The sequence below is a fragment of the Cervus elaphus genome, chromosome 20, assembly GCF_910594005.1.
Source record: "Cervus elaphus chromosome 20, mCerEla1.1, whole genome shotgun sequence".
Lineage (NCBI taxonomy): Eukaryota > Metazoa > Chordata > Mammalia > Artiodactyla > Cervidae > Cervus > Cervus elaphus.
In genome coordinates, this window is record NC_057834.1 from 31,854,977 (window position 1) to 31,907,765 (window position 52,789).

A 52,789-nucleotide genomic window follows, 5' to 3' on the forward strand; every position below is an offset into this window, starting at 1 on the left:
ACAATACACATGCTGAGGAGGCCACCTTGACTTGAATTATTCCCATTCTTAGGGCCCAGAATGTGGGTGGGAGGAGGGTAGGTAGTGAGGCATGAGGAGAATGGGGATTCAATGAGGGAGAGAGAACAGAACTCAAGAGACCACGCACTTGTTTGCAGAGTCTTCTCCAAACAGTATTTCCTTCTGCCGCAACCCTGGAATTTGCCTTCTGCAAGCTTCGTCTCAGAAGAGTGCAGGCAAGGCCTAAGAATGAGGGCGTGTTCCCCAAGAGCATGGCTTCCCCAAGAGCATGGCCCATGTGAAATATACAGGACTAAGCACAACGGGCAGAGGGACCTGGAGACAGACACTCGCTGGAGGAGGAGAAAATCCCTACCTCCAGCAGAGGCCTGAAGTTACTTCCTGGCCCAAGTGTTTCCTTTCAGGCCCAGTGGCAGCCTTAGTCCTCCCGCCAAAGCCACCTCTGGTGTTTACTAGGACCTGAACATACCCATGAAAAAATATTTGGCACAGCCTGGCCGGAGCCCAGTGCTCCATATGACTGGAATTGCAGGTGAGTGATTGAGGGTCCTAGACATCTTGACTAGCCACACCATGGATGTACTGGGAATGGAAAAGGTGAAAGAGATATAGGGACTGGGCACCCACCTTGTGATCCCACTGCTTTCCCAGCACTGTGCCTCAGTTTCTCCTGGGGTTTCCTGGACCAGGAGGGGTGAATCCGTGGGAAGGAAAGGAGCTCCTCTGAAATCATGCGATAGGATCCGAAGTGTGATAATTATAATTATAACACAGGGTGCTCCTCCCTCTTATTCCCCCCGGCTTTACCCCACCCCTGCCACTGTGAATCTCAAAGCAACATCGGGGTGGGGTTGCTCCCCTGGCACAGGTGAGTCCTGAAGAGGGGAAGGGGTTCACCCAGGCAGAGGTGGAGAGAAACGGGAGCTTTGGCATTCAGCCTGGTCCCCGTGGGAAATAGTTCTCTAAGAAGAGGTCACTACCATGAACATTGTGAGATTTGGGATCTAGAGTCCTTGGAGTCATGGTCCAGAGGCAGGGTTAAAGTCTGGGTTGCTGACCAGGTTCGGGAGAGTCAGGATCTCCACTCCGTACCTGACCACCTTTTCTATCCATAACGGCGTGCCTTCAACAGAAATGCATCCAGTCCCCGTTAAGTGCTGTGGACTGTGCTAGCATGGATGGCTGAGACAAGATTACAAAACAAGCCTGACTTTCCAGGAGTTCACAGACTACAGTTCTCCTCCTGTCCCTCATTTAACACATTTACTGAATCCTTGGCACACAGCAGGCTTCAATCGATGCTTCTTGAATTGAAGCTTACAATTTAGTTAAGGAGATAAGATGTGCACAAATTATGAGTACGCAAGCTATAATAAAGGGCCTAGCAGAGGCTGAGGAAGAACAGAAGGGAGAAAGATTAATTTTAGGTGGGAGGAACTGAGAAGGCTTCATGGAAAATGTGGCATTTGAGGTCAGCTTTGAAAGATGAGTAAGATTTTGACAGGTAGAATCAGGAGTGTGTGTGTGTAACATATTCTACATGAAATGACCCCCACCCCCGCACCTTGCTGTCCTTGATGCCTCCTGCCTGCCCCTCTCCAGACAAAAGGATCCTGGTGCAAGATTTTAACCCACATGTATTCCTTCTCTCTCCTGTCTACCTGTGTATATTAGCTCCAGTATGTCAATGATCCGGAGAAGGCAATGGCAACCCACTCCAGTACTCTTGCCTGGAAAATCCCATGGACGGAGGAGCCTGGTGGGCTGCCATCTATGGGGTCGCACAGAGTCGGACACGAATGAAGCGACTTAGCAGCAGCAGCAGCATGTCAGTGATCTTGCTCCTCCCCTTCCCTTAGTTTTCAGGGAGTTGAGTTTGCCCCCCTCTCTGACTATCCCAGATAGGTCAGTAAGGTTTTGTGTAACTTGGCAGTTACATTATAGGTAACATGGGAACAGATGGTCTGACAGGTAAGAGTATACTCATAGGAATACAAGGACAGAGCATTTGAAATCGATTGTCCTTGCAAAGTCCAGACATGTGGCTTTGTTCAATAACCATGGGATAAATGGTTAAAGCGACCACAGAGATGGTGGAAAGGAGCCCCTTTCCGCTCAGGTAGTGCTGGTACAGTGCGGGGACTCCTGACCAGCAGGGAGAAAGTGATGCTAAGGGAGAGTCCTGCTAGGGAGGCCAGCAATCTGTGGGGTTAATGCTTTGGTCAATCCCTTGGCTTCTGTAATGTCAGGGGGGGAGGCTTTGGGGAGGGGGTCACTTAAGTTCCTTCTGAGGGGTCTCTGGGGCTTCTTCCCCGGTGGCTCAGATGGTAAAGAACTGCCTGCAATGCAGAAGACCTGATCCCTGAGTCAGGAAGATCCCTGGGAGAAGGGAATGGCTACCAGCATTCTTGCCTTTGATCTAACTCCCTGCCTCAGAGGTAGCACTGTCTCATACTGCCTAAGCTGTGTCCCCCAGCAAGCCCCTTCCCCATTCCGGGCCTCTGCGTCCTCATCTGGCGGATGAGGTGTTTGGGTGGTACTGTCCTCTGTTCTGGTCCTCTGATTCCGGCTCCAAAGCTGAGCCCCCCTGGGAAGTTGGGGAACTCAGCACAGCCCAAGGGAAGGCAGCAAGACCGGCCGGGGTGCGGGACTACTGGCTGGCTTTCCACCCACAAGGGCCTTGCCCTGGTTCTTCCTGGCCAGGTGCCTCCCTCTTTGAGCCACCCTGGGCCTTTCCTGCCCCTCCCCCCACCCGGCCCCTCCCGTCACAGCCCCTTCCACACACTGCCAGGTAAAGCCTGCAGCTGATGATGGGATCCCACACCCCCCAGGTCCTTCCCTCATTCCCTCCCTCTCTGGCGCCCATTAGCCAGCCCGGGCCGTGGGGGCGGCGGCTGCCTAGACTCCGTGCCAGGCCCAGCCCCCGGAGACGCACCTGTTCTGACCTGCTGAGCAGGTTCCCAAGTTTCTGCCTTCGTTGTTGGCCACGGCGTGGGAAGCAGCTCTGGGGGAGCTCGGAGCTCCCGATCACGGCTTCTTGGGGGTAGCTACAGCTGGGTGGGTGGAAGGGGGCTGGGTCCCCTAGCGGAGACCCCAGGGGGGTAGGCAGGTGCGTCCCTGCCCGAGGACTCTGTGACTGCCTACCGTCTGGGTCGGTCCCTATCCAGCTCTCCAGCGGCTCCCAGGGAGAACTCGGTGGACCTTCAGGAACATTGGGCAGCTCTGCCTCCCGACCAATGCCTCTGTCCCTGGGAGCCGGGATGTGGGGTCCTGAGGCCTGGCTGCTGCTGCTGCTCCTGGCGTCGTTTACAGGTAGGACTTGCTTCAGGACCCTCGTTCCTGAGCCCAAGCCGACCAGGCGCGCGCGCGCACACACACACACACACTCCCTTTCCTGTATCTGAGCTGAGGAAGAACCTCCCTCTCGCATCTCCAGCTGATACCAGCACCCTCAGGAGAGTCACTGGGGCTCTTCTGTTTCATGGCTCTTTCTAGCCCCAGGCCAGGTCTCTGGACCTGGGCTCCCTGACCGTCTTCTCCAAAAGGCTGGAGCTGCCTCTGGGGAAAGAGATGTGGTGATCCAGTGCAGGTGGCCAGTGAGGTGGAACTGGTGGGGACCCTTTCACCCCAGGGTTTCCTGGAGACTCCCTCGCCTACCTGCTGGGCCTCAGAGTTGCTGACTGGGGCTGCAGCTGACTCAGGGTTGAGCTGGTTTCCCCAGTCATCAGGGTGTAGGAAGCCTGATGTCCAGAGAATGGACAGGGTCTTTCTATCACCTCCTCTCTCCATGATGTCGTAGAATACCAGTTCTGTGGCACCCGTTGGGGGGCTGTTGGGGAGCTGGAAGCTCTTTTCACTCTGACCCCCTCTGTCTCTGAGCACATTATGAGGGGTACTATTCCAAAGTAAGACAGCTACTTCCATGAGTGGGGGGTCTAGAGTAGGGCACCTTCTAGACAGGGCGTGGTCCTCTTTTCTTTATCCCTCGTTGTCCTACTTTCTCAACTAGATGTCTTGTATCACTCCTGTCTAGCACTATGTACAGAAGATTAGAAATTATAGGAATTTATAATCTTCAGAGTGGGGGAGAGAATGTGTGTGTGTGTGTAAGTGTGTGTATGCAAATGAGACCAGGGTAGGATTCCTTAGGCTGTTCCCAAGATAATAGACAACTGAGAAATCTTCCTCCTTAGAAAGACAGGGCCTCACCTACATACAACAGTTTGATTCCAAGTCCCAGGAGCAGTGGTGAAGGAGCCGCAGTTGTCCAGCAGTGATTTTCCCCAACCTCCATCTCCACCTAAAGCTGTCAGGAGGAGAGTCAGACCTAGATGTGTGGATGAGTGGGGGCTGCTCTTGCTCTGATCTTCTAATAGAAGTGTCGTTGGCCCAGCCTCCAACTTCAGGATACTGAGCTCCAAGCCCTGCCATCTCTCCCCCCACCCCCCATCTTAATTCCCATCTTCCAGACAACCCTTCTCACTTACTTAGGCCAAGAGGGTGGGGCCTGGTTGCTGGGGCCAGGGAACATGGCAGTCACTTTCCTGTAGGATCTACCCACACCTAAAGGATCTACCCACACCTAGAGAGTGGAGCCATGATGTCTCGGGACTCGGAAGGGATCAAAGAGATTCAACTCCCTCAGGGAAGTTTCCAGGGAAAACTGAAAGAAACAGAAAGGCCAGCGCGATCTCAAGATTACTCAGTGTTAGAAGCATAATCGGGGTTAGCGTCTTGGTCTTCCAACTCCTAATTCATCACAGCATGGTACCTCTGAGTGCTCACTGGGGATAGCCAGGGCACTGGATGCTGGAGACGCAACAGTTAGCAAGACATAGTCCCTGCCTTCTTTTTCCAGGACACAAAGCTGTTCTTTCTCAGAGAAGCCCATGGAAGGGAGAGGAGACCCCTTCTAGTCAGGGCCTCACCCCACCCTTGTCCGGTGCCTGATGGACGGGTGCCGTGGCCAGGGAGGCAGCCTGGCTCCAGGGAAGCTGGCGCCCAGGGAGCCACACTCAGCAGCTGTAGCCTGCAGAGTGCTCTGAGGGCCGGAAGCCAGACCCCAGGTTCCCACCTCACTGCCCACCCCCGTTCTGGCTCCCCCGGGAGGCATCTCCTCAATGGCCCCCAGGAAACTGGAGTGTTCTTGTCTCTGAGAAAGCCTTGGACAGGAATCTTGGGAAATCAGGAGTTTTGGGTTCTGGCCCCATTTCGGCAGTTACCTGGTTACATGACCTTGGGCAACTAAGAATCTAGACTTCAGGAGACCAGGAGGTAGGACCAGATGATCTACATGGGCCTGTGGCTGTGTGGACATCCAGGCCCTGACTGAAGGAGGGTGCTGGGTGCTGGAAGAGGCCGTGCGTCCGGCTGCGGTGACAGACGGGGGGGAAAGGTCCTGGCCCCCTTTCTCAGCAGGGACCAGGGGTAGCTTTACCCTGGACACTGCCTTCTGCTGCTGCAGTGCTGCAGGTCTGTGCCCCCACCAAGGCCTGGGCCATTAGCGCTCTGAGCCCCAGGGCCCTGCCCCACCCCTGTTAGGGAGAGGAGCCCAGGCTGGGGAGGCACCCCAACACCACAGCTCTTTGTCTCTCCTTAACGGGGTGAGTTTCCGGGTGAGGCCTCCTCCCTGCTCCTTCCCATCTCCTGCTCCGGGGCTGAGGCACCCCACTCTGTAGATACCCTGCCAGTAGGGCCTGGTTCCTAACCTTTGTTTGCGCCCAGCTGAGCCCTGCAGGACCCCAGAGAACACACGGTTCTCTGAATTCCAAAGTCTGGCCTCTGAGGGTTAGGATCAGCTTTCTGTCTGAAGTTAGTTTTCTAGAAAGGGAAGGACCCCATCCCTGCGTCTCTACTCCTATTTACAGCGGTGGGGGCAGGCCCTTTTCTGAAGGATCTACTCAGACCCCGGGGGAAGCCCAGAAAGGAAGGCAAGCTTCCCTGCCCAAGGTGGGGAGTGCTAGGAGGATCCCAGGGAAGCCCTGTGGCCCCCAGGGACCTTGGTCCAACCCCAGTGTTTCAGGGAGCTGGGCCAAGGGGATCCCAGCCACAGAGATGGCAGTAAGGGATTCATAGTAGATCCACAGTTCCAGCCTCAGCCTCAGGAGCCTGGGGCCCTCCAGGCAAAGTGAAGGGAGGTCAGCCACGCTGGGAGCAAGCCTAGTGAAGACAGAATGCCTGGGCTTTCTGGCCTCCTAAACTTGCCCTTCTGCTGACCAAAGTCTAGGCAGACAGAAGGGATGGGGTGGGGTGGGGAGCTGAGTCAGGAGGGAAGGGAGGAGAGAAGCCTAGGGGCTGAATCTGGGAACAGAATCTAAACAGAGAAGGTCAAGTTCAGAACTGGGGTCCAGCCACAGAGCCGGAGGAGGAGGGCTCTGCCTGAGGGGGAGGGGACAACATCAGTCTTTGACTGGACGGGGAGCCTCAGGCTTCAGACGCTTTCCCCACAGTTCTCAGGCCACCCCCTGCCCCCCCCACCCCCGTTTAAAACTGGTTGGCTGTCCTGAGAGCTGGGTTGAGGCTGTGATTTGGGGTGGGGCAGAGCTGGCCACACTTGCAGAGGTGGGGGAAGGGGGTGGCAGGCTGGCAGGATTGGGGAGGGGGTTAGGATCTCAGGGGTTTGGGAGAAGTTGAATTCTGGGTCTCCCACCCACAGTGTGGCTGTTGTGGTGACTCAGCCAGGCTCAGACTCTGGCTCCGGGGGGTTTAGGGGACTTATCTGTGCTGGGAGCCGTGTCTGGGCCGGAGCTGGGGCTGCCTCAAGGCCTGTCCTCCCCCATTGTTCTCACCTCCCTTTGTGATTGGTGTGGCCCCCCTCCCCAGACACTAATCTGTGGTGGGCGCTTTGCCCGGGTTGGGAAGCTCTCACTAAGCTGAGGGGCTTAGGACAATGGAGGGTAAGTGAGGGAGGTGGAGGAAGGCAGAGAGAGAATCTGCTGGTTTTCAAAGTTCCTTAGCACTCCAAGGCCAAGGTTATGGAGGGAGGGGGAAGGATGGAAGGAAAAAAAGTTGGCTTGTTTATCTCACCCGTCCTGAATAGGGGTCTTCAGGGGTCCCTTCCCAGGTCCTTTCTTACCCCAAACTCACCCACACATTCCAGCTCTTTCTTGGGGAGGCTGCTGCTGTGGGGTGAGGGGAGGCAAGAGTTAACGAAGGAGAATGAGACCCTAGACAGCTCAGCCCCCCTCCCCCCAGCCCCAGGTAGGATCCCCCTCCTCCTTCCCTCCAAACCTCCACCAGACAACCCTCACCCCAGGCCTGCAGCAAGAGCTGGTTTTTCTGGTGGTGGCAGCAGCAGAGACCTGACAGAGATTCCCAGGGAGAGGCCTCTTTGAGGGGCCAGAGGTGCTGGGGGGGCCTGGGGGTGTGACTGGGGGGGCTGAGAAAGGTGGGGGTCCTTTCAGTAGGAACCTGAGGAGCAAGGGTAGAGAGAGCTTTTGTTTTGTTCTGTGGGGTAGTCCTTGATGACAATTTCCCATCACCCCAGAGGGACAGTGACTTCATCTCTGGGTCCCTCTGCCTGAGATAAATCTGCCTCAATTCTGGGGGGAGGAGGGGAAGAGTGCCTGGGCGCCACTCCAGTGGGTGCAGAGACAAAGGCCCCGAGCCACACACCACTGACCAAAGGCAGCTGAGACAGACAACTATGCGGAAGCGAAGAGAAACCAACGTCAAAATATTTACTATGTGTGCACATTCATATACATGCCTTTCCATGGCTGGCTCTGATGCTGACAAGCACACATGCACTCCTGAAGAGAAAAAATGGACACATATGTGGGAAACACCCCCAAGTTCATGCAGAGAGGCAGCCTCTCCTGCATGTGAGCTGGCACTGAGACTCACCAGGCCCTCACCCCAAGATGTACATGCTGACACACAGAGTCTCCCTTCCTCTCACACTGACTCCCTTCCTCCTCCTCACAGACCCACCTCTAGGACCCCATTGTGTGCCCCTAGATGCATTAGCAGTGGATGATGACGGAGAAAGGCTCCGCAGAAAGAAAAGCCTCCTGCCCGAGAGATGCTGTCATCTGCCACTGCGAGCCTGTTTCCCCTCTGGAGATCAGAGGCCAGGCCTTGCACAGAGAGGAAAGTTGGGACCCAGGCACAGGGTAGGGAGAAGGCAGCCAGCCCAGGCCAGGAATGGAGGGCCTGTCTGGGAGCAGGAGGGGTACACAGAGGGCAGGGCCCCAAAGAGGCCCGTGGGGGCCTGGCCGGGGTGGGGGAGGACAAGGGCAGGGATCCCGTCCGGCCAGTCGGGCCTGTTCTCTGCCTTGCGCAAGGTGGTGGCTGGTGGCGGCTGTGGCTAGGCAGCCTGTGCAGCAGCGGCTGAATCACCAAGGCTCCTGACCAGCGTCCTGGTGCTCCCGGGAGGAGGGGAGGGGAGGGTCAGAGGGAGGAGCGCTCAGCCAGCAGAGTCCACCAGCCTCAGCAAACAGTCTGCAGCAGAAGGGTCCGTGGGCTTGGCCTGGCCACTACATGCCCGCAGGGTGACCTCACCAGGCAGGCGGTGTGTCTCCTCTGCTCTGGTGACATCATCATGCTGACGCCGGGCGGGCACTGGGTGGGGGAGAGAGGGAGGAGGCAGTCCTGGTCTGCCCTACCCTGGGAGTCTCAGCTTCTGGGTCTACCTACTGAGCCCAAGTTCTCTTTTCCTTCTCTTGCAGCCTCTGTGTGTGTGTGTGTGTGTGTGTGTGTGTGTGAGTGAAGGAGGGTGTTGCTCAAGCTGAGATGCTCCCAGTAAATAGTGAATTTAGGACAATGGGGAGATGTGGGAGAGATCCAGAAGGGACTTTCCAGTTTTACTGGGTTCCTCATCCTGCAAAATTTGGGTTTATCACTTGGTATCATGGGAATCATGGAGCCACAGGTAGGGATGTGGAAGATGGACTCAGACATGTGCTAGGGACTCAATGCATGTTGTATGCTAAGAAGGTATTTTTGGTGGGGAAACGTGATCAGTGGTGGGGAGGGGCCAGTTGGTTGACAAGTATAGGAGTGAGGATGTCATCTGACATTGTTCCAGAAATAGGCTTTGGAAGGGTTTGAGTGTCTCCCAGTGGAGCAGGGCTTGGATTCCCTGTGACCTGCATGGACACTGGGATTAGAAGCAGAGGAAGTACCAGGAAGCCCCAGTCTCAAGCCCACCTTCAGCCCTTCCTTGGCAGCCCTGCTCCCTCTGGTGCCAGGAGGAGGTGCCTGGGAGGGGTGACAGGTGGTTAGCCGGACTCCTTGGCTGGGCTGGGTGGGACCAACATCAGCTTAGGCAGGTCAGGGCCCTGGTATCTGGCCCTGCAGGTCTGTCCCGTCCCATTTGGGCCCTCCCGGCTCCCGACAGCATCCTCCCTTCCTCTTCCCGTTTGCAAGGCCGTGGGATCCCCTTCCTCTGCCCCATGCTCTGCCTCACTGGAACCCTCTGGCCACTCTAGTGGGGCTTCACTTTCTCCCTCCATGTCTGATTCCCTCCACCCCCTACTTTCACCCTAGGTCCAGTCTGGAGGTACTCCCTTTGGCAGAGAACCCAGCCAGCCAGCCTATTGTGTCTCCACCCTAAGGTTGCCATACCAACCCCCTCCCTGCCCAGCCCAACCAAAGACTGAACATTCCTCCTTGTTCTACCCTTTCCTTCTTCCGCCTGTCTCTCACATTCATTCCTTCATCCACTCATTCACTCATTCAATCAGTCAATAAAGAATAATCGAGTACCAATTATATGCCAGGAATGCAGACCACCAAGCACTGAATCAGAAACCATGTTTCCATATGGGATGTGAGATCCAGTTTATACTCTTGAGGTTCTCAGTCTGGTGGACGAGGCGGACGAGAAAATAGCAAATACAATCTGTGGTATCAACAAATACAGTCTGTGATGGGTCAACGCAGGATGCTAGAGGGAGAACAGAGGGAGGGCACCTCACCCTGCCTCAGGTGGGGGTGGGGGAAGGGAGGACTCTGGGAGGAAGTGATGTCTAAGCAGAGTCTTTAAGGATGAGTAGGAGTTACCCAGACAGTGATGAGTAGGAGCTAGCAGACATAGGGAGGAGGGCGTTCCAGGCAGGATCACAGTATGAGCAAGGTGAAGGCCAGCAGGGTGTGTGAAGTGCTGGCCAGAGGTAGGAGCTTTGAAATTTTGGGAATTACTGGACATGCATTCCCAGGCAAAGTGCTCTCAACCATCCCAGAGAGCCTTCATTCTGCACCCCTAGCCCTATGTTTCATACACTTTATTCCACAACTTCAAATTTCTTTCTTCTCAGCCTCGAGCTTCTCTGGCCCTGTCTCCCTCATAAGTTACTCATCCTAGAAACCCAGGAGTTGTCTTTGAGTCTTTCCTCTTTCTGGTCAGTGACCAAATCCTGCCACGGTCCTGTCCTCTTGGCAGCCCAGTGCAGGATGGTAGCAGCAGGGCCCTGGTGTGTCTCCTGCCCTCAGCCTCTCTCCTTTCGTCAGAGGACACATGACCACTGGCTTAATGCTTTAGCGACTCCTTATTTCCGCTGGCCAAATCTGAATTCCTTTGCCTGGTGTGGAAGGTCCTGGATGATTTTGCTGTGACCAGATGTCCCACTCCCACTCAACACACACTCTTTGCCTTAGTTGTGTCCTCTCCTCTTGGCTTCCTGAACCAGTCAGACTCTCTACCTCCCTGGGGTTTGCCCACCTTGTGCCCTTACCTAGGACCTCTTTCCAGGTCTCACCCTCTCCTGATTCTACCCACCTCATGCATGAGGCCCTCCTTCCTGAATCAGGACCACTGTGACTAGCCTATCCCATAACTAACCTGCAACACACCACTAACCACTAAATAAGAAACAATCACACATATTTCCATAGATGTTTCCATACATATCTTCCCCAAAAGAACTCAGATTCTATAAATGCAGGACATGCATCCTTCTTTGCTGATAAGGCTACATGATAGATCCCCTTGAGGGCTTCATGCTGTTCCTTATCAATGTACAGAACACTCACCTTTTATCCCTGGTCCCCACCTCCAGTCCTGCTTCTGGCTCATGGTTCTAACCCTGTTGCTGCGTGTCTGTCCTGACCTCTTCTCTCTGGGCCTCTGACCCTGGGCCTTTCTGTCTTCGGTGACTTGCTCATTCCTGTCTCTGTCTCGGTTCATGCCATTCTTCCCACATAGCATACCTTCTTCTCTCTGGGAACCCAGGCCTCTCATCCTCTCATCTTCAAGCCATGAAAAGAATGTTCCGAAGGGCCTGTTGGGATGGACCCTTCCTACACCATGTGCCGCATCCCAGACACCAACTCTTCTCGACCCTTGCCTTGGCTCCTGGTCACTTTCTGGAAGCATTCTCTTTCCCTCTCTTGGTAGGTTAAGCCTTCTGTGAAAGTCTGTCCATGGCTTCCAGGTCTTTGTGGCACAAAATCCATTTCCCTGAGCCCCCAGAGGGCAGAGGATGGGTCTCTTCTCCTGCTATAGCTGCCCACCTTACAATTGCTCAGGATAGGATCCAGGGCTGAGAGAGGGTGTGACTCTTCCATATACCATCTGTGTGGCCTCAGGCAAGTCACTTCCTCTCTCTGGGTCTCAGTTTCCTCATCTGTTAAAGGGCGATGATAACACCTACCTCTTGGGAATGGTTTGTGGATCTAATGAGGTAATGGACTGAACGCGCTTTGCAAGCATAAATTGCTCCAGGAGTTCTGGGCTGCCTTTGCTGACATTATCATTATGAATAAGTGTTCCCCAGCTCTGGCAGCGCCCCTAACCCTGGCTGCGTCTGTCTGCCCCCTGCAGGTCAGTGCCTTGCTGGTGAGCTGGAGACCGCGGACCAGGTGACCGTGGTGCTGGGCCAGGATGCCAAGCTGCCCTGCTTCTACCGAGGGGATCCGGGCGAGCAGGTGGAGCAGGTGGCATGGGCTCGCGTGGATGCGGGCGAGGGTGGCCGGGAACTGGCACTGCTGAACTCCAAATACGGGCTGCACGTGAGCTCAGCCTACGAGGGCCGCGTGGAGCAGCCGCCGCCCCCACGGAACCCCCTGGATGGCGCGCTATTGCTGCGCAATGCGGTGCAGGCTGACGAGGGAGAGTACGAGTGTCGCGTCAGCACCTTCCCTGCTGGAAGCTTCCAGGCGCGGCTGCGGCTCCGCGTTCTGGGTGAGTGAGGCCAGCTGCCAGAGGTGCCAGAACCTCAGGCCCTGGGCCTTGGAGGACAGAGCCAGAGGCAGGGGGATGCAGAGATGAATGGGGTGGGGTTGGAACAGGAAGAGGTGGGGTCCTGTGGGACTGAGAGAGCTTCATTTAGCCCATCCAACCCCCACCCCAATCCAAAAATTCTTTGCAGGTGACCCCAAATGCTTGATACGGCTTGATCAGCCTTGGGGAAGAATCTTGTTTATTAGGCTGGTCCTCCTTCTGTGGACCTGAAATCTCCCTCTTGGCTACTTTCACCCTCTCCAGCGAGATGACACAGCCTTCTCTCTTCTGCACAACAGCCTCTCCACTAGATGTGGAGCTCTGTCATGCCCCACTCAAACCTCTTCTTCAAGCTAAATGTACTAGTTTCTGCAACAGTTCTCCCAGAGACACTTACTCAGAGCCTCCCTCATCCTCCTGGGCTCCATTTAAAATGCTGGGCCGAGACATGGACACACAGGCCCAGCTCTGACCAGAGTGGCTGTGCATGACCAGTGGGGCTAATGCCTCCCCTGATCCTGACCTCCCGTGAATGCGGTTGGAAGCCACAATTGCCTTGTAAACCGCCACTTGGCACTGTGGATTCTCGTGGTCAACGGATGTCCTGGACTTATGGTCAAGTCAAGTCTTTTCCATTCTGGGCTTGGACTGTTAATGTTATGAAGATAAAAATAAAGACCTTTATAGTTTTCCTTTATCCACATGGAATATAGTAATACCAGCCGTGGTAGAAAAACCTGAGTGTGAATCTTGGCTTCACCACCCCATAGCTAATGATCTGGAATGAATCATTTAACTTCCCTGAGCTTCAGTTTCTTCAGCTATAAAATAGGGATAATAATACCTACTTCATGTTTGTTGATGAGAATAAAAGAAATAACATTTGTTAAGTGTTGAGTACAGTGCTGGGCACATAGTAAGTGCTTTAAAAATGGTGGCTATTGTTATTATTATAATATGGATGTTATCTGGTTAGCTTTTAAACTACGTCATTATTTTTATTAAAAAAATGACCCATACTCATTGTAAATAATTCAAACAGTGGAGAAAGGTACAAAGTCAGCTGAAATTCTGCCACTCATTTGACATCTCTGTTGATAATATAAAAGAAGAAAAAGCTAGACTGAACTGGGATGGGGTAGGGCCTCCTAACAGGGGTTGTGAAGATGGTGATCTCCACCTCCCCTCATCTGCAGTGCCTCCCTTGCCCTCGCTGAATCCTGGTCCGGCGCTGGAAGAGGGCCAGGGCCTGACCCTGGCAGCCTCCTGCACGGCAGAGGGCAGCCCGGCCCCTAGCGTCACCTGGGACACAGAGGTCAAGGGCACGACATCCCACCGCTCCTTCACACACTCCCGCTCAGCGGCCGTCACTTCAGAATTCCACCTGGTGCCCAGCCGCAGCATGAATGGACAGCCACTTACCTGTGTGGTGTCCCACCCTGGCCTGCTCCAGGACCAACGGATCACCCACATCCTCCAAGTGGCCTGTGAGTACTTGGGTAGGGCACCCCCATGGGCTTCAGGAAGACTGGTGAGATACTGAGAGACCCGGAGGCCCCCCAGTCTGGCCAGCCCGGATCCTGCAGGGCCTGCTGTGTGGCCAAGAGAGCACTAGTCCAAGGGGTGAGACCTGGAGCCCATCCCAGATGACCTTGGCAAATCACTCTGACCTTCAGAGTGCTCCTGTTTACAAAGGAGCTTGCCCTGTTTTTCAGGTTTCAGGGAGGTCAGATATAAATATGGAATGGAAAGAATTTTGTGAAATAGTTTAGGATTTGAAGACAGATGGACTTGGAATGCACCCTAGTTCTGCTATTTACCAGCTGTTATTCAGTCAAGATTCATTTTCTTCATTAGCAGGAGAGTAATTATATCAACTTTACAGCGTTCTGATGGGAATAGAAACCACAAATGCAAAGCCTCTCACACGGTGCTTAGTGTAGGGATGCTGCCAGGTCAATGGCAGATACTTTTTTCCTGGCATTAGACTTTGAGCCTCTGTGAGGGATGGCACTGTTTTTTGCTAATACTAACACCACATTTGGCACAAAGTAGGTCCTCAACAGATGTTTGTTAAAGAAAGGAACAAGCTGGAAATTCCCTGGTGGCCCATGGTTAGGACTGCATGATTTCCCTGCTGAGGACCTGGGTTCGATCCCTGATCTGGGGAAGTAAGGTCCCGCAAGCTGTGCTGCACAGTCAGGGAAAAAAAGGAAAAAAGAAATGAAGGAAACAGGAGGATGGTTAAACCTTTGAAGAATCCGGGAGGGGTTTTGCTGAGCACCTGTTCTTGACTAGCACTATGCTAGGGACCACAGGAGATTCAAAAGGTGTTGCCACAGTGCTATGCAGAGGAATGTATAGGCTCATTGCACAGGTAAACCAGTGAGGACTCTCTGAACTCAGGGGAGGGAGCTGTCAGCACAGCGGGGCTGGGCTAGGTTGGGCTGCAGATGGGCAGGATGGGCAAGGGCATCCAGGCAGGGTGAGGCCTGGGACCGGGCTTCTCCAAGGAAGAGCATCACTCCCATTCTCTCTCCTCCCACCTTTCATTCCAGTCCTTGCGGAAGCCTCTGTGAGGGGCCTTGAAGACCGAAAGCTGTGGCAGGTCGGCAGAGAAGGGGCTGTGCTCAAGTGCCTAAGTGAAGGGCAGCCCCCTCCCTCGTTCAACTGGACGCGGTAAGGGCCGAGCTTGAGACTGGGATCCTTCCCTAAGGACCAACACATACTCATTATGAACTGGGACGATATACTCTGAACCCCGAATAAATTGGGGCACATGTTCAGACCAATACAAGAATATGCATGGTCAACAAACATTATTACTGGCTTACACCAGGGAGTGTGGGATACATGGCGATGAGTAGGGAGTTAGCTAATAAGTGCTTGGCTTTTCTCCTTAACTTTAAAATTATGAAATATAATACAGTATTTAAATGCTAGCACTTTTTATGTAAGTGCCTGGAGTGGATAAGACAAAAAGATACAGCTGACTGTGACTGTTGTTAAAGCAACACTTGTATAACCACTGTCACACTGCCGGCACCTCAGACGCACCCTCCCATCTCTGCTAGTGCGTTGGCTTTTTTCCAGGGTCTGAGATGTCCAGAGAGTCAGGGAGGGGGTCCGGGGCACATGTATGCGAGCCCGTGACAGGCATGCTCTCACATGTGAGCAGATGAGCCGTGTATGTGGCCTTGTGCCTGGGTTCTGTTCATGTAGCCTGCCATGCAGTGTCATGGATATTGGGGCACGCAGTCACGTTTTCCAAGTACGTCTGAGCCCAGATAGGAGTGCAAAGTCCTGTTGTATGGACTTCTTAGCAGTGGACCTGGTACTTGGTGCTGGATGACGTGATGCCTATAGGAGCATGTGAGACGGTGTGCATGTGGATCTTCCCCGAGTGTGTGTGGGGGTGCCCAGGTCAGGCTGGGCGGCAGGGAGAAGGGGCCTCTGCCTAGACCTGCCTGAAGGAGGGAGGGGCACCGTGGGAACAGCCGGTGGCTCTGGGTGACGTCATGGGGGAGGGCGGTGGAGAGCTGCCCGGGCACGTTGGATGGTGGCAGCCTCAGCCCGCCCTGGCCGGTGCCCATCAGCTCCCCTGTCCTCCAGGCTGGACGGGCCCCTGCCCAGTGGGGTACGAGCAGAAGGAGACACCCTGGGCTTCCCCACGCTGACCACTGACCACAGCGGCACATACGTCTGCCATGTCAGCAATGAGCTCTCCTCAAGGGATGCTCAGGTGGTGGTGGATGTTCTTGGTAAGCACTGGGGCAAAAGCTGGGACCTGGGCCGGGGGCCTGGAGCGGGGCAACGGGGAGCAAGGCAGAGAGTGAGCTGGGAGAGTGTTTATTTGGAGGGGGTGGCACTACCTGTATTTCGCAGAGGGTCAGGCCGAGGCAGTGGCTTGGGATGTGTTTTGAGGACAGGGTGGGGCGGGCTGGAGAGCGGGACGTCTGCCTTAGGCCGCGGCCTGTCTCCGGCAGGCCCCGCGGACGCCCCGGGGAAGCAGGTGGACGTGGTGTCGGCCTCCGTGGTGGTGGTGGGTGTGATCGCCGCGCTCCTGTTCTGCCTTCTGGTGGCGGTGGTGGTGCTCATGTCCCGATACCATCGGCGCAAGGCCCAGCAGATGACCCAGAAATAGTGAGTACTGGCCACCCTGGGTGGGTGAGGTCAGCGGGCAGCAAAGAGGAGACAAGCAGGAGGTGGGCCGGGACGGAGGAGCGAGAGGAGGCGGGGTGGCCCAGCATCAGGGAGCTTGTGGGCCAGAGGCAGGCAGAGGGTCCCGGGAGGTGAGAGAGGCCTTGGGGCCTGGACTGCAGCTGGGTTGAGGGGGGCCACGCTGCCTGAGTGAGGGCAGACCCCATGCCAGGGTGCCACAGGCACGGGCACATACACGACACAGGGCGCACACGCTCTGCAGCCACGTCCTCACACTTGCAGGGACAGCCTAGTGCCCACCCCCTCCCGCCCCAGCTCAGAGGCGCCGCCAGGCTAGGTTCACCTTGGGGGGCTCCCACTACCCTCAGCTCCTGACGAGGGGGTGTCTTCCCAGTGAGGAGGAGCTGACCCTGACCAGGGAGAACTCCATCCGGAGGCTGCATTCCCATCACTCGGACCCCAGAAACCAGGTGTGTGTGCCAGGGTCGGGTGTGCTCGCGGGGCTGGGGCCCCTCTGCAGGTCAGGAGTGTAGGAGGGTTGCACTGGGGGGAGGTGGGGGGTGGGCAGAGCTTCTTTGGGTCTGCTGGCTCCTTTTAGAAAGCCCTCTTCATCACTGTCCTCGAGGTCGCTCTGGGAAGCCGTCATTAGCGCTGGTTTCAGGGTGGGGGAAAATGAGGATGTCTGTGTGCAGGAGAGCATGGACAGGTGGGGGTGGGGGAAGGTGATTAGGGAGGAGCCGTGGGGAGGACAGAGGTGAAGAGGCTGAAGGGAGGAGCCTGAGCCCTGTTCTGACTCCTCCCCCGTGTCCGGGCCCTACAGCCGGAGGAGAGTGTAGGGCTGAGAGCCGAGGGCCACCCCGATAGTCTCAAGGACAACAGTAGCTGCTCTGTGATGGTGAGGCCCCCGGCCCCACCGGTGTCCCCACCACTCTCCTCAGGCCCCTCTCCTGGCCCCAGACGTGGTGCGTCAGCAGCCCCTCCACCAGCCCCTCTTGCCTGAGACTCACGCTGCCCGCCTGCCTCCCCCCACACCCCCAGCTCTGCCTTTATGCCTTCATCCTCTAGTCCCCACTTCCCCACATCTAACATTCATTCCTGACGCCCATCTCTGAGCTGCTGAGCAACCATAACCCCTGCTTGTGCCTGACCTCTGACCCCACCGTGCCCCAACCAGCCCCCTCGCGTGTGACCACCCCGCCCAGGCTCCTGACTCGCCCTCTGCCCTTGGTCTCCAGAGTGAAGAGCCGGAGGGCCGCAGTTACTCCACACTGACCACAGTGAGGGAGATTGAAACGCAGACTGAGCTGCTGTCTCCAGGCTCTGGGCGGGCAGAGGAGGAGGAAGATCGGGATGAAGACATCAAGCAGGCCATGAACCATTTTGTTCAGGAGAACGGGACCCTGCGGGCCAAGCCCACGGGCAATGGCATCTACATCAACGGGCGGGGGCATCTGGTCTGACCCAGGCTTGCCTCCGTCCCCTAAGCCTGGCTCCCTCTGCTGACAGGGAAGCCTTCAGCTCATCTCCAGGGGGGCCTCCCTACACACTCTTTTCTTGAGGAAGATGCTCCCCACCCCACTGACTGCTTGATCTCCAGTCCTTCCCGTCCTTCCGTTGGATACCGGAAGGGCTCTGCTGGTTGAGTCCCTCCAACAGTGTGTGCATGTGTGCTTGTTTGAGTGTGTGCTGTGTGTGCGTGCAGGGGTGGACTGTGCCCGTGATGTGCGTCACGCTGTCACAGGTGAACTGTGGTGTGTGTGTGACCCGGTTCAGCGGCAACACGGGGGGACGTCACGGGGATGGGCTTGTGTACCTGCAGCTGTGGGACCTTTGCCTGTAAAACGCAGGTGTTTTCCTCAGACCCCAGAGCAGTATTAATGATGCAGAGGTTCGAGGCGGGAGGTGGAGACTTGGGCCAGATCCAGGTGTGCGGGCATAGCTGGAGCTGGAATCTGGCCTCCTGAGTTGGGGAGCAGAGCTCCCACCACTTGGGACCCGCTGGGGCAAGTGTGAAGCGGTGGGCTGGGGTCCACCAGAAGCTCAAACTGCCCTCTGGTGGTCTCTGGCCCTGCTGCATGTACATATCTTCTGTAAATAAGCCTGCACAGGGGAGCTTCTTTAAGGAATATTGCCCCAAACTCATTAAGAGAAAAGACTTTTTAAAAAACTTTGGATTCATCTGGATGTTTATCGTTAAAAGGATTGCTTAAAGAGTCATCAGCCTACACAGGGATTCAGCAAAGCTAGACCTTGCTCGGGCCCGACCCCAGGAGGTTAATTCCTATGGTTCAAGGTGCTCCTTCTGAGGCATCTTAATCTAGACAGCCTCATGGGAAGGAGACTAAGATCTGGTGGAGTATGAAGGAGGAGCGTGTGCCCCACAGTTACTGGGAACGGGAGGACAGGTAAGGTCCTTGGCCCTAGCGGTTCCTCAGCTTTTCCCCTAGGCGCAGGTTTTCTTAGTGTGTGCACAGGTGTTTGTGGTCCCTTGGTGAGGGGTCACTAGGGCTTGGTGACAAGGGCTCCTGGTTTAGTCATGGTATAGGGGAGAGAGAATAGTGATAATAGAACCAGGGAGGGTGGGAGTTCAAGTGAGGTGAAGGAGCTACTGGGAGCAAGAATGTCCCCTTTTCCCCAGGGGTCTCGGGGTCACTAGCTTGGGGCTCTTCCAGCAGTTTTGCTGGGTGGGGGCTGGGATTAGATGAGGTCCATTTTTGCCTGCCTGACCCAAATACATTCAACCAGGATACCTAGATTTAGTGCCAAACCCTGCTCAGCCTGAACTCTGCTGGACTTCTGACCAAAGGAGAGTCTCTTATCCCCTGCTCTCCAGCCAGCCAGGACTTTGCATGTGGAACCTGAAGATATGGAATTCTAGTATGTACATTTTGTGTAAATATGTGCATAATTGTACATAAGTGATATTCTGTTTTTAAATAAACAGATAAAACCTGTTCTTTCTGGTTCCTGTCTTGCTCCCTGAACGGTATAAATCCTGAACCTCAATACTCTTCTGTCTCAGCACATCCTCCCTGTGGTTCCAAGTTGGGGAGAAGCTAGGATGCCTGGAACTGGGAGGGACAGGAGGAAAGAAATGGTCTCCACAAGACCTTGAGCCATCTCTGAGAGTCCCCAGGTAGGACAGTGGATGGGAAGACCCCTTCCAGGATAGGCAGTAACTCAGCTGGCAGTATTTTATATCCTATCTTTTACTGGAGTTTTACTTCAACAGGCCTGGAAAGTAAACAGCAGTGTAAAATGTTGGGTTCCACAGGATATTAGAGTTGGGAGGATTTAAAGATCATCTTAGTCTACTCTTCATTTTTTCATATGTGTGGAAACTGAGGCTTAGCACAGTAATGTGACTCGAACAACACTTCAGGCCTGTAAGAGTCGGAGGCTGGGCTCCTCCCTCCTTGGTGCGCCCTGCAGAGCCCCGCGTTGCTCTGCTCCTCGGCAATGCTGGGGTATCAACCTCAGACCCCAGGATTCTGGTCTCTAAGAGTGCCCGTCACCTGCTTGTGCCCCAGGCGCTACCACCCCACCCAAGGGCTCTGACATCACCACCTCTTGACCAATGAGCAGAGGCCCAGCAATGGGTGAGGATGTGAATGTCAGCTACCTCCCCCACCCCAGCCCTGTGGTTGCAAAGATGCTCTAACAGGAAGCGGGTTTAAGGAGCTGCACGGCTTCCTGCCACCCCAGGGCTGAGTGAGTCTCGCCCCAGGGCGAGAAGGGCGAGTGCCAGTCCCAGCCACGAGACACAGCTTCTTGCCGGGGTCCTAGCAGCTTCCTCTTCCACAGCTACTTCCGTGTGGCCGGGGCCCCAGAGGCAGGAGCTGCTGCCCGTTGCCCAGGCCACCCTCCACCCCCAGTTCTGAGCCCTGCCCCCCTGGGGCCAGGCCTAGCCCAGAGGCTGGCTTGGGAGCCCATGGGGGACTAGTAGGGCAAAGGTCTTGGGGGACCGAGGTGGCTGGGCCAGGGCCCTGGGGCTCCGGCCATGAAGTCCCGGCAGAAAGGAAAGAAGAAGGGCAGCTCCAAGGAGCGGGTGTTTGGGTGTGACTTGCAGGAGCACCTGCACCACTCAGGCCAGGAGGGTAAGGAGGCCAGCCCGGAGCTGCTGCTGGGTGGAGGGGAGGCACAGGGCTTCTCCAGCCTGGTCGACTTGGAGGGCACAGAAACAGTTTTTCCGGGAGCCCATGGAGAAGGGGCAGAGGCACGGGGTCACCCCCAGGAGGCTGATGCGCAGACAGGGCAGGAAATGTGGCTTGGCGAAGGCGGCCGAAGAGCTCTTCCGTGGGACCGCCTGGGGATGAGAATGAGGACGCTTGAGAGGAGAGGATGGAAAGGCTGGGAACCCAGGAGAGGGAGACGGAGTAGAGGTGAGAAGATGACAGCTGGGGACAGGGTCAGGAAATGCGCGACTGAGGAGCATGGACAGTCCTTGGGGCAGAATGAAAGAAGACAGAAGAAGGGCCCCTGGAGAGGGTGAGGGCGGCACATGGGAAGGATGGGGGTTTCCTGGTTGGAGGAGAAGAGGTTACGGGGCTCTGGTCTCTTTGCAGCCTTGCTGGGCCACAGGTGAAGATGTGGGGTAGGGGTGGTCCCCTCCCCCAGTCTCTGTGATCCTCTGGTTCTCCATGCGCAAAGGAGAAGCAGGTTCAAAGTGGAGGGTAAGGCGAGAAGCTGCTGAAATGGGGAACACCAGAAGAATAAGAGGGATGGCCTGAGCCTGGTTTGAAGGTGGGGGTGGAGGGTACAAAGGAAGGTGGGTGTGAGGATGCCCTCAGGCACCCTCCCTGGATTACCTTGGAGGGGCTTGGGAACCAGCAGGGCCAGGACAACACTGGTCCCCGACTATGCTTGGTGTGGAGTAGACGCTCAGAAACATTTCTTGATTTACTTGGAATTGAATGCATACATCCTGACTTGCCCAGCCCGGCTTGTTTTTTGGTACTTTGAGCTCCTCCCAAAGAAGGACACGATTTCCATCGCCACCCCCCCCCCCCCCGCCAACCCCACCCCAATCTGTCATTTCCTCTTTGTCCTCTTCTCTGCTCTGGGCTGTGGTGCCTGCAGTGGAGGCAGGGTGTTGGTGGGTCCCAGCTCATTTCCTGCTCTTAGCCCCGCCCCTGTGTCTCCAGACACCTCCTTCCCCTTTTCTCCTCCCCCAGAGGCCCCCATCCCCACAGGCCTCGATTAAGGGAAAACCCAGGCCCCAAGGAAGGGTGTACAACAGCTGAAGTGGTTTCTCTGTACCTTTATCTTCTCACGGGGCAGAGCCTAGCAGCCAGCGCAGGGCTGACAAGAGGAATCACAATCTTGAGAAAGATGGCTCTTGGCCGAGGGCCACATGCTTTAGCTGGGGCTGATGTTCTTCTAGTTCTCTGCGAACCCTCGGTTCAGCCTCCTCATCCTGGCACTGTCCTTCCCTGTGGACCCCCTGCCAACCTCATGTTGAAACGCTGACCCCACAGCCAACCCAGACCCCACTCCTGTAACCTTCCTGGCCTCAGATGGTGTGGGGCCTGTTCTCTGGAAGGGACAGACAGGTTGCTGGGTTCAGGTCCTAATGAATCCCAGAGAGAGAGACAGAAGCACCTCCTGCCCTTCACCAAAGCCACATCTGAATCCAAGGGTGGAGGAGAATCTTAGGCAGCAGGGCAGCAGCGGCAGCCTTCTCCCCTTCCCCCAGCTCCTCCTAGCAGACAGGTGGAAAGTTGAAGGGTAGAGAGAAGCCATAACTGGCTTCTCTCTTTAAGCTAAGTAAGACCCAGCAAAAGTGAAAGTCCAGGACAGTGGAAAGCTGTGTTTCTGGTTAATTTATCCTGATTACCTTGGGCTCCCAAACCCTTGCTGCTCTGCTCCATTTTAGCAACCTCTCCCAGCTCTTTGGCTCAGGTAGACCTCTTCCTTCCTAAGCCCTGAACTTTAACTCTTTGAGACCTTGTTCAGGTTTCTGACTCTCCAGGTTTCTAAGCTTCAGGACCTCTCCTCTGACCCACCCTTTACTCTAACTCTTGGACTCTACCACCCCAACTCTGTGTCTTATCTCTGACCCCATTTCTCTTATCTCTGTCTCCTTGACTCCTCCATCACTCTGATCCTGTTATCTCATCCTCCATCTCCTTGACCCATTTCCTCTATGGCTTTGACTCCTTAGGCTCTCGGTTGTCTTCTTTCAAGGCCTCCTCTGGAGGTTCAAAAATCAACAGAGAACGATGGGGAAGACCTGACTTGGTTGCAGTTCATGTGAAAAGAGCTTGGGACTTAGGTGACAGCAAACTATTTATGATGTTTACAAGTGATGGCTACAAGAGCTGGGGTAGCAGTAGGGTAGAGCAACAGCTTGAATGAGGAGGGTCTGCCCCGTCTCTGCATTCAATGCTGGGAACCTGAGGTTGGGAGACCCTGGCAAATGGGCCCAGATCCTGAAGCGATGGGTGTCGAACTGTAGGGCCAGGACTAAGATGAGGCAAGAGAGGTGACTAGGGCACAAAATTTAAGGAAGCGCTCACTCTCAGGGCCAGGCAAGTGTCCTAGGTGCCTCTTTCTTAAGGAGGCGTTCACTCTCAAGATCATTCATGTGCACAGCTGGCTCTGGCATGACCCTAAGAGTGAGTGCTTCCTTAAATTTTGCAGCCTTCAAAAAAAAATTGTGCAGCCTTGGTGCTTTCCTTCTCCTACCCAAGTCCCGGTTCTGGGGTGCACGAGGGTAAAGGGTGTGGACACCAGGTCATACAGGGAAGGTTTAAAATAGTGTTTGATGGATTTATTATTTTCTTCAGTCTGTATTTCTAACTTAGTTAATTCCACAATGAGCTTGGGATGGATGACTTCCAAAACACCAAATAAGAAGAATAAATGACTGAAGGAATTAAGTTGTAGGGAAGACAAGAAGGGTGAGCTCAGTGCTCAGAAATGCATTTCAAGTAGTTCCGTATGGTTCCAAGATATAGGCTTCCTGACAGTTAAAATAAAGAGGTAAAGATAATCAGGTATAAAATTCATAAAGCCTACATGAAAAATATAGGCGGCAAAAAAAAAGAAAAATATAGGTGGCTTAGGAGAAGTACATCTTTTTCTGACGCTAACACAAGACAGGGTTTTCTCTGCTGAGTCTCACTTAATTGGACCCAGTGTTTTGTCTTAAGCAACATTCTCTATTAAATCTCCAATTCATTGACTAATTCATTGAGTAATTTAATAAACATCTGTTGAGCACCTGCTCTGTTTCAACACTGTGCTAGATGCTGGGGAGGACGTTACTATTTGTCAGAAGGTATAGACACAAAATATACTAACCATAACAAAGTACAATAAGTACTATAGTACAGATATAAACAAAGGAGTGTGGGAACTATGAAACAGATATCAGCAAAGAGTTCAGAACTGGAAGTGATGTCTGCGGTGTGTTTTGAGGAATGCATAGGGATTCACCGGCAGAGACAGAGAGGAAGGCATTCCAAGCAAAGGAAAACATGAGTGATTGTACCAGGGCTTGTCCAAGGAACAGCAAAGGGCTGGACCATAGGATTTAATGGGGTGGGGGGCGGCGTGGAGAGGGGGCTGGCTGGAACTGGTAAGGCTGGATGGCAGTTGGATCTGGTTTGTGAAGGGTCTTATGCAGTATACCTGTTGAGGAGTTTTTATTTTATTCTGTGTTTGTAAGCTAAGCATTGAAGATTGGGGTGGAGCAGAGTGTATATGTAGCAAAGGATTTCAAGCATGGAAGTGCTTTAGAGACATAACTTTGTGGCCTTGTGGAGATGAGATTCAACGCATGGTTTTTGAGGATTTCCCATGATTGAGACACCATGACAGATAAGTTGAGGGAAAGCAAGATTGGTCACACTTAGATCTTGTCCTTAAGGTACCTACAGTCCAGTAACTGGGGAAGGCTCCAAGGCAGGGGGGGATAACACAGTTTTTTGCATTCTTGGATCTGAATTCTGGCTCTATCAGGTTGATCCTGGGCACTCATCACTGCTTTGATCCTCTGTTTTCATGTCTAATGCACAGCGCTTGGCACATAGGTGCTTGTCTCCTGAATGGACCAGTCTGAAGGTCTGTTACAATTCTGTGTACCTAGGAATGACAGATCTAATATCCATGCACTCACTAACCAGAGGAGGTGCTTCACAGTAATGTCCACCAGCTCTGTTCCATCCTGGTTGGAAGAATTAATGTTCCTTCAACTTCTGTAGAGTGTTAGTAAATGCACTTTCAAGATCAGTTTTTTACCTCTTCCAACTGCATTGCTGTCCCTCTAAAATTTTTGTAGTAGCAACTAGTAATTCCAGAGAGAGAAATTTCAGGTCAACAGAGGCAGAACTTTCTAATGGGAATGGGCAGTCTGGGGAGGCAGTGATCTCACCCTCACTGGGGGAATTTATGCCAAGACTCTAGACCCAATGGGCAGAGAGATTATAACAGGTTGGCAGGCTGGAGCTGGTATCCTGCAAGAATCTTTCTGACAAGTGTTTATTCCATGAGTTTTCCCTTCTATCTCCCCATCCCCCTTCCCTGATGTGTCCATTTCTCAGACGTTCTGGGATCTCTGATCTCCCAGACCTTCTGATTTTTCTCTGCCCCTTCTGTGTCCCCAGTGCCCCAGGTGCTAAGGAGCTGTGCAGAGTTTGTGGAGGAGTATGGAGTGGTGGATGGGATCTACCGCCTCTCAGGGGTCTCTTCCAACATCCAGAAGCTCCGGTGAGTCAGGCAGTGAGGGGAGGGCTCTGTGGCCATTGAGGCCAGGAAGACAGAGGGGTGAGGGGAATTGGGGAGAAGGAAACACAGATGACAGGTACTGTCCAAGGGAGGAGCTCTAGTCTCCTCAGGAAAGGTTAACACCATGCCCCACACTTCCCACAAGCTAGACTGCACAGACGCATGTGTGTGCACACGCACATGTACACATATACACACTCCTCCACTCCCACATGTACCCACCCAGCTTTAAAGACAGATTTAGATATAATTCACAGGCCATAAAATTCACCATTTGCAAATGTATAATTCAATGGTTTTTAGTATATTTACAAGGTTGTGCAACCTCCACCGCTGTCTAATTCCAGAGCATCAACTCCAAAGAAACCCTGTACCCACAGTCACTCCACATTTCCCCTTCTCCCCCAGCCCTGAGTCTACTTTCTGTCTACGGAGTTGCCTATTCTGGACATTTCACATAAATGGGATCATATAATGGTAACTTTCTATGGCTGGCTTTTTTTCACTTAGCATGTTTTCAGGGTTCATACATATTGTCACATGCACCAGTACTTTACCATTCCTTTTTATGGCTGAAAAATATTCCATTGTGTGGTGTTATCACATTTTGTTTACCCATTTATCAATTGATGGCTATTTGGGTTGTTCCTACCTTTTGGCTGTTATGATTAATGCTGCTATAAACATTTTGTGTACGAGTATTTGTGTGGACATATGGTTTCAATTCTCTTGAGTATATACCTAAAAGTGGGATTGCTGGGTCGAGTGGTAACTCTATGTTGAACTTTTAAAGAAACTGTCAAACCATTTCCCACAGCAGTTGCATCATTTTACATTCCTACAAGCAATGTATGAGGGTTCTCCACATCCCTGTCAACATTTGTTACTGTGTATCTTTTTGATTATAGCCACCATAATGCTGTGAAGTCATATTTCATCTATATTTGCATTTTCCTAAGAGCTAATGAAGTCAAATACTTTGTGTGCTTATTAGTCATTTGTATATCTTCTTTGGAGAAATGTCTATTCATAAACTTTGTTCATTAAAAAAATAGGTTATTTGTCTGTTTTGAGTTGTAGGAGTTCATGATGAATTCTGAATATGAGATACTGACTAAATCTATGACTTGCAAATATGTTCTCCCGTTCTGTGGGTTTTCTTCATTTTCTTGATAGTGTCCTTTCTCACACAATAGTTTGTAACTTTGATGTTAAATTTATCTATTTTTTTCCTTGGTTGCTTGTGCTTTTGGTGTCATATCCAAGAAAGTGTTGCCTAGGTCCAAGGTCAGGAAAATTTACACTTACGTTTCCTTCTAAGACTTAGTTGCATCTATCTTTGCATGTAGCCAGAAACACACATTTTAGGCTCACTCCTCCATTTCTACTGACTCCTACATATCCCTATACTGCCGCTCACACCTTCTCTACATCCTGACATGTATCCCTGTTCATGTATAGGTCTACTCATCCACCTCACGTCAACTCTGCATGTTGACAAGAACAGTGCCTTAAGCTTGCTGCCTCACGTATATACACGCCCCAACCTCTTCCTTCCAAGTTTCATACATACTGACCCTCGACCTTGCCTGGAGCCCATCTCTACAGCTCCCCCTCTCCCCACACTGCCCCAGACCCCCACCACTCCTGACTACTCTGCACCTCCCCAGGCAGGAATTTGAGGCCGAACGGAAGCCAGATCTGCGGCGAGATGTTTACCTTCAGGACATTCACTGTGTCTCCTCCTTGTGCAAGGCCTACTTCAGAGAGCTGCCAGACCCCCTGCTCACGTACCGGCTCTATGACAAGTTCGCTGTGAGTTCAGTGGAAGGGGAGTGGGAGAGAAGGCAGAGGGCGGCCGCTCTGATGTGACATCCCAGATGTGCCTAATGCCAGACAGAGTCCTAGGGACCCTGCGTGACAGAGACCACAAGGAAGTGACAAGACCCTTCCCTACAAATCTCCTAGTGCTGCCATCTCTGCCCTGCCCTGTCCCTCCTTTCCCCAAGGCCTGCAAACCACAGGCAGTGCAGGGGGAGACTGTGGGAGAGCAGAAACTGGAAAGCCCTTGGAAATCACCTAGACCAGAGCTTCCCCACACTTAACAGAACGAGAACACTTTCAGGAAGCCAAACGGTTTTCAAGTGTGCCCTTCTGTGAACTGTGATTTGTGTGTTGAACATCTCTTGAATAAAAAAATACATGACAGAACATCCCTGGTGGGCCAGTGGCTAGGACTCCCGCTCCCAATGCAGGGGGCCAGGGTTCAATCCCTGGTCAAGGAACTAGATCCCAGGTGCCACTACTAAGACCCGGCACCGCCAAACACATAAATAACGTTTTAAAGAGAAAGAAAATACATGGCAGAAGCGCTATCTGGAACTGAGTAACATTTTTACTTATACTTTTAAAAGTATTTATTTATTTATTGGTTGCACCTTCTAGCTTATGGGATTTTAGTTCCCCGACCGGTTATTGAAACAGAGCACTCGACTGTGAGAGCTTCCTAACCGCTGAGATGTGAGACCGCCAGGGAACTGCCTTGAGCAACACTTTTAAATTAAGTTGCATTTTATTGAGCATGACATCATTTAGAGATCCTAAACAGCCAGGGCATGCCATTCAGCCCAAATAGACCAGGCTGGGTGGGCACAGGCCTTCCCGGACACCCTGAAATAAACCGCGGCCCCTGGCATGCCCACAGGATGAAACCACAAATGTTTTCCAGTGTCAGAGCACTGCTGATGAGGACACTCAGGCAGAGCAGCAGGGGGCTGCTCAGGGTCACAAAGCCCTAAGTGGCAGAGCCAAGAGTCAGCGGCAGGTCTCTGTGGGACCCAAGTTCTGTCCGCTACTTGTGTGCTTCGAAAGTCCAGGGCTGGGGGATGGCGCGGGGTGCAGCACAGACTGTTTCCGAGAGTTTGGCTCAGAGCTCTGGGGAGGACGCTGGGGCAGCCCCTGTCACTGAGTCCTGCTCCTTGCTCCCAACCAGGAGGCTGTGGCTGTACAACTGGAACCAGAGCGCTTGGTCAAGATCCTAGATGTGCTTCAAGAACTTCCGGTCCCCAACTACAGGTGTGTGGGGCTCCTCCTGACAAAAGTCCGGACTCCCCCCACTGAGCCCAGGCTCTCTCTTTACCTGGGGCCTTGACTTGTCAGTTCTCTTCCTGCTGCCACCCTGCGTGAGCTCTGCCCCCTGACGCCCCCTTTCTGCAGGACCCTGGAGTTCCTCATGAGGCACTTGGTGCACATGGCCTCATTCAGCGCCCAGACCAACATGCACGCGCGCAACCTGGCCATCGTGTGGGCCCCCAACTTGCTGAGGTGGGTGCATGCGTGGGTGTCCTGGCGGAGCCTAGCCCCTGGGGAGCCGCGTGAGGATGGAGTGTGGCTGTGTGGTACTGGAGAGGGGTCTCACCCAGTGAGAACAGGAAGGCTCAGGATTACACGGTGTGGCGTGGCGCTCACCTAGGGGAGCCCTTTCTCTGAGCTTGAGTCAAGTCCCCAAGGCCACACTGAGAAGCATGTGGGGTCTTAGTTCCCTGCCCAGGGATCAAATCTGTGCCCTCTGCAGTGGAAGGTAGAATCCTAACCACAGGAGCACCAGGGAATTTCTGGGCCTTTATGTTTTCTTACACTGTTGTCACTTAGCTCAGGGACTGGACAGGAGATGGGGGCAGTGCAGGGTGTGGGAGCTGGGGGGCTGTGGGGGGTTGGGTGCGGTGGGCCTTGTCAAATGTTTGTTGAGCAAGTATCTTGGAGAAGTGGCCTGCATGTCACTCCCTGTGGTGCACGGTAAACTATAAGAAGTCCTGAGATTTGTTATACACAGGCACCCTGGTGGGCAGAGGAGGTAGAGACTAATATCCTGAGCAGGGTGTCCAAGAAGGCTTCCCGGAGGAAGTGGCCATTTGAGACTTGAATCATGCATGTTGATTAAAAGGGGGAATGGGTTTAATGGTATGCAGAGGAAAGGGTACAAGGTATTTTTAGGGAAATTTGAATGGGGAAATGCAGTGGGGCTGCGGGGCATAACTCCACACCTCCGCAGGTCTAAGGATATAGAAGCCTCAGGCTTCAATGGGACAGCAGCCTTCATGGAGGTGCGTGTGCAGTCCATCGTCGTCGAGTTCATCCTCACGCATGTGGACCAGCTTTTTGGGGGTGCTGCTCTCTCTGGTCAGTGTCTCTCCCACCCCCCACATCACCACTCTCTGCGTAGGGAGTCACGTCAGAGTTAGAGAAGGCCTCCAAGATCATCCAGTTCAGTCACCCTGCTTTGCAGATGACAAGACTGAGTCTCATAAGTTCTTATGGTCATGTGGAGAAGACCCTACAGAAGAATGGTGCAGTTAGGACTTGAGCGGGCCTCTTCTGCTCTCAGTCTAGGGCATAGCTTGACCTCTTAATGCCCAGCCCGGTTCTCGAGGCTAGTGACTGATCATCTCATCCCCAGCCCACTGGGCCTATGTCCTGGGATCTCCTGGCCCTCTTTGTCCCTGAGGACTTCCTCTTGAGCACATAGGATCGATCTCCAGGTATATCCCCTACCTTGGTAGTTAGTGAGTGGAGGATGCAGTGAGGAGGTGGGTACCCGAAGCCCTCTTTCTGTTCCGGACTGGCCAATTCCTCTTTCCTTTCCTAGGTAGTGAAGTGGAAAGTGGATGGCGATCACTCCCAGGGGTCCGGGTGTCAGGCAGCCCTGAGGACGTTATGCCACGGTCCCTGCCCTACAATCTGCCGAGCATCCTGCAGGCTGGTGATGGACCCCCCCAGATGCGGCCCTACCACACCATCATAGAGATCGCAGAGCACAAGTAAGGCCTTCTTCCTGGGCCCTTCTCCCCTGCACTGGCCGTCAGGCACCAACTGCAGTGATTTCTCCATTCCCTCCAGGAGGAAGGGGTCTCTGAAGGTCAGGAAGTGGAAATCTATCTTCAATCTGGGTCGCTCTGGCCATGAGACCAAACGTAAACTTCCACGGGGGGCTGAGGACAGGGGTAAGTCTACGGAGATATAGGGGGAGTTCTGCTGAGGGTGCACTAGGTCCTGGCTCTATGCACATCCCTGTCTTGCAGAGGACAAATCTGATAAGGGGACTCTGCGGCCAGCCAAGAGCATGGACTCGCTGAGTGCTGTGGCTGGGGTTAGTGATGGTGAGTACAGCTGTGCACTCGTGTGTGTGTGTGTGTGGGGAAGGGTAGTGATGGCCAGTGACTCCATCTCCAGGGAGGGAAGGGCGTTCCTAAGTACGTGTTGGTGGGGTGACCTCTGCTCAGCTGTTTGTGAAGGGTTGGCGGTGGTGGCTAAGCGAAGCTGGGCCTGGTGCCTTCCAGGCTATAGACAAACAGAGGGCCCTCCTCGGAGGCTTTCTGAGGTGTGTCCAGGCCCCCTGTGGCTGAGGTATGGCCCACCTTTCTCTCCTCCACAGAACCAGAGGGGTTGGTCGGATCCAGCAGTCCTCGGCCAGGCCCACTGCTGACGGAAAGCTTGGAGAATGATTCCGTGGAAGCGGCAGAGGGTGAGCAGGAGCCGGACCCGGAGGCGCTGGGCGGCACGAGCTCCGAGCCCGGCACACCACGACCTGGGCGGTCAGCAGCCCGTGTTGGGGGTAGCAGCCACGCGGAGCGCCGCGCTGGTGTCCACATCTCAGGGCCCTACGCTGTCAACCTCCCAGCACACATCAGCAATATGCTCAACATATCTCCAAACAACATCGCTAACATCCCCTTGGGGTTTGCCCGTGGTCTTCAACATCCTGCCCTACAGCCCCGGCCAAGCCCTGCCTCTGGCCCTGGTCCTGGCCCCGGCCTTGGCCCTGGCCCCCCAGGTAAGGACCCAAGGATTGCCCAGGACTGGGAGAAGGGACTAGAGCTCTACGCTGCGGCGCTGAAGCTGGGAATCTGCCCTGGACTGTGGGTGGTTATCTTTAGCTGCCTTTCCAAATTCAAGATTGAGGGAATCCAGTAATATTATTAGGTTGTTCATACATGTAGCTTCATGTAGAAGGGTTCTCTGGCAGCCTTAGGTCACTGATACACCTAAGAATGGGGATTTGTGTCAGATATATATGGTAGGGATTACTAAGTACAAAGTAGGAAGATATAATAGTTGGCTACCCAGGTAGCTCGGTGGTAAAGAATCTGCCTGCCAATGCAGGAGAGGCAAGGGACCTGGGTTCGATCCCTGGGTTGGGAAGATCCTCTGGAGAAGGAAAGGGCAACCCACTCCAGTATTCTTGTTGGGAAAATTCCATGGGCAGAGGCGCCTGGAAGGCTACAGTCCATTGGATTGCACAGCGTTGGACATGACTGAGCACAGACACATTAACAGGTGACACGGGTTCAATCCCTGCTCCAGAAAGACGCCACATGCCTCAGGGAAACTAAGCCCGTGCACCACAAAAATAACAACAACATTAAGAATAGCAAACAGTAGTTGAGAGCTTGTGATGTGCTGTGTTAGGGACTTTGAAGGCATTAGCTCATTTCCTTTTGTCAAGAGTCTTGACTCGGGTATGGTTATTGTCCTTACATTACAGCAGTGGAACCTGAGGCTTATGTTAAGCAATTTGGTAGGAGGTGGCACAGCTGGAATCTGATCTGTGCTCTGACTCCAGTTCCTAAGTGTCAATAATGAGAAGGACTGAGGCAGCGCTGGGTGGTGGGTGAGGATAACAACTGCAGAGGAAAGGAGACTGCGATTCTAATTTGGCTGTGCCCCTTGTTTGTGACCTTGGACAAACTCCTCTGAGTCTCAACTTCCTCCCACATATAACGGGGATACATACCCGACATCATAAAGGTGCTTTGTGGAGAAAATAAAACAATGCGTTATAAAACATATAGCACAGGGCTTGGCACCTGGCAGGAGTTGTAAAAGGTGGCTATAAGCCAACAGTTAGGGATATTGGTCTGCGAGGATCAGCCACATGAAGCATCTCTGCTGGGAATGTTGGGCCCATACTATAAGCAGTGCTAGGAAGACTGACCTTGGAAAGGGTCAGAACTGGTCTTGACCTTAGGATCCCTGGGACTCTCTCTCTCCCAACAGATGAGAAGTTGGAGGCAAGTCCCGCCCCAGGTCCCTCGGCTGACTCGGGCCCAGTGGACGTGGCCCCTGCCCTGGAGGACTGCTTGTCCCAGGAGGTGCAGGATTCCTTCTCCTTCCTAGAGGACTCAAGCAGCTCAGAACCTGAGTGGGTGGGGGTGGAGGACGGGGAGGTGGCCAAGGCAGGACCGGCAGGAGCAGCCTTCTCCCCTGGGGAGGAAGACCCTGGGCTGGGCTACCTGGAGGAGCTCCTGGGAGTTGGGCCTCAGGTAAGGAGGCACTGTGCTGGGTTTGGGGGTGTTAAGGAGCCCAGAGGGTGGACAGGGCCACGTAGTCCTAAGCCATGATGCTGTATTTACAGGTGGAGGAGTTCTCTGTGGAGCCACCCCTGGATGACCTGTCCCTGGATGAGGCACAGTTTGTCCTGGCTCCCAGCTGCTGTTCCCTGGACTCTCCTGGCCCCAGGCCTGAAACAGAGGAGGAAAGCGGGGAGGAAGTCTTCCTGAGTGCCTATGATGACCTAAGTCCCCTTCTGGAGCCCAAACACCCAACCTGGGAGGGGCCAGGCAGTGAAAAGGAAAAGGCAGCAGGGTCTGGAAGACAGGAGGCTTCAGGACAGGCTGAGGGAGAGCAAGCCTTGAGTGAAGATGGAGAGAACAAGGAGGGTGGGCCTGGAAGCAGACGGGACGCCAGGGAGGAGGCTGAGGGGAGCCCAGAGAGTGACGTGGAGGGCAGAGTGGCCAGTGAGGAAGGAGCAGAGGCTGAGGGAAGCCAGCAGCTGATTGACAGTTTGAAAGAAGGATGTGGGGAGGAGACACAGGCCAAGGCAGAGGAGTCCAAAGGTCAGCAGGAGGATGAGAGAACGGAGGAAGCTAAGCGTGTGGAAGCAACTGGAGGAGAGCTGGTTAAAAACAAGGGGAAGGAAAGAAAGACTGAGAGAGAGGGAGGTGCTGAGGAAGCAGATGAAGCCCAGCTAGCAGCTGGAAGGGACTCAGAGCATGAGGTCCAGGAAAACCAAATTGCTGAAGAGAGCTGGGAAGTTGTACACAAAGAGGCTGACGGAGGCAGAGAAAATGAGGTCAAAGGACAAAGGGGAGATGAGGGTCAAGAGGCAAGAGAAGACCAAGGAGATGGAGAAGATAGCAGGATCCCAGCAGCAGCAGCAGCTGAAGGAGGAGCAGGGGAGATCAGCAAGGAACGGGAGTGTGGACACGGAGAAGCTGAGGGAGACCAGAGAGCTGGAGGGGAACGTGTAGAAGAGGGTTCCCTCCCCGAAGGGTCACAGGTAGAGTCCCTGGAGGTTGACAGTGCCAAAGGAGGCAGCTCCCAGTCCTCTGAGACAGAGCAGGCAGCCCCACAGCCGCCTCGGCCGGAGGAGACGGACCCTGAGGGGCAGCCCAATCCCCCTGGCTCGGCTGGCGGTGTGGGCATGCGCCTGGCTTCCACCCTCGTTCAGGTCCAGCAGGTCCGCTCTGTGCCTGTGGTACCGCCCAAGCCACAGTTTGCCAAGGTGCCCAGTGCGATGTGTGGCAAGATCCATGTGGCACCAGCACACCCATGCCCAAAGCCTGGCCGGCTCGATGGGGACAGGGCCTGGAGCTCCCGAGCCTCCCGCTCCTCTTGGAGGAATGGGGGCAGTCTTTCCTTTGATGCTGCCGTGGCCCTGGCTCGGGACCGCCAGAGGACTGAAGCTCAGGCAGTTCGGCGGACCCAGACCTGTACTGGTGCTGGGGACTACAGCCTCATCCCCAAAACCTCCCCCCATAGCATGATCCCTGCCTACGCTCCCCGGCCCCTTAGCTGCCTGGAGATCCCAGCTGAGGGCACAGACGGGTCTGGACCCCGGAGTCGGTTTAGCCTGCCTCCCAGAGAACCCCAACCTCCTGATCCCCTTATGTCCCCCCAGCGCCGATCATATGCATTCGAAACACAGGCTAACTCTGGGAAAGGTGAGGGACTATAATTAGGACCGGAGCACTGGGAATAAGGGACAGCAGTTGTCTCCCGGGTCTAGGACGATTTCATCTGCAGCCTGAACAGCTGTAGTGCCCAGCTCTATAGGTTTTGGCCCTGCAGCTTCTCGTTTTGACTTGGGAAGCACTGTCTTGGTGTTTACCTGAGCTTGTCTCAGACACAAACACTTATCCCTTAGGAGATTGCTGAGAAAGTCACCAAGATCCTGTCCCCAGAGAGAGGGGTCACTGGCCAAAGGGAACAAAGAGTAGGTGGAAAACGTAACTGTTTCTCAAAGTGAAGAATGAAGAGGGAACTCCAGCCAAGGTCGTCTTCCTCTGAGGCAATGAACTCTTCACGGAAGTCCAGAGTAGAGGCGGGGTCAGGACCAGGTTGGAGCCTATTACACACACTTTTAGAGGTTATCTATCCTTGTTCTACTCTTGGTTCCTTGGATACCTCCTGCTCCTATTAGCTCCAGATTAGGAGAAAAATGTCCAGGAAACTCTTTGAATACACAGTATTTGTTGGCAGGGCTAGTTCCATTCCCAGCTCCCCAACCTTCTGCCTCCCTGGATCTCTAGGAACTGAGGTCTTGTGTAGATCTCTCTGGCCTCTTCTTTCTCCTTTGGAATAACTTCCTATTTTAGGGAAGAGGGATCGCGTCACTCAGGCTCTGGGATTATTTCTCTGGACAAGATGGGTCCACAGGTCCCAAGGGGCAATATCTCAGAATAAATGCTGTATTTTTACACATAAATAGTGTGGTTTCTTTTTACACTTACTAAAGTGTTGAATGATAGATACCATATCTTCCAAGGTGGTGCTAGTAGTAAATAACCCACCTGCCAATGCAGGATATGTAAGAGATGGGGGGTTACATCCCTGGGTTGGAAGATCCCCTGCATGAGGAAATGGCAAACCACTCCAGGATTTCTGTCTGGCGAACCCAACAGACTAAGGAGCCTGGCAGGCTACAGTGCACAGGGTCACAAAGTCAGACACGACCGGAGTGACTTAGCACGCATAGTTATATCTTCACGTTTGGTCAAACGTTGCATTCTTCTGTTTTTATTGTCTGGGTGTTCTTCCTCAATTGTCGTGGTGGAGACCTATAGCTAGAAACTAGAGCTGGGTTCACAGTGGTCAGGAAATGAGGAAGGGAAACTTATATTTACATAATGCTCTTTATATGCCAGTAGAGCTAGGTATTCTACGTGCACAGAATCTATGCTCTTAATTTTTGGTCACCGAATAATTTTTAAAGTTTGGTACTGGTATCTCCATTAAAAAAAAAAAAAAGTTTTATTTGGCTGCACTGGGTCTTAATTGCAGCACGTGGGATTTTCCATCTTAGTTGCAGCATGTGGGCTTTTGTTGTTGCTGCTGCTGCCTGCGAACGCATCCTTGTGGCATGTGACCAAGGATGGAACCTAGCATCCCCTGCATTGGGAGCACAAAGTCTTAGTCACTTGACTAAGTGACTTGACTAGAGACCAGGGAAGTCTCTAGTATCTCATTTTACAGGTGAGGAAACAAAAGTTAATTAGGTCAAAATGTTTGCCAAAGGTCTCAGAACTAACAAGTGGCAGAGGTAGGTCTGAGACCCAAATTTGTCTGGTTCAGGGTCTGAACTCTTCCCTTACACCACACTACTTCAAATCCATTAAGGGTAGGTCCTGACTGAAAAGAAAAGGAATTAAAATACCTTTCACAGAAACTGAGACTCACAAAAACTAGACGCCTTCGGGGTCTTCCAGTGACTACAAAGGCTAATGCTGCTGTTCAGTTGCTAAATCCTGTCAACTCTTTGCGACTCCACGGACTGTAGCCCGCCAGGCTCCTCTGTTCATGGAATTTCCCAAGCAAGAACACTGGAGTGGGTTGCCATTTCCTCCTCCAGGGGATCTTCTCAACCATGGGATGGAACTTACGTCTCCTCCACCAGCAGGAGGATTCATTAACCACTGAGCCGCCAGGGAAGCCCGGCTAACACTAATACACATGAGCACATCCATATTTATGTATGCCCAGATGTCCTAATCTCCAATAGGAAACTTCAAATGGGTGGCCTGATCCAAGATGCCCTCCCAAATAGCTCTTTTTAAAGACGGCGCCTCTGCCTCCATCTGACGTCCCTCATTTGATATAAGCTCACTTCTCCTGGAACTAAAATGGCCCTGGCCGGCAGAAAAATGGTAGCACCAAGTTGATCGTCCTTCTTACGTTCTTGCCTAAAGCCACTTGGACTTCAGTGTCCTTCTCCCAGGACCCCAAAAGGTTGTTTCGTCCCAGCACCAGCACCACCCCACGCAAGCCCGCATCCAAACCCTCAGCAACATGGAGGGAACGGAAGTCGGGCGGCTCGGAGGCAGAGAAGGCTGGGTGGGTCGAGAGACACTTCCGCCCCTCACCAACATGGCGGCGGGCCGGGAGTGCGCATGATCAGCTGTCCCTGGAGATACCCGAGTCCGGAGGGGAGAACACGGTCGGGGGAGATCGGCGGCTGCGGCGGCGTTGGCCGGTGAGTGCAGGACATAGCGGGAGTCTGGAGACTGGGTGAGCCGGCGAGGCACAGCAGCGTTGATTTTCTCCCCGTTTTCTAGGTTCAGGAACTCCTGGGGCGGAAGTCTTTGTTTTGAGGGAGGGGGCATTGCCCGGCTCTTTATCTCCTACCCCCTTTGTGGGCCGAACTCACTCCCCGCCCCCGGGCGCGCACGTCCCCGCCCTCCTGCGCTGCCAGCCGCGGGCCGCTGGGCCGGAGACCGCAGGGCTAGCTGAGCCCCCGGCGTCCTTCCCTACCCCCGAGGAGCAGCGCGGGCTGGGGGTGAGCCCGGCCGGGCTAGCCGGGTCGCCGCGCGGGCCCCTGGGCTCGCGCCTGGCCGTAGCTCAGCTGCTGAGCGCCTGCTGGTTGGTGGGCCCGCAGGGAGACGCCGCATTCTCAGGCGAGGTCTAGGTGCCTGACTTCTTTGCGGACTTGATTTTTCCCTTTGTGTCCAGACTTAGCTAAGCTCTTGCAGGGCCCTCCTTCTCGGACTGTGCACGCACGCCACAACATCCTAGCCCCCTTTCCGTGTCGCATACCCCTAAAGCTCAGGAAATGCTTCCGGATGTCCAACTAAGATTTGAATAAGTAGCCTGACCCCGTTGCCGATTGTCCTCAGAAGCTGCTCCTGGCTGACAGCTGTGGGCCTTAGAGACGCCTCCTGTACCCTGCCCTCGGTTTGATTGCTTCCTTTTGCTGTCAGTGCTGCAAGCTTCAGAGGGGCATTTCCTCCGCAGGTTTGAGGATAGAACGGTAGGTGGTCTTGAAACACCAGTCCTACTTCCCCCTTAGGGACTGGGATCTTCTTGCAGCGCTACTTCCTCTGGACGGTTTCACTTTCAGTTCCGTTTTTGGGGGTTAACACTTTGGATACAAGCTTTCCATGACTCATCCGCTGAAGATGAAGGTTTGGGGGACCTTATGGGTAGAGAATTTACAAAAACCTCACCCCTTTCCTGTCGAGATTATTTTATTGCTTTACACTGTATAGCTGTTTCCTCCTGGAGGCGCCTTCCTTTGTTTTTCCTGCCCACCTCCCGCCGCACTCCAGCCGTCTCCCCCCACCCCTTGCCCGTCTACCCCGCCCCGCCCCGCCCCAGTCAGGGTCTTAAGGCAGGCACCTTGTGGATGGATTCCTCCCCCATTGTCTCCTCTTTCCGAACCCTGGAGTTTTCTCCCTTCTCACTGGGTTCAGTTGATTTGGAGTTGTCATGGCAACATTTTAGCAACTGTGTTGTTCTACAGGAAGGCTTGGTGAATAAAATAGTAGAGGCTTGAAGATGATACACTAGGGCTTTAAGGTCTTTTTAATGAATGACATATATCTGGACTTCCCCAAACAACAGCCGGATCAGTAGAATGGGGCCCAAGGGCCAAGTCTGGCCTTTAGGGTTCTGGAGGTTTTCTTTTCATAGATCTGAGGACAGGTATTTGTTGGTGTTCAGTATGTGTGCCTGAGGAACTGGAATAAGCATCAGGATCTATGGTCCTGTATTTTTTGATAGCTGTGGTCTAAACATGGCCCCTCCTTATCCCGATATCATGGCAGATCATAATAGCTTTAATAATCATCCATCCAGAAATATGTTTCAGTCTTTCAGTATAATTATCCCCTCTCCATCAGGAGATGGAGTGAGAATTGGAGAGGTGAGGAACATTATTTGTAGAATTGCTTTTTCAGTCACTGTAGGCAGCCTTCAGCATTAGAATGGAGAAAGCTGGTTGTCCCTTGCAGAAGATTGGTTATGTTCCTGGATGTGTCTTCATGGAGCCTAGGTTCTAGAAATCGGAGAGCTTTCAGTTTCCTAGACTCACTAGATTCCCTGATTTCTACCAGGACTTAGCACTCAGGCCTGTGAGGCAGGAGATACGAAGATTTCCAAAGAAGGACCAGTTCCTCGGATGTACCCCCTCACAGAGAGATGAAGGGGTGAGTGAAGAAGAGGTAGGGCCTGGAATGGGAGATGGGAACCCTGGGAGAATGCAAAATGGCTAGGAGCACTGGCTCTGGAGTCAGGCAGACCTCAATTTAGGTCCCAGCTATATCACCTAGCTATGTAATCTGTTTATAAAATGCAAGTAGTTCTACCTACTCATAATTGCTGTTCTTAGTACTAAATAAGATATTGCCTGTTAAATGCTTGACTCAGTGCTAGGTATATACCAGCTCTGGTTATTCTAACCTCCCCTAGCATCTGTTGGGAATGCCAATGAGTTTGGGAGCCATATGTTACTGGGCCAGTGACTTTTTCCCCTTATTCTTCCTCTTGTCCCTTCACAAACAGGCAGCAGAAAACAGCAGAAACTGAAGAGGGGACAGTGCAGATTCAGGAAGGTGAGTGGGAGAAACAGAACTGAGCTGAGACCAGCAGCCCATTGTGGTCTCACCCCACACCCCATGGGCCTATCACCTATGTACCCTTCTCTTTTTAAATGACATGCAAGTGCAACAGAGGGAGAAAAGCCGGAACTCACAAACTTTTTCCTTTTAATTCAGGCGCAGTGGCAACTGGGGAGGACCCCACCAGTGTGGCTATAGCTAGCATCCAGTCAGCTGCCACTTTCCCTGACCCCAACGTCAAGTACGTCTTCCGAACTGAAAATGGGGGCCAGGTAAGGGAGGGGGCCAGGTGGCTGCAGGTGTTACCTGGGGTTGGCATTGAGGGAGGTGATTGAACCTGTCATGGGGAGACCTGGTTTGGAGGATGAGGTGAAGATGTGGACTAATTGGAGGGTGGGAGTTGGGGGGGGGGTGGAATATGAGGTTTACAGTAGAGATTGGTATGGGGTGGGGGCTATGCTGAAACCACTGTATGGGAAAAGGAGGGGAAATGGTTAAATACACATCTCTGAAGGATTCTTTTGGGGGGCCCTATCCAAGAGAAGCTTTATGAGGAGCTCTGGAGTCCCTAGCACTTACTCTCTTGTTTTCTCTTCCCTTCCTCCCTTTCCTGAATCTAGGTGATGTACAGGGTGATCCAGGTGTCTGAAGGGCAGCTGGATGGCCAGACTGAGGGGACTGGTGCCATCAGTGGCTACCCTGCCACTCAATCCATGACCCAGGTACACGGGGATGGGCTGCAGAGGGGACTTGAGCTCTGAGTAGTAAGATGAAGAAGGGAACTAGTAGGATGGGCGTGGCTAGGGATAGTGAGACATCTGGGGCTGCCCTGACCCAAAGCACTAGACTCTTCTTCTCTGGATGTTTCTCCCTGTCTGCTCACAAGAGATAGAGCTGCAGAGTAGTTCATGGGAAGTATCTGACTGTCACTTGTCTCTGTTCTCTTGCTCCCCTTGCCAGGCCGTGATCCAGGGTGCGTTCACGAGTGATGATGCAGTTGACACAGAGGGGACAGCTGCTGAGACGCACTATACTTACTTCCCCAGCACTGCAGTGGGAGATGGGGCAGGGGGTACCACATCGGGGAGTACAGCAGCTGTTGTTACTACCCAGGGCTCAGAGGCACTACTGGGGCAGGCGACCCCTCCTGGCACTGGTGAGATATTATGTGAGGATGCTGGCTGGAGGGGCTAGGATAGGCTGCGGGACGTGGCTGGTGGGCAGTGGGCCTTTACTCATGATCCCTTGATGATCACTAAGACCTGGGCAGGCAGTGAGTCTGGGGCTGCCCTTCCAGCAGGAGGCAGTATGTCTTTTTTTAGAGGAGGATCCCAGGGCCTTGGCCTTAGAGCTTGGTGAAGGTCCTAGTTCCATGTCCTGACAGAACCTCCCCTGCATCCTCACAGGTCAGTTCTTTGTGATGATGTCACCACAAGAAGTGCTGCAAGGAGGAAGCCAGCGCTCTATTGCCCCCAGGACCCACCCTTATTCCCCGTGAGTAACCCTTGTTTCTTCTCAGTTACCAGGAATAGTCTTGATTCTTTCCAAAGATTTGGTGTGGTTCCTCACCCCAAACTCCAATCTCAGTTTTTGACCTTGCCTCACTCTGGCCCCCCTGGACTCTATTGTTAGGAAGTCAGAAGCTCCCCGGACAACTCGGGATGAGAAACGCAGGGCTCAGCATAATGAAGGTAGGCATGATCTGCATGTGAAGCTTGGAGCTGTCTGGTGGAATTGGGGACCTCTATGATGTTGAAGGGAGAGGTTAGGTAATATTACCCTGGGGCCTTTGGTGAGTTCTCCCCGAGTCACCGTGTCCTCTGCTTGCCCCACAGTGGAGCGCCGCCGCCGTGACAAGATTAACAACTGGATTGTACAGCTGTCCAAGATCATCCCAGACTGCTCCATGGAGAGCACCAAGTCTGGCCAGGTCATGGAAAGACCCTGGTAGTGGCCAGGATGCCTGAATTCTGTCTCCTGGCATTGCTTCCAGAAATGGTAGAGAGTGGGCACACATGGCAGTAGTTTTTTCCTATCTGTCTCTGAGGTTCCTGAATCCCTGGGAGATGTTATTCCACCATCCTTTAAGGGAAAACAAGGTCCAGAGTGTGAACATGCTTTTGGAAAGCAAGCCAGGTATTTTTATATCCTAGTCCTTATTTTGTTGGCTTTTTTTTAACAGAGTAAAGGTGGAATTCTATCCAAAGCCTGTGATTATATCCAGGAACTTCGGCAGAGTAACCACCGGTTGTCTGAAGAACTGCAGGGGCTTGACCAACTACAGCTGGACAACGATGTGCTTCGACAGCAGGTCAGGACCTCCCCCCCCGCCCCCCGCCCCCGCTCAGTACAGCTGTCCTCGACCTCCCTCCCTAGCCACCAGCCCAGCTTGGGACTCCCTATTTTGTCTTCCATAGGGGGAGCTTTATCTATACCTCATCACTGGTGGGTGTCTGAATAAGTTCAGAGACTTGGGTGTGCTAACTTTTCTACCTGTTTCCCTTACTGCTCTTTCCCATGTCCAGGTAGAAGAACTTAAGAACAAGAATCTGCTGCTGCGAGCTCAGCTGCGGCACCACGGAGTGGAGGTTGTCATCAAGACTGACAGCAACTAACTCTGGGGGCGCAGGGGCTCCAAGCTCTACAGCCCCTTTCCGAGAACTTCAGATAGCCCAGGAGCCACAGGCTAATCACCCCACGCCCCTTTCCTTCACTGCCCACATTTGGCATGGGACTGGAGGGAGTTCAGAAGGCGTCTCTTTGAATTAAGGCCCTGTGATCTAGCAGCCTGCAGTGGTGTGAAACACACACCGTGGGTGTGCACGGACAGTCTCGCCCAATCAACCCTCCCACGCAGCCCCCGGGCCCCTGTGCTCCTCCTGCACAATGCATGTGCTGTCTCCATGCTGGACGCTGGACACTAAACTGGGGGGCTTGCCCCCTGCTTGCTTAAGGTGCCAGCAGACGGTCTGCTGACAAGCAGTGTCCTGGCTTGCCTCAGGACTGGCGCTTCCACTGGTTCTTCCTTTCCCTGGAGCTCAGATGTGCTCCTCAGGACTCTGGGGAACAGGCTTTAGCAGGAAGTGGGGATCGGAGGCTTAGCAGTGGCTGCTGCCCCAGGAAGAGGAGATTGGCCAGCAAGCAGCTAAGGCCTGTGCAGGTCTCTGGCACCACGGAGAACAAGAGGCAGGGCCCACTGGGGGCCTTACCCCATTGTGGGGACGGTTTTTTTTTTTTTTTCCTTTTTTTTTTAAAGATAAAATGTTCAGAGCCATAACTGTCTCTGGGTCTTCCTCCCTTTGTGGGCTCCAGGCTGGGAGGGAGGGAACACACTGCTTTGACTAGTAAGGGTTGGGTCAAGGTTGGGTGGGGTATCTGAGCTCCTATGGTTACGACAACGAGTCCTACTACTTGGGCCGGGCCAATGTGTCGTTGGCCGTCCACGCCCGCAATCGCGAGGATTTCTCTTGCGAGTGTTAGGAGCACCGGGAACAGGTGCGGCGGGGGCTGTGCGGGAGGCGGTGCCTTTGCTTCCGGTTCCGGTGGGTCTCGGCTCAGCTGCAGCTTCGGGAGGGCGGGGGAGATGCTGCCCGCTCCCAGGGGGCGGGCCGGGGCCAGGTTCCTGAAACTCCCATTTGCGGTGCGCACCATGGCTGGAGGTACCTGCAGGGGAGACCTGGGATCAGGTCTAGACCAACTTGTGGCCTTAGGAGCTCTCGGAACGCCCCCGGTGGAGGTGCACGCGGAGGGAGGCGCGAAGGGGAGTGGCGGAGGGGTCCTCACGCATCCCCCGCCAGGTTGGGGCGCGGCCAGGTGAGGGGGGCCCCGCGGCAGGCGAGCGGGCGGCAGTCCTGCTTCCCTCAAGGCTCGCGTGCCCCTCTCCTCAGAGCCTACGGTCTCGCTCCCTGAACTCCGTTCGCTCCTGGCCTCGGGCCGGGCTCGGCTCTTTGACGTGAGATCCCGGGAGGAGGCGGCGGCTGGAACCATCCCTGGGGCTGTCAACATCCCGGGTACGGGATTGAGGGGGGTAAGCCCTGGTGGTGGATTGGAGACAGTTTAGGAGGGTCTTAGCCAATAGGACCTCATTTAGGATGATGTGGGAAGGCACAGGTTACAGGGGTCCGGTATTCCTGTGGCTCCCGGCCCCCAAACTTCGCTTAAGAAGGGCTGATGGGAGGCGGATCCTGGCAGCGGAACTGGCCCTTCCAGTTTGAGGGGGTAACAGGCAATGAGGAAGGGGCAGGCCGGATTCACACGCTTGACCTCCCCAAAGCTGGATGCCTGAGTTTGCCCGCGCCTCCTCACAAACTAGGGAAGTGGCTTCCATTCAGAGGTGGTTTGGCTGACCTCCTGGGCAGGTAGGACATATCCTGTCCTTGAAGTGGGTGGGGGTGGAGGGGGGAGGAGTTGTCACCATGTGTTGTTTTGGGGCCCCTTGGAGATGTGTTCGACCACAGGACCGGTCCTTCCAGACCCAACCACTGAACCTGAGATTGCCCAACTGCCGGCTTTCCATTGTATCCTCTCTACTCCTCCTCCCAGTTTCAGAGTTGGAAAGCGCCCTGCAGATGGAGCCAGCTGCTTTCAAGGGTTTGTACTCCGCTGAGAAGCCAAAGCTGGAAGAGAATCTCATTTTCTTCTGTCAGATGGGCAAGCGGGGCTTGCAGGCCACGCAGTTGGCCCAGAGCCTTGGATACAAAGGGTATGGGCTTGGTAAGAGGGCGGGGGCGGTGGTGCCTGGGGACTGCCTCCTGGGCTCTGTCCTTCCCTCACCCCTATTTTTTTTCACAGGGCTCGGAACTATGAAGGGGCCTATAGAGAATGGCTCCAGAAAGAAGGTTAGGTAGAATGTGGCTTACTGAATGCTCCCTCCCCGCTGCCAGTGGCCGCCTTAACTAAGAGTGATGAAGGGGCTCTTGTTGGGTTGAGCAACTTCTTACAGTGCTGTGCATGAAAAGCAGCAAATAAAGAGCATTTAATCAAAGTATTGGAAGCACTTAATTTGTCAGGTGTACTGAAAACAGTTCTAATCATAACCTAGACTTCAATTCCGCCCTAGGTCCTTCTTCCAGCATTCATCTGTCCCCCAACCAAAACCAAAACCAAAACACCCAGAAGTTTGCTGAAAGACAATAATCCAGAATCACCTGGTAGCTTAAAAAACAAAACAAAACTTAGGCCTCATCTCTGATTTGGTGGGAGCTGATTTCACAAGGCCCTCAAGTAATTCTGATATGCAGTAAGGAGCCAGAACTAGACCAGAGGTCAGTAAACTATGGCCCCACTTGGTCTTGCCACCATGACCATTTGTTTACACATTGTCCGTGACTATTACTGTGCCAAAATGGGGGAATAGTTGCAACAGAAACTATATGTTCTTTGAAGTATCTAGTCCTTTATAGAAAGTGTGTGTACCGTTGCTCTAGGTCTTCAGGTCCCCAGCCCCAACCTCATTTCCCTCAGACTTTGTCACTGGGTTAAGGAAATGAAATGGTTCTCCCAGGCAGTTGGGTGAAGGAATGGATGCCACCCCTAATCCCAAGCATAGGTCACAGGTATGAGGAGCTCCCCCTGTGCCACCAGAAAGAGGTCTGAGTTTTTACCAGCACAGTTCCTTGATCCCACAGTAGATTTAACAGAATTTAATTGGTTTAAAAGAAACACAGAAAGAAACAGCACATACTCACGGAGGCAAAATGCAACACTATACAGTAGGTATGTAATTTCCCTCTGTCGTGGTTCATGGTTTAATGCATATCCTTCCAGACCTATTAAATATTTCAATGTCAGAGTTTTTGTTTTTTTTTTAAATTAATTTATTTGGCTGTACTGAATCTTCATTGAGGCATGCAGGATCTTTAGTTGAAGCATGCAAACTCTTAATTGGTACATGTGGGATCTAGTTCCCTAACCAAGGATCAAACTCAGACCCGCTGCTTTGGGAGCCAGGGGTCTTAGCCACTGAATCACCAGGGAAGTCCCTGAGTTCTGACTTGTTAAATCTGATTATAAAAAACTTCACTCCTTAATTTGTAAAAGAGAAGGTTGAGTCAAAGATGGACCCAGTTTTCTGATTTTTCAAGTTTCTGAAGAAATTCCTTGGAGGCATTTCCTATATTCCTTGCCTTTCTCTCACCTTTTCCTCTCCCGCTTCTGCCTTTGGGACTGTACCCAGCCCTTATACATCTTTTACTTCACAGTCTACACTGCACACTGCATAAAATCTTCCATTCATCTGAGCTCTCCACCTCCTTTCACAAACCCATTTCATTCTTTCCCTGGACTAGTCACAATACTGAGTTTAGCTGGACATTGTTGCGTTTGGAGATAAACTTGAAATATGTGAAAGAGTCTAGTCTAGGGTCTGGCAAATAATAGATGTCAGTTACTCTTTCCTCAAATACCAAAATTTCTTTGGTTCTCAGACTGGTTGGGAAATTTTTCCTGGACTTTAATTTCCCTCTTTAAAAAAATTTTTTATTTATTTTTGTCTGTGCTGGGTCTTCATTGCTTTCCAGGGGCTTTCTTTAGTTGCGGTGAGCAGGGGCTACTCTTTTTTGTGATGTTTGGGCTTTTCTTGCTGGTGGCTTCTCTTGTTGCAGAGCTCTAGCGTGCTCGAGTTTCGGTAGCTGCATCATGTGGGCTCAGGTGCCCTTTGGCATGTGGGATCTTCCCAGCATGCGTGTGTGCTAAGTCACCTCAGTCATGTCCTACGCTTTGTGGCCCCATGGGCTGTAGCCCACCAGGCTCTTCTGTCCATGGGGATTCTCCAGGCAAGGATACTGGAATGGGTTGCTGTGCCCTCTTTAAGGGGATCTTCCCAACCCAGGGATAGACCCTGCGTCTCTTATATCTCCTGCATTGGCAGGTGGGTTCTTTACCACTGGTGTCACCTGGGAAGCCTGGGATCTTCCCGGGCCAGGGGTCAAACCCGTGTCCCCTGCATTGGCAGGCAGATTCTCAACCACTAGACTACCAGGGAAGTCCCAGATTTCCCTTGTTGAGTCTCAGCTGTTCTAGTCTTCTTTTATCTCTCCTCAAATTTTATAATTTGATTATAGCATTTCTTTTTTAGTGAAGCATAATTTACCTACAATAAAATGCCTTTTTTTTTTTTGGCATGGCATGTGGGATTTTAGCTTCCCAACTAGGGATCCAAACTGTGCTCTCTGCAGTGGAAGCATGGAGTCCCAACCACTGGATTGCCCCGGGATTCCCTAAAATGCAGTGTTCTTAAGTGTTCACTTCATTGAGTTTTGACAGTTGTACACTTACTTGAAGCAAGCATCCTAACCAAGATATAGAACACTGAAATCTCCAAAATTTCTCTGGGACCAGTCAATTCCATCCTTAATCTTTTTTTAGACAACCATTTTCTATCTTCTGTCACCTAAACTAGTTTTCTAGCTTCCTTCCTGGTCTGCCAACCTACAATACTTGCTTTCTTCCGTTCAGCTGATGAGGGTTAGAGAGAATCCTGGAAGTAAACTGAGCTGACCTACTCCCTGACCATGCCCCCTGGCTTGATCATTGTTAAGAGAACATTCCTCTTTCCCCATCATTAACTGTGGGTCATAATCTTGTGGGGCTGGGCCAGCTTATTACCTTGCCCTTTAAGGTTCTCTTTCCCTTTCCTCATAGCTAACTATGTCAGCAGGTGAGGCTGAAGAGCTGGAGTGTGGGGACTTCCCTGGTGGTCCAGTGGTTAAGACTCTGCACTTCGACTTCGGAGAGTGAGGGTTTGATCCCTGGTCTGGGAACTAAGATCCCACATGCTGTGCAGTGCAGCTAAAAAAAAAAAAAAAAAAGAGCTGGAGTGTGCCAGCTCCCTGTCTTTGCCTTGCCTTGCTACATCAGACTTCCCTCTCTCATCATACTTTGTCTACCTTAGGTTTGTGTTGAGTGTCATCGTATCTATTGCATTACATTTTGGTTGTTTCTCTCTCAATTGATTATGAATTCCTCAAAGGTAGGAACTGGCTTTTGGTTCCCTATCTCCACTGCGTGGGACTCAAGTTCTCAGTAGGTGTTTGTTGAGCTTTACTAGCCTCCCAACTCTCAGAATCTCCTAATTTCAGTCTCTCTGAAACGTTGCTGCCTGAGCAACCTTAAAATCACATTTTAATCTTATCAGTCAGAGTTGATCATTTACAATAGGTCCTTGTTGCCTAGTGGCCCAAGCATGTGTCTTGACCTGGCATTCCAAGCAGTCTTTAGTCTGGATCTGGCATCACCCTGACTTTTCAAACACATCTTTCAGTGCCAGCTCCCATCAGGCTAGTTTCTTTAGTGGCCTGAGTAGATCCTCCTCCCTCTGACTCTGGCCTTTACTCACCATTTACCCTGTTTGGGAAGCTTCCAGTCTCTTCTGTGCCACTCTGAATTTCACAAAAATTAGAAGAATGTATTTGGCAGGATGCTTGCTATCTTCATCCAGAGGACTTTTAAACTGAAGGAAAAGGAAGAAAAATAACCCGATAAAATTATGTAACTGATTCATGAAGGTCAGAGGGAAGAGAAGAACGGTGGAGAAGGTACACAGTTCTATGTAGCACTTATCACACTGTATTGTAATTTATGTGGTTCTTCCCCTTGGACCTAGCTCTTTTTTTAAAAATTGATTTATTTTTGGCTGTGCTGGGTCTTTGTGGCTGCGTGCAGGCTATTTCTAATTGGGGTGAGCAGAGGCTACTTTCTTGTTGTGGCTCATGGGCTTCTCATTGCGGTGGCTTCTCTTGCTGCAGAACACGGTCTCCAGGGCTCACAAGTTCAGTAGTCGTGGTGCACAGGCTTAGTTGCTCTGAGGCATGTGGAATCTTCCTGGACCAGAGATGGAAACTGTGTCCCTTGCTTTGACAGGTGGACTCCTAAACACTGGACCACGAGGGAAGTCCTGGACTGAGCTTTTTAAGGGGAGGGGCTGTTTATTTCATTTCTGTATGGCCAAGAATGAAACCAGAACTGCATAAAGGAGGTACTCAATAGATGCTGAATTTTTACTGAGGTGTTTAATAATCCAGGGAGGGAAATGCAAGGGGAGAAAATTGGGAGTAATACTCAAGAGTGGTATTACAGCATGTTTTGTAAAGAATCAAGGCTGTGAATCAGAGTTCTGAGTTCCAGTTCTGACTCAGCACTCCTTAGTGGTCACTGCAAGTTACTTTCCAATTCTCACTTTCCTTGTCTATAAAATTGGGGTTAAAAGACTTATCTGTTTGGATGGTTCTGAAAGTTTACTGGAATAACATATGTAAACATATGAAAAGTGCCTGCCATTCAAAATGTGTAGATTTAGAGATGTATGTAGGAATAAACACAACAAGGTAAATAAAATAGCATAGATATAAGTGAAACTTGATGGAAGGGAATTTATGACTGGCAGTGGAAAAGTGTTTTTTTTTTAAATATATTTAATGCAAGAGTCAGATAACATAAATGTGCAGCTTGATGATTTTTTACATACTCAAATAACCACTGCTTCTGCTCAGAAAACATATACTGAGATTTGAATCATTTAAACCATGTTGAAACTTGCATTGTAGCCAACTGTATGGTTGATTTTTGCATATGTCCCATGAACACTTGAAAAGATATATTTTACAGTTTTGAGGTGCAGTGTTCTATATATTAATATATCAGTCCCAGTTTATTAATTATTTTGTTCAAATCTATAGCTCTGCTGATTTTTCTTTTTTCGCCTGCTTATTCTATTAGCTACTTACAGAGATGTGTTTAAATCTTTCATCGTGATTTGGATTTGTCTTTTCTCTTTTTTTTCTGGCATTTTTATTTATATATTTGGAGATGATGTTATTAGATGTTCCAGATTTAGAATTGCTATGCTTCCTCTGGAATGGATCCTTTTCTTATTACATCCTTCTTTATCTTTGATGATGCTTTCTACCTTAAAGTATATTTTATCTGCTGTTATTACAACTACACCAGCTTCATTTCAGTTAATGTTTACATGGTAATAATAGGCCATGTCTCCTGGAATTAATATTAACCAAAGAATAAAACACTAAGTAAACTAGACACAAGAAATGGACTATAGGAAAGCAAATTTTTTAAGTTAAAAGAAAATATCAGTTAAACAGGGAGGTGGGAGGGGGTATCAGGATGGGGAACACATGTAAATCCATGGCTGATTCATGTCAATGTATGGCAAAAACCACTACAATATTGTAATTAGTATTTTATTGTAATTACAATACAATTAGTATTGTAATTAGTATAAGTAATTAGCCTCCAACTAATAAAAATAAATGAAAAAAAGGTAAAAAAATTAAAAAAAAGAAAATATCAGTTAAATAGCTGAAGACTCTAAGGAGAGTAGGAGTCAGGAAAGTTGAGAGTCCAAAGAACCTAGACTTGATAGTATTTCCCAGAGGGAAGTCCTTCCAGCTCATTCATTCCCTTAGTTTTTCCAGTCCTAATCATATTCCTCAACCTGTCAAGTCCTCCAATTAATTGACCTTACCTCAGTTTCACTATTATTTTCCTCATGCCCTTATTTTCCTCCTAATCCAGTTGACCTCATGTGTGTCTATTATTATCATCATTATTCTGCATAATTGGGACTAAACTTACAAAGAAAATTCAAAACATATTGAAGAAAATGAAAACCTTAAAAGAAGACCTGAATGAAAGAAAAAGCAGAAGATTCTTGGGTAGGAAGACTCAATTCCATAAATGTATCAGTTTAGTTGAAATTAAGAATTCCCAGGAAAAAAAAAAAAAAAAGAACATGAACGGGAGCAAGTTCTACCGGCTATTACAATATATAATAAGGTGGTTGTTTGCAATTAGATAGATGGGTTCCAAACCACACAATCTATACCAAGATAAGTTTCAAACTGATCAAAAATTTAAAGTAAAAATGGAAACTATCAAGAAGAATTATTTCATTATCTAAAAGTGGGGAACCTCAATGTTCATTGCAACACTTTACAATAGTCAAGATGTGGAAGTAACCTAATGTCCATCATCAGAGGAGTGGATAAAGATGTGGCACATATATACAATGGAATAAAAAAGGAATGAAATTGTGCCATCTGTGGAGATGTGGATGGGCCTAGAGACTGTCATACAGAGTGAGGTAAGGCAGAAAGACAAAAAAAAATCATAGAATATCACTTGTATGTGGAATCTAGAAAAATGGTACAGATGACCTTATCTGCAAAGCAGAAAATAGAGACACAGGTGTAGAGAACAAATGTATGGATACCAAAGGGCGAGAGGGAGGTGGGATGAACTGGAAGATCGGGACTGACACGTATACAATACTACGTATAAAACAGATAACTAATGAGAACCTCCTTGTAGCACAGGGAGCCCTATTCAGTGCTCACTGGTGACGTAAATGGGAAGGAAATCTAAAAAGAGGATATAGGTATATAGACAGCTGACTCACTGCTGCACGGCCGAAAGTAATGCGACATGGTAAAGTAACTCTATTGCAAAGTTAATTTAAAAAGTGATGGGAATGTCGTGTACAGCACGCTGACCCTCAGTTAATAATACTGTACTGGGTACGTGAGAGTTGCTGAGAGAACACACAGCAAAGGTTCATTATAAGAAAACAAGTTGCAACAAATAAAAGTGAGGAAGATCTCTCATTCTGAGTCAAAATTTAGAGCCCAAGAAAGAAGAGACTGATAAGAAACAATACAAAACAAGCAAGCTTATGGGTGGTCAAGACAAAAACAAATAGGGACTTCCCTATTCGTCGACTGCAGGGGGCGCAGTTTCTATCCCTGGTCTGGGAACAGATCCTGCATGCTGTGTGTCACGGCCAAAAAAGAAAAACAAAATGCAAAACAAAAGGAAAAAAGCCCCCCAAACAAACAAACATCACACAAGTCAAAAGACAAAGTAAAGGGAAAATTCAAGTCATAGCATACACAAAGGGCTAATTCCTGGACCGTATAAAGAGCCCTTAGAAGTGTAAAGTGTTAGTTGCTCAGTCCTATCCCGTTCTTTGCCACCCCATAGACTGGAGCCCGCCAAACTCCTCTTTCCATGGGATTCTCCAGGCAAGAGTACTGGAGTGGGTTGCTATTTCCTTCTCCAGGGAATCTGCCCAACCCAGGGACGAAAGCTGGGTCCCCCGCATTGCAGCAGATTCTTTACCATCTGAGCCACCAGGGAAGCTTACAAATAGAATATTATGCAACTGTAAAAAAGAATGATGAAACAATTCATTTGAGAAGTGCATTCTCCAAGACATATTTTCAGGTGAAAAAAATGTATGCTATCTTCTGTGTAAAAAAGAAAAAAAAAGCAAAATAATAAATAAGTAAAAGTAAAACAATATGCATATATTTTGATATTTGCTTATATTAGCAAAAACAAACAAAAACCCAAAAAACTCTGGGAAACACAGAATTAAGTGCCACTCCCTTAAATACCACTCTAACATCCTTGATGCTTTCTCCATCTATGGTCACATCCAACTAACCACTTACTATTTTTCTACAGTCAAAGAGCTGGAGTAAAAGTCACACCAGCTTGACTGGTCTCTCTTCAAATTTATGTCTAGAATGTCTTGAAGGCACTTGTTCCTGCTCACCAATCCTAACACACTTCCCTAGCACGTACAGTTTCTGCACGTACTTCTCCCCATTCTTCAATCTCCTAAACTTTCCTTTTTCCTCTGTACTTTTTGGCTAATGACTTTACCTCATACTGCAGAGAACAAAAGTTAGACTGAATTTTTATCATCTTCCCACCACAAATGTTCCAATGGCACCATACACTTCCTGCTACTCATAGTGGTTGTCTCTGCTCTCTTTTGAGCCTCTGCTTGTGGGTTCCATCTCCTCTCTCCTCAAGAACATAGTACTGCAACTACCCCCTCTTTCATACAGCATTTCTTTCTATTGGACCATTGCCATTAGCAAACAATCCTTTCCATGTAAACAAAATGCCTACCCTGCCTTCATCCAGGACCTTTCCCGCTGCCGCTTCTTTTTTCCGCTGCCCTTCTCAGCAAAATCTCTCTTGAACTGTGGTCATAGTCTATATTTTCTCAGTTTACATCCTCTCCTCAGCCTACTCCATACGGGTTTTGTTGCCTATTCCACTACTCTATTGAAACTTCTTTCAAGGTGACCCAGGAACGATGTACAGGAATTAGAGTAGATATAGGTTGCCATGGGAAGAAGCTTCCTTGGTGGCTCAGTTGGTAAAGAATCCACTTGCTACGCAGGAGACCTGGGTTCCATCCCTGGGTTGGAAAGATGCCCTGGAAAAAGAAATGGCAACCCACTCCAGTATTCTTGCCTGGAAAATCCCATGGACAGAGGAGCCTGACGGGCTACAGTCCCTGGGGCTGAAAGAGTTGGACACGACTAAGCCGCCGCCACCCTGGGAAGGGGGCACACCTTTGTGTGATTCTCTCAGGCGGAAGCAGTTCCCAAAGAGGCCAACAGCTGGGGAAATCATCCTTCATTTCTGAAGGGGAGTCTGAACAGCACATCACAGCATCACTACAGTATGTTTGTATGTATAGAAAACCCTACATTCCGAAAAGGATAGAAGGGGAAGGAAATCTCAGGGCAAAGAGAAAATTGAATAACATAGTCAGATGAAGTCAGGATAAAGTCAGAAGAAATGAGGGATGCCTGTCAATATGTGAATTTGGATTGCAAATTTGGGCTTGCTCTTCCTAGAGATTAAAGCAAAATGACTAACAAGATTGATTATAAAGTGTAAGGCATCTATACAATCAATATGTGACAGAAGCACAGCAGTTTTCAACAGGAACCTCTGGAAATATCAATAGCTAGAGTGCTATCAGCATACTCCGCCAGCTTGGAAAGAC

General features: G+C 51.6%; 4 protein-coding genes across 15 annotated transcripts; all 4 read left to right on the plus strand.

Moving 5' to 3' along the window:
• The first annotated feature begins 2,972 nt into the window (after nucleotides 1-2,972).
• On the plus strand, nucleotides 2,973-19,301 carry NECTIN4 (nectin cell adhesion molecule 4). 3 transcript variants are annotated; one of them, XM_043877954.1, is made up of 9 exons: nucleotides 2,973-3,333; nucleotides 11,786-12,145; nucleotides 13,381-13,671; nucleotides 14,743-14,863; nucleotides 15,797-15,945; nucleotides 16,171-16,327; nucleotides 16,740-16,815; nucleotides 17,166-17,240; nucleotides 17,581-19,301. In XM_043877954.1, exons 1-9 carry the CDS (start codon nucleotides 3,258-3,260, stop codon nucleotides 17,803-17,805), a joined length of 1,530 nt encoding a protein of 509 aa, XP_043733889.1. In that variant the 5' UTR covers nucleotides 2,973-3,257; the 3' UTR covers nucleotides 17,806-19,301. The 3 variants fall into 3 exon arrangements, with proteins under 3 accessions (XP_043733889.1, XP_043733891.1, XP_043733890.1); XM_043877956.1 differs by having other exon boundaries at nucleotides 17,166-17,307; nucleotides 17,581-17,718; XM_043877955.1 differs by lacking the exon at nucleotides 17,166-17,240.
• Nucleotides 19,302-20,022: 721 nt separating this feature from the next.
• ARHGAP30 (Rho GTPase activating protein 30) lies at nucleotides 20,023-34,838 on the plus strand. Of its 3 annotated transcripts, none has more exons than XM_043876934.1 (12): nucleotides 20,023-20,442; nucleotides 24,955-25,057; nucleotides 26,746-26,890; nucleotides 28,068-28,150; nucleotides 28,292-28,399; nucleotides 29,127-29,254; nucleotides 29,721-29,892; nucleotides 29,972-30,075; nucleotides 30,154-30,231; nucleotides 30,507-30,905; nucleotides 32,129-32,394; nucleotides 32,487-34,838. In XM_043876934.1, exons 1-12 carry the CDS (start codon nucleotides 20,346-20,348, stop codon nucleotides 34,086-34,088), a joined length of 3,285 nt encoding a protein of 1,094 aa, XP_043732869.1. In that variant the 5' UTR covers nucleotides 20,023-20,345; the 3' UTR covers nucleotides 34,089-34,838. The 3 variants fall into 3 exon arrangements, with proteins under 3 accessions (XP_043732869.1, XP_043732872.1, XP_043732871.1); XM_043876937.1 differs by having other exon boundaries at nucleotides 32,129-32,223; XM_043876936.1 differs by having other exon boundaries at nucleotides 29,975-30,075.
• A 1,641-nt stretch (nucleotides 34,839-36,479) lies between these two features.
• Nucleotides 36,480-42,238, plus strand: USF1 (upstream transcription factor 1). Of its 6 annotated transcripts, none has more exons than XM_043876940.1 (12): nucleotides 36,483-36,602; nucleotides 37,243-37,376; nucleotides 38,461-38,568; nucleotides 38,909-38,958; nucleotides 39,121-39,236; nucleotides 39,585-39,686; nucleotides 39,925-40,120; nucleotides 40,371-40,458; nucleotides 40,597-40,655; nucleotides 40,800-40,894; nucleotides 41,147-41,275; nucleotides 41,490-42,238. In XM_043876940.1, the coding sequence occupies exons 6-12, from the start codon at nucleotides 39,588-39,590 to the stop codon at nucleotides 41,577-41,579; spliced, it is 756 nt and encodes a 251-aa protein (XP_043732875.1). In that variant the 5' UTR covers nucleotides 36,483-36,602; nucleotides 37,243-37,376; nucleotides 38,461-38,568; nucleotides 38,909-38,958; nucleotides 39,121-39,236; nucleotides 39,585-39,587; the 3' UTR covers nucleotides 41,580-42,238. The 6 variants fall into 6 exon arrangements, with proteins under 6 accessions (XP_043732876.1, XP_043732878.1, XP_043732875.1 ...); XM_043876942.1 differs by having other exon boundaries at nucleotides 39,121-39,205; XM_043876939.1 differs by having other exon boundaries at nucleotides 38,461-38,553.
• A 135-nt stretch (nucleotides 42,239-42,373) lies between these two features.
• Nucleotides 42,374-43,948, plus strand: TSTD1 (thiosulfate sulfurtransferase like domain containing 1). 3 transcript variants are annotated; one of them, XM_043876947.1, is made up of 4 exons: nucleotides 42,374-42,506; nucleotides 42,852-42,974; nucleotides 43,507-43,666; nucleotides 43,756-43,948. In XM_043876947.1, exons 1-4 carry the CDS (start codon nucleotides 42,389-42,391, stop codon nucleotides 43,805-43,807), a joined length of 453 nt encoding a protein of 150 aa, XP_043732882.1. In that variant the 5' UTR covers nucleotides 42,374-42,388; the 3' UTR covers nucleotides 43,808-43,948. The 3 variants fall into 3 exon arrangements, with proteins under 3 accessions (XP_043732882.1, XP_043732879.1, XP_043732881.1); XM_043876944.1 differs by having other exon boundaries at nucleotides 42,468-42,623; XM_043876946.1 differs by lacking the exons at nucleotides 42,374-42,506; nucleotides 42,852-42,974 and adding an exon at nucleotides 43,011-43,322 and having other exon boundaries at nucleotides 43,406-43,666.
• The last annotated feature ends 8,841 nt before the right edge of the window (nucleotides 43,949-52,789 follow it).

Coding starts and splice junctions, on each gene's coding strand:
- ARHGAP30 (XM_043876934.1), top strand. CDS start 20,346: ATGAAGTCCCGGCAGAAAGGAAAGAAGAAGGGCAGCTCCAAGGAGCGG. Junction 25,058..26,745: donor TCCAACATCCAGAAGCTCCG/GTGAGTCAGGCA, acceptor GCACCTCCCCAG/GCAGGAATTTGAGGCCGAAC. Junction 30,076..30,153: donor ACGGGGGGCTGAGGACAGGG/GTAAGTCTACGG, acceptor CCTGTCTTGCAG/AGGACAAATCTGATAAGGGG.
- NECTIN4 (XM_043877954.1), top strand. CDS start 3,258: ATGCCTCTGTCCCTGGGAGCCGGGATGTGGGGTCCTGAGGCCTGGCTG. Junction 12,146..13,380: donor GCTGCGGCTCCGCGTTCTGG/GTGAGTGAGGCC, acceptor CCTCATCTGCAG/TGCCTCCCTTGCCCTCGCTG. Junction 16,328..16,739: donor CAGCAGATGACCCAGAAATA/GTGAGTACTGGC, acceptor GTGTCTTCCCAG/TGAGGAGGAGCTGACCCTGA.
- TSTD1 (XM_043876946.1), top strand. CDS start 43,135: ATGGGAGGCGGATCCTGGCAGCGGAACTGGCCCTTCCAGTTTGAGGGG. Junction 43,323..43,405: donor TTGGCTGACCTCCTGGGCAG/GTAGGACATATC, acceptor GGCCCCTTGGAG/ATGTGTTCGACCACAGGACC. Junction 43,667..43,755: donor CAGAGCCTTGGATACAAAGG/GTATGGGCTTGG, acceptor TTTTTTTCACAG/GGCTCGGAACTATGAAGGGG.
- USF1 (XM_043876939.1), top strand. Junction 40,656..40,799: donor CAGGGCTCAGCATAATGAAG/GTAGGCATGATC, acceptor CTTGCCCCACAG/TGGAGCGCCGCCGCCGTGAC. Junction 41,276..41,489: donor ACGATGTGCTTCGACAGCAG/GTCAGGACCTCC, acceptor TCCCATGTCCAG/GTAGAAGAACTTAAGAACAA.